At 42.3% G+C, this 72,089-nt stretch overlaps 1 protein-coding gene across 4 annotated transcripts; it reads right to left on the bottom strand.

The window, feature by feature from the left end:
* Nucleotides 1-15,328: 15,328 nt before the first annotated feature.
* mvb12ba (multivesicular body subunit 12Ba) lies at nucleotides 15,329-62,588 on the bottom strand. 4 transcript variants are annotated; one of them, XR_014379013.1, is made up of 11 exons: nucleotides 62,133-62,276; nucleotides 54,365-54,487; nucleotides 40,550-40,657; nucleotides 37,607-37,703; nucleotides 37,022-37,151; nucleotides 36,589-36,732; nucleotides 27,496-27,590; nucleotides 23,655-23,710; nucleotides 22,766-22,825; nucleotides 20,051-20,473; nucleotides 15,329-19,988 (listed from the first exon to the last, which is right to left on the bottom strand). XR_014379013.1 is itself a non-coding variant. In XM_014145659.3 (10 exons), the coding sequence occupies exons 2-10, from the start codon at nucleotides 54,476-54,478 to the stop codon at nucleotides 20,387-20,389; spliced, it is 891 nt and encodes a 296-aa protein (XP_014001134.1). In that variant the 5' UTR covers nucleotides 54,479-54,487; nucleotides 62,365-62,588; the 3' UTR covers nucleotides 15,329-20,386. The 4 variants fall into 4 exon arrangements, 3 of the variants coding, with proteins under 3 accessions (XP_014001134.1, XP_014001125.1, XP_045549805.1); XM_014145659.3 differs by lacking the exon at nucleotides 62,133-62,276 and adding an exon at nucleotides 62,365-62,588 and having other exon boundaries at nucleotides 15,329-20,473; XM_014145650.3 differs by having other exon boundaries at nucleotides 15,329-20,473.
* Nucleotides 62,589-72,089: the final 9,501 nt, after the last annotated feature.

Genomic DNA, 72,089 nt, shown 5'->3' with positions numbered 1-72,089 from the left:
TCCCCCTTTCCAACTGACTAGGTGTCCCCCTTTACAACTGACTAGGTATCCCCCTTTCCAACTGACTAGGTGTCCCCCTTTCCAACTGACTAGGTGTCCCCCTTTCCAACTGACTAGGTGTCCCCCTTTCCAACTGACTAGGTATCCCCCTTTCCAACTGACTAGGTATCCCCCCTTTCCCTTTCCAACTGACTAGGTATCCCCCCTTTCCCTTTCCAACTAACTAGGTATCCCCCTTTCCAACTGACTAGGTATCCCCCTTTCCAACTGACTAGGTATCCCCCTTTCCAACTGACTAGGTATCCCCCCCTTTCCAACTGACTAGGTATCCCCCCCTTTCCAACTGACTAGGTATCCCCCCCTTTCCAACTGACTAGGTATCCCCCCCTTTCCAACTGACTAGGTATCCCCCCCTTTCCAACTGACTAGGTATCCCCCCCTTTCCAACTGACTAGGTATCCCCCCCTTTCCAACTGACTAGGTATCCCCCCCTTTCCAACTGACTAGGTATCCCCCCCTTTCCAACTGACTAGGTATCCCCCCCTTTCCAACTGACTAGGTATCCCCCCCTTTCCAACTGACTAGGTATCCCCCCCTTTCCAACTGACTAGGTATCCCCCCCTTTCCAACTGACTAGGTATCCCCCCTTTCCAACTGACTAGGTATCCCCCCTTTCCAACTGACTAGGTATCCCCCCCTTTCCAACTGACTAGGTATCCCCCCCTTTCCAACTGACTAGGTATCCCCCCCTTTCCAACTGACTAGGTATCCCCCCCTTTCCAACTGACTAGGTATCCCCCCCTTTCCAACTGACTAGGTATCCCCCTTTCCAACTGACTAGGTATCCCCCTTTCCAACTGACTAGGTATCCCCCTTTCCCTTTCCAACTGACTAGGTGTCCCCCCTTTCCAACTGACTAGGTATCCCCCTTTCCCTTTCCAACTGACTAGGTGTCCCCCCTTTCCAACTGACTAGGTGTCCCCCCTTTCCAACTGACTAGGTGTCCCCCCTTTCCAACTGACTAGGTGTCCCCCCTTTCCAACTAACTAGGTGTCCCCCCTTTCCAACTGACTAGGTGTCCCCCCTTTCCAACTGACTAGGTGTCCCCCCTTTCCAACTGACTAGGTGTCCCCCCTTTCCAACTGACTAGGTATCCCCCCCTTTCCAACTGACTAGGTATCCCCCCCTTTCCAACTGACTAGGTATCCCCCCCTTTCCAACTGACTAGGTATCCCCCCCTTTCCAACTGACTAGGTATCCCCCCTTTCCAACTGACTAGGTATCCCCCCTTTCCAACTGACTAGGTATCCCCCCTTTCCAACTGACTAGGTATCCCCCCCTTTCCAACTGACTAGGTATCCCCCCTTTCCAACTGACTAGGTATCCCCCCCTTTCCAACTGACTAGGTATCGCCCCCTTTCCAACTGACTAGGTATCCCCCCCTTTCCAACTGACTAGGTATCCCCCCCTTTCCAACTGACTAGGTACCCCCCTTTTCTCTTTTAATCTATTCCAACATTAGGTCTGTGCTTTATAGTTTGTGCTTGGACACATTTACAATATTTTCAAGTTTGATTGTTTCTCTTTATCACAGGATATCTAGAAACTAAGAAACAACTCACTGTGAATCATAATTCTGCCTTGAAAGGTGCAATCTGCAGTTCAAACAATAACAAAGTTGGCCACCCCACCACTTTGGTACAGCAGAGGAATGGTGTTGACAAATGCAACCACTCTCAAATCAAATTCATAGACAGAGCTATGGATGCAAAGAATAACCATCCATGATATCAACATAGTTTTAAACATGTTTTGAGGCTATACAGTGTTTTTGTACAATTACATTATTGACAAACTTATATTTTTATACTGAACAAACGTGTATATGTTGGGTTCTGATGGGGTACACAGTTGAACTGAGCTCATGAGGCGTTTCTTGATACGTTTCTTCAGGAACCAAGGGTACATTTTATTAATTGAATAGTCCAAAAATATATGTACCAATTGCAGTATATTTTTAAGAAAAGCAATTGCATATTCAATTAAAAATGTAAGTGAACTTGTATGTAATTGGCGTGCAAGCACACACACGAGGATAATGGGATGGACCTCTAAATCAACACCTTGAGCACACAATTTCATTTTATTGGATACCTATTAGTTACTTAAACTGCAGTAATTATCTCTTATGTAAGTCCCTTTATCACATTTATGGCCCTTCTCAATAGGCAATGCAGACAAATAACGTGTTTACGGTTTTGTCCTCTGGGAGTTGTAAACATTGTGCGCAAAACTAGATAGTCAAGTGTAACAGTAGGGTTTCTACCTTCAAGTTTTCTTAATACTAAACGGGAAGTAATAGCTAACGGGGTGGTAAATAATGTGTTTTATGTGGAATTGTGAGACGTCTACAATTAAAGGTTGTTTTAATATACAAATAAAATCAGCCGAAATATGTAATGGGGAATGAAATTATACATGTATTAGATTGTATTGACAATTAATAATTAAAACTTTTGTGCTTGCACTAACTTATCTTTCATGGACTATAGCATAAGCCTGTTTTGAAAGTATGCTATACAATTACATGCATAACATCTGGATTAAATCCAGCTATATGACATTTAACTATAATGAGTGAATTTGTAGGCTTAACACTTCAATCTGAAACCTTGCAGTGTTACATACAGAGCAATACTCAAATGTCTAAACAGTAGAAACAACTTGAATGGCAGGTAAAAATGTTCTGCTATTTGATGAGACATGACTCAAGCATCACAGGCTGAGGAAAAGGAGGAAAAAAAAAAAACCATGTAATTCATTTTGTGTTGCAAGTCGATCCATTTAAAACCTAATGTAAAGGCTTGAACTACCTTAACCAATCCTCAAGAAAAGCAAATGTACTGTATAGTGTGACAGCTTTCACGGTGGATGAAAACAAGCATGTAAAACAGAACTTATTGTTTGTCAAAATGAACATCTAGCTTTAACTTCTCAGGATGTCATACTAGGAGCACTCCCTCTCATTAAAACGTATTAGGTGTTTGCAAACAACTCTTCAGTATTCTGCCACGGAACAATAAATCATTACAAGGGTCCCAATCCCATCACTAAATAATTGGAAATAATTGCCCTCAAAGATGGAAAGCTGTTGATCAGCTATGAACTCTGAAAACATATGTACAAGACTCTCGTCTTTTGTTTAGCCACGGTGAAATAAAAATATTGTAAGCCTGACTGAAATGCAGGTGAGAGACTAGTGTGAGTGCTAGCTGTCCATAGCCCACGCCTTTCTAATGAGCCTTTTGGTTACTGCTGGGGGCTTCCTTGCCTGTTTCACTTTAGAGAGGAATGCTTTCTCTTTGAAATGGCATCCACTTTAATGAGGCTTAGAGGCACGTGATTGGAGGTTAGCCTGAGTCAAGTTCAAGAGCTCCCCTGTACCGGGATATATTGCCTATCAATTACCTCCATACAGACCCTAAATGGCTTTCAATGTCACCTTTCAATGTCACCTTTCAATGTCACTAGGTATTTGGGGGACTCCATTTTAGCAACAAAATCTCAGTAAACCCAGAACTGAAGTCTTGTGTAATTGGGTCAGATGCTTGATTATGTTCTGGGTCCATACATGTTAAGAGATTCTAGAATGAGGAGCTCCACCCTCTCGATTTGCAAGTTACGAGCTAGGAACATGGTTACGGGCAAGTGTAACCATGGTTATGGGCCAAATGTCCCCTCCCCTTCTGAAATTTGAAAGATACTAACACCTGCGAAATCGGGATATGTCCAGATGACCAGTTACAAAAAACAAGTGAAGAAAAACATAGGCACCGGAACACTTGCTGCTCGTTATGTCGGTGTCCAAAGTATAACCTTAACCCCTACCTTAACCATTTTAAAATGTCAACTTCAAGGGACAACTCAAGGATCCCGGATAGCAAGGACCATAGTATAAAGACAGATTTATGGAGGCGTGGTTTAATGTGGTGTCTGCTGTGTTTGCACATGGGAAGCGTTTGTACATTCACTCTGCCAAAACAGTACTCAGTTACAGTCCCTCACCCTTCTAGATAAAGGCCTACAGTCTAATCAGGTCTTGCGTCTGGAAGTCACCTAGACTAGCTCGCAAGCTAGCCAACTTCTTTCGCCAATTAGCTTCAGCTTGCCGGTGTGCGACCATGACAAAGTTGGTTTGACTTTGGATAGCCTATCGAATGCAGCTGTGCTCTGAATGTATGATTGCTTGGGTTCTGCAAGCTGTGGGCATGTGGGCAGGATTGAAATAAACCCAACCCAAGGAAAACTGTTACATACCCTTCATTCCATAACATAGCCTTTTTCCCCCTAATTATCTCACAAATCTCTGCTTTGGACGAGACTGACTTTATGACCAAAATTCTTATTTACACCTTTTTGTACATTTTGACACTATAATAAATGTTTGACTCATATTGATGCCACATATCTGGTTGAATACGGCCTAAGTTTTTTTTTTTTTTTTTTTTCAATTGTTGCTCTTTGAGACAAATGTCATGGTGGTTTTCACAGACGCCTAGTCAATCGTTTTTGGAAGACCCAATTAACTGGGAATGACTAATTTGACAACAGATTCCCTGTAAAACAGGAGCAAAGGAGAGAGAGAGAGAGAGAGATCCTTGTTAAGATCAGACACATATTGCTGCCTCCAGCATGTGTTCTGTTCACATGCAATACTGTGTTTAGGTACGGTGCAGCTATATGATGAGGGAATTTTATTAGGATATGGCCCACATGTGGATCACCATCCATTACACTTTCATCAGTCGTGTCTCATCAAAGCGGTTGTAAAACATTAATCCACTGAGAGAGATGACTCTTGTTCTTTCCAAGCTAGTTTATGGTGTTTGGCTTTACTGTATCAAATGGAGGATAGGACATTGGTGCCCTTTAAAGTAGCATGGAAAATCATCCCGCCACAGTCTTAACATGGTTTTGGTGGTTTCAACAAAAAAAAAGCATTCAGGGTAATTTGATTGAATGTACAACAGATTGCAGTTTTAAAATGTGCTTTTTAAACATGACAAAGGTCAGACTACCTGATTACTGATGTTGGTGCATGGGATATGTGCAAGATCCTTAACCCTCAGTGAAAGGCCAGCTATATGTCATTAAAGGGATAATTTACAACATGTAATATTTTTCTCCTACCTTGTTATTACTAGAGCTAGATGGAGGACTAATCGTTGTACAGTGCATTCGGAAAGTATTCAGACCACTTGACTTTTTCCACATTTTGTTACATTACAGCCTTATTCTAAAATGGATTAAATAAAAAAAAATTGGCCTCTTCAATTTACACACAATACCCCAAAATTACTAAATGAAAACATGTTTTTAGAAAATGTGGCTAATTTATGTAAAAAAACAGATACCTTATTTACATAAGTATTCAGACCCTTTGCTATATAAGTATTCAGACCCTTTGCTATAAGACTATAAATTGAGCACAGGTGTGTCCTGTTTCCAATGATCATCCTTAAGATGTTTCTACAACTTGGAGTTCACATGTGGTAAATTCAATTGATTGGACATGATTTGGAAAGGCAAACGCCTGTCTATATAAGGTCCCACAGATGACAGTGCATGTCAGAGCAAAAACCAAGCCATGTGGTCAAAGGAATTGTCTGTAGAGCTCCGAGATAGGATTGTGTCGAGGCAATGATCTAGGGAAGGGTATCAAAATAAGTCTGCAGCATTCTTTGGAACCGCCCGGGAAGAGCCTTGGTCAGGGAGGTGACCAAGAACCCGATGGTCACTCTGACAGAGCTCCTCTGTGGAGATGGGAGAACCTTCCAGAAGGACAACCATCTCTGCAGCACTCCACCAAATCAGGCCTTTATGGTAGAGTGGCCAGATGGAAGCCACTAAATCAGTAAAAAGGCAAACGACAGCCCACTTAGAGTTTTCCAAAAGGCACCTAAAGGACTCTCTGCACTGATGAAAACAAGACCGAACTCTTCGGCCTGAAAGCCAAGCATCACGTCTGGAGGAAACCTGTCACCATCCCTACGGTGAAGCATGGTGGTGGCAGCATCATGTTGTGGGGATGTTTTTCAGCGGCAGGGACTGGGAGACTAGTCAGGTGATGAAAGATGAACGGAGCAAAGTACAGAGAGCTCCTTGATGAAAACCTGCTCGAGAGCGCTCAGGACCTCACACTGGGGCGAAGGTTCACCTTCCAACAGGACAACGACCCTAAGCACACAGCCAAGACACAGCAGGAGTGGCTTCAGGACAAGTCTCTGAATGTCCTTGAGTGGCCCAGCCAGAGCCCAGACTTGAACCCGATCGAACATCTCTGGAGAGACCTGAAAATAGCTTTGCAGCAAATCTTCCTATCCAACCTGATAGAGCTTGAGAGGTTCTGCAGAGAAGAATGGGATAAACTCCCCAAATACCTGTGTGCCAAGCTTGTAGCATCATACCCAAGAAGTCTCGATGCTGTAATCGCTGCCAAAGGTGCTTCAACAAAGTACTGAGTAAAGGGTCTTAATACTTATGTAAATGTAATACACAGTTGCAGTCGGAATTTTACATACACTTAGGTTGGAGTCATTAAAACTTGTTTTTCAACCACTCCACATATTTCTTGTTAACAAACTATAGTTTTGGCAAGTCGGTTACGACATCTACTTTGTGCATGACACAAGTCATTTTTCCAACAATTGTTTACAGACAGATTATTTCACTTATAATTCACTATCACAATTTCAGTGGGTCAGAAGTTTACATGCATTAAGTTGACTGTGCCTTTAAACAGCTTGGACAATTCCAGAAAATGATGTCATGGCTTCAGAAGATTCTGATAGGCTAATTGACATCATTTGAGTCAATTGGAGGTGTACCTGTGGATGTATTTCAAGGCCTACCTTCGAACTCTGCCTCTTTGCTTGACATCATGGGAAAATCAAAAGAAATCAGCCAAGACCTCAGAAAAAAAATTGGAGACCTCCACAAGTCTGGTTCATCCTTGGGAGCAATTTCCAAACACCTGAAGGTACCACATTCATCTGTACAAACAATAGTACGCAAGTATAAATACCATGGGACCACACAGCCGTCATACCGCTCAGGAAGGAGACACGTTCTGTCTCCTAGAGATTAACGTACTTTGGTGCGAAAAGTGCAAATCAATCCCAGAACAACAGCAAAGGACCTTGTGAAGATGCTGGAGGAAACGGGTACAAAAGTATCTACAGTTGAAGTCGGAAGTTTACATACACCTTAGCCAAATACATTTAAACTCAGTTTTTCACAATTTCTGACATTTAATCCTAGTAAAAATGCCCTGTCTTAGGTCAGTTAGGATCACCACTTTATTTTAAGAATGTGAAATGTCAGAATAATAGTAGAGAATTATTTCTCGGCTTTTATTTCTTTCATCACATTCCCAGTGGGTCAGAAGTTTACATACACTCAATTAGTATTTGGTAGCATTGCCTTTAAATTGCTTAACTTGGGTCAAACATTTTGGGTAGCCTTCCACAAGCTACCACAAAAAGTTGGGTGAATTTTGGCCCATTCCTCCTGACAGAGCTTGCGTAACTGAGTCAGGTTTGTAGGCCTCCTTGCTCGCACAAGCATTTTCAGTTCTGCCCACAAATTTTCTATGGGATTGATGTCAGGGCTTTGTGATGGCCACTCCAATACCTTGACTTTGTTGTCCTTAAGCCATTTTGCCATAACTTTGGAAGTATGCTTGGGGTCATTGTGCATTTGGAAGACCCATTTGCGACCCAGCTTTAACTTCCTGACTGATGTCTTGGGATGTTGCTTCAGTATATACACATAATTTTCCTTCCTCATGATGCCATCTATTTTGTTTAGTGCACCAGGCCCTCCTGCAGCAAAGCATCCCCACAACATGATGCTGCCACCCCCGTCCTTCACGGTTGGGATGGTGTTCTTTGGCTTGCAAGCCTCCCCCTTTTTCCTCCAAACATAACGATGGTCATTATGGCCAAACAGTTCTATTTTTGTTTCATCAGACCAGAGGACATTTCTCCAAAAAGTACGAGATTTGTCCCCATGTGCAGTTGCAAACCGTAGTCTGGCTTTTTTATGGCGGTTTTGGAGCAGTGGCTTCTTCCTTGCTGAGCGGCCTTTCAGGTTATGTCCATATAGGACTCGTTTTATATTGAAGCAACATCTCAAGACATCAAATCAGGTAGTTAAAGCTTGGTCGCAAATGGGTCTTCCAAATGGACAACGGCCTTAAGCATACTTCCAAAGTTGTGGCAAAATGGCTTAAGGACAACAAAGTCAAGGTATTGGAGTGGCCATCACAAAGCCCTGATCTCATTCCTATAGAACATTTGTGGGCAGAACTGAAAAAGTGTGTGCGAGCAAGTGGGCTTTACACCAGCTCTTTTGGGTGAATTTTGACCCATTCCTCCCAACTTATTGTGGGAAGCTTGTGGAAGGCTACCCGACACGTTTGACCAAAGTTAAACAATTTAAAGGCAATGCTACCAAATACTAATTGTGTATGTAAACTTCTGACCCACTAGGAATGTGATGAAAGAAATACAAGCTGAAATAAATAATTCTCTCCTATTATTCTGACATTTCACATTCTTAAAATAAAGTGGTGATCCTAACTGACCTAAGACAGGGAATTTTTACTAGGATTAAATGTCAAGAATTGTGAAAAACTGAGTTTAAACGTATTTGGCTAAGATGTATGTAAACTTCCAACTTCAACTAAGTGTAAAAAAAAAATATTAAAGATATTTACAAACATTTCTACAAACCTGTTTTTTGCTTTGGTCATTATGGGGTTATTGTGTGTAGATTTATGAGAAAAAAAACAAAACAATGTCATCCATTTCAGAATAAGGCTGTAACGTAACAAAACCTAGAAAAAGTAAAGGGGTCTGAATACTTTTTTATTTTTATTTATTTAACCAGGAAGGGCTCATTGAGATTTAAAATCTCTTTTTCAAGAGCGTCCTGGCCAAGATAGGCAGCGCCAAGTCATTACAAAAATTACAGACAAACAACATGAAAAACTACAATTAATCTGGTAAAAACCATATAACAAAATCAAAAACAGCACTGTATCTGTGCCATTATAGTGTTTGTGATCTCAATTTTAATGTAGTACATTTTCTTCACGATTGGCTGATCCCTCCTGATGACCCGGGTTGGACATGACTCCAACATGGTCACCAGGAGCGATCAGCCAATGAAGTTGGAAGTTCCACCCAGTTGACTATATTAAAATGGTGGAAACCCTCAGTGGCGCTGCCATGCTAATACGGCCCTTTTGGCTACTAGAGGCAATCATTTTCTATGTTCAGCTTTTTATTTGATTGATTTTTAATTACATTTTTTTTTTTTTTTTTTACCTAGACACTGCCACTATCATTAGCATTTTCCAACCAAACCCCAAAGTAACTTCAAAAGTATATTGACGGGGAGACAATACTTTGGGAGGAATTGGGCATGAAATTGAAAAATGCTAATATCAGGTATTAACTTGTTTTTTTTTTCAGTTGGAAAATGGCAGTCAAGTTAGCAGATGTCTATAGCACAAGCAGTGGCTACGTCAGCAAACTCTATATTCTGTCCATATGATATTTGGTTGGACTATCCAGATATATAAATTCAGCTTTGGTGGTTTTCTGAAAATGGCAATGTTCTCATGTACCTCTGTGCTTGTCTGAGCCACGCCAATGATCTCATGTACCTCTGTGCTTGTCTGAGCCACGCCAATGATCTCATGTACCTCTGTGCTTGTCTGAGCCACGCCAATGATCTCATGTACCTCTGTGCTTGTCTGAGCCACGCCAATGTTCTCATGTACCTCTGTGCTTGTCTGAGCCACGCCAATGATCTCATGTACCTCTGTACTTGCATTGAATGCTGTCATTTGTCACTATCCTCTGGTAATTATCAAATCATCGTACCTTTCATGCAGAGACAAAGCGAACACCTGAACGTCTGTATGCCTCTAGGCAAGACTTTTCACAACATTATTTAAATTATATATAAACTCAGATGAAACACTGTACTAGACTACGTAAATATAGTATTGTAAAATAAACATGAAGAAAAGTATGATCAAACGCATAACATTTTGGCCTTAAGTTATACATACCAGAAAGTTACCTCGCAGTATAACAGAGAAACTATTGAATATGTCCATATATTATGCAATCTAGCGAGCAATTACATTCATTTTACAACTACGTTTTTTATTTAACTAGGAAAGTCAGTTAAGAATAAATTCTTATTTACAATGACGGCCTACCTCGGCCAAACCCAGACGACGCTGGGCCAATCGTGCGCCGCCCTTGGGACTCCCCAATCATGGCCGTTTGTGATACAGCCTGGAATCGAACCAGGGTTTGTAGTGACGCATCTAGCACTGAGATGTAGTGCCTTAGACTGCTGCGCCACTCGGGAGCCTTGGTAACTGTCCATAACATTAGGCTCTAACTAGAAATTTACCGTAGCTTTTCACTGATGTATGCATGAGCTTAGTTCTTATAGCGAGCCCTTTTGTTGGTTTTGTGATGAGACACCCCTTGGCTCGCTTTAAACGGACTGCTCTTTATGAAAACTAAGGGGATTTGCTGTGTTCTGGAACGAATAGAAAAACGCAAGCTTCAAAAGAGTCCACCAACCATAAAAGATACAAGCTAATGGAACTCTGACGTCTTTGGAGCTCATTGTAAACTTGTGACAGCAATTCACCCACTTTCTTTCCATGACGACGGTATGACAGTGGTAACGAGGAATCACAATTACTTACAGGCCTGATTGTACGATTTGAGAAAGGGTTAGTTAGATAACTTATTGAGTAAATTAGTCAACTCGCTAGCCAACAAGTAAACCTCATTAATGTTTTTGATTAATAACAACGTTTTTCTTTCCATCCCTGCCTATTGTCAAGATGCACTCTTAACCTTGCTACTGTGCTAAGATGTTTGGTGAACATTTTGGCCCAGAATGACTGACATGCATCATCCAGGTGAGTGTGACATGTTGCACGAACCTGGTTGATGTACAGCCAGGTCCATAATTATTGACACTCTTGAATAATGAGCAAAAATAAATAAATACTGCTATATTGTATGCTCCAAAAAAAAAAGTATTAGTTTTTACTAATACAATTGCTCAGAGAAAGAGATTTAGTTAAAAAAGGGTCACAATTATTGGTACCCGTTTAATACGGCCTCCATACAGATCCTCTTTCCAGATCTTTGATATCCTTCGTCTGCACCTATGAACTACCCTCTTCAATTCAAACCACAGGTTTTCAATGGGGTTCAAGTCCAGAGACTGAGATGACCATTGCATTAGTTTTAGAGTAATTACTGATAATAGAACATCCTAACAATCCATCTCTTCTGTCTTACTCATCCTGACCACACAGAGAGACACACAAAGACAGACATAACAATCCATCTCTTCTGTCTTACTCATCCTGACCACACAGAGAGACGCACACAGACAGACACAGACACACAGAAACAGAGACACAGGGACACACTATTTGAGTCACTCACTCGAAGGTGACAGACCCCTCACACCTCGCCATGGAAATGAAATGTCAGCATACAAGCATTTCTCTTTTCTTTGTGGAAAATGTAGTTTCCCAACTAACCGACCCACTACCTCTCTGAGGACTATTGTAGGCCTACTACTGTAATATTTCTATCCTATTATACACAGTGAATTTATTTTTCCACCCGTTTTATTCCCACCTATCCTTGTATGTGTACCTAACACATACAAGGATGGTCCCGTGTGGCTCAGTTGGTAGAGCATGGTGTTTGCAACGCCAGGGTTGTGGGTTCGATTCCCATGGGGGACCAGCACAGGGGGAAAAAAAATTAAATAAATATATGCATTCACTACTGTAAGTCGCTCTGGATAAGAGCGTCTGCTAAATGACTAAAATGTAAATGTAAATTTCAGAGTTAGTTCACACAGATGACAAAATGACATATTGGTTTCCTTACTCTGTGAGCCGTCTATGGACAAGGTATGACAGATATCCATGCATTGGTTTAGTTTTCCTGGCATTGTTTACAAATGCTAACATTTCAGCAGTTGTGGCACAAATCCCAGGCAAGTCATGGTACCTACCGTGCTTTCAGAAAGTATTCAGACCCCTTTACTTTTTTCACATTTTGTTATGTTCCAGCCACAATTCTAAAATTAGTTCCCCCCCCCCCCTCAATCTACACACAATATCCCATGATGACAAAGCAAAAAACAGGTTTATAGAAATGTTTACTAATTAAAAAATAAAACATGTAAATATCAAGTATTGAGACCCTTTACTCAGTACTTTGGGTATGACGCTACAAGCTTGGCACACCTGTATTTGGGGAGTTTCTCCCATTCCTCTCAGCAGAACCTCTCAAGCTCTGTCAGGTTGGATAGGGAGATTTGCTGCACAGCTATTTTCAGGTCTCTCCAGAGATGTTCGATCGGTTTCAAGTCCGGGTTCTGGCTGTGCTACTCAAGGACATTCAGAGATTTGTCCTGAAGCCACTCCTGCCGTCTTGGCTGTGTGCTTAGGTTGTTGTCCTGTTGGAAGGTGAACCTTCACCCCAGTCTGAGGTCCTGAGCACTCTGGAGCAGGTTTTCGTCTGTACTTTGCTCCGTTCATCTTTGCCTCGATCCTGACTAGTCTCCCAGTCCCTGCCGCTGAAAAACATCCCCACAGCATGATGCTGCCACCACCATGCTTCACCGTAGGGATGGTGACAGGTTTCCTCCAGACGTGACGCTTGGCTTTCAGGCCGAAGAGTTCGGTCTTGTTTTCATCAGACTAGAGAATGTTGTTTCTCATGGTCTGAGAGTCTTTTAGGTGCCTTTTGTCAAACTCCAAGCGGGCTGTCATGTGCCTTTTACTGAGGAGTGACTTCCATCTGGCCACTCTACCATAAAGGCCTGATTGGTGGAGTGCTGCAGAGATGGGAGAACCTTCCAGAAGGACAACAATCTCCACAGAGGAACTCTCCAACTCCCCATCAGGTACTTGGTCACCTCCCTGACCGATGCCCTTCTCCCCCGATTGCTCAGTTTGACCGGGCGTCCAGCTCTAAGAGGAGTCTTAGTGTTTCCAAATGTCTTTCATTTAAGAATGGTGCCCTTCTCCAGATGCCTCAACACAATCCTGTCTCGGCGCTCTACAGACAATTTCTTTGACCTCATGGCTTGGTTTTTGCTCTGACATGCAGTCAACTGTGGGACCTTATATAGACAGGTGTGTGCCTTTCCAAACCATGTCCAATCAATTGAATTTACCACAGGTGGACTCCAAGTTGTAGAAACATCAAGGATGATCAATGGAAACAGGATGCACCTGAGCTCATAGCAAAGGGCCTGAATACTTATGTAAATAAGGTATGTTATTTTATATATATATATATGCAAAAATGTCTAAACCTGTTTTCACTTTGTCATTATGGGGTATTGTGTGTAGATTAAATTTGTTTAAAAACAACAACTCAGCAATCAATTTTAGAATAAGGCTGTAATGTAACAAAGTGGAAAAAGTCAAAGGGTCTGAACTTTCCAAAGACTGTATATTTTTCAAACTATCCCTTTAAGTTTGAAGTGAGGCTCATTGATATGACGTTGCCACGCTCAGCAGGATGAACCGCATACATTGCAGATATACAGCACCATGCAAAACATTACAGCGAAAAACATCTGCACGGACGTGCAGCATGATAGCAGTGGGACAAAAACAGTAGAGAAGTTTGGCCTCACACTTCGCGCTCTTAGTTGTGGAAGCTGGCCAGATATTGCCGTTTTTACTTTGTGCAACGCTGACTTTTTCATTAATAACAAGGCTGTTGGCTCCTGTCCCCCTTGAACCGTTAGCTTCTCCATGTTGGTAGCCCTAGTTCCCCTTGGGGAGTTGCAAGTTATTGCTGCTTGTGGATGCTCAGCCCTTTACTGAGCACATCTGGCTCTGATGAAAGGAGAAAGACGGCTGTAAATGTCCAAAAAGCATAGCACCTCCAAGAGTGTGCAGTGTTAGCGCACCTGTCTTAAGACCTTCTCTTTTCAATTGGCCATATCCTGTCCACTCTTTTCTTGCAAATGTACAGACAGCCCTGCTCTAACACACCCCCCCCCCCCCCCAAACTAAGAATGGCATCGCCTCAAATGATCTAAGGTATCATGACTCAATAACCTCTCAGTGGGTTCATCAATTAATCATTGATGTCACTGAAATACACACAGAATAACGGCTTGAAGGTTTAAAACATTCATACAATTACTTATTTTCTATGCTGTTGTTTTCTCCATTACTTATGCAACTAGTCCGACTATGTCAGTCAAAAGTTAGTTATTAAACCTTTTGACGGAGAAGGGATTACACCTTCCATCACAGTGGCTCAGAGGGAAGAACTCCACCTGCTGGCCCTCAACTGTCGTTTCAGACAGAACGCCACTTCATCACGGATCCCTCATTTTCTGGTCCTGAGGGAGCGACGCCCGGCAACAACCTGGTCCCGAGGGAGCGACGCCCGGCAACAACCTGGTCCTGAGGGAGCGACGCCCGGCAACAACCTGGTCCTGAGGGAGCGACGCCCGGCAACAACCTGGTCCTGAGGGAGCGACGCCCGGCAACAACCTGGTCCTGAGGGAGCGACGCCCGGCAACAACCTGGTCCTGAGGGAGCAAAAAACAAGCCAGAAACAACCTTCCCCAAAACCTGACCCCCCCCCCCCCCCCAACCATCAAACAACCACCCTCCTCAGGGGGTAGTTAGCGAGGCAGGTTCCCCATGAGTCTGCGCGATGGCCGCTCCTTTGATCTCACCAGAAAGGAATCCATTTGTTTTCCTGCTCCGGCCACTTAAATGCCATTCCCAAGGCAAGGCAACGGCGGAGCCTGGCCGGTCATCTCTCCTCAACATCTGCCCATCAGAGGGAGGGATCAGCTCACACCTTGCGTCATCACAACCCAATCGTCCTAATCGTCCTCACATGGCCACCAGCTGAAACAGCGGATGAAAGGGGGATATTTTTTTACCTAGACGGGGACCCTTCTGGTTAAGTAGTAGGGAACAAGATTAAAAGTTGAGATGCCATTTGTATTTTGTAGATGGTTTTGATATCCGTCCAAGACCTTTCTCTATAGAAGTGTACGAAAGACCACAACACGTATTACAGAAAAACCATACCTCTCAGGCTGCGTACATAATGTGCTGGGGCGGGTTGAATCTGGTCACAGCACTGGATATAACTAATCTTACTGTTAAATTTAGTCAACATATGTCTTGTTTTAAAATCAGAGACAAATCAGCCACCATTTTAATAAAGTTTTATTCAAAATGTGTTAATACAGACAGACAAACAAGCACACTGATTTGTCCCTATGTCAATATTAAAAGACAATGTTAAATAAATTAATACAAATGATACAATGACTTTTCTTTATAACTAGTTATCATTTTGAAGAGATGCACTAACTTGACATTGACTAAAGTAATCCATGGTACCATTAGCCTTAACCCAGTACGCTGGCATACAAGCAACATGCAAAAGTCTGCCTGACAAACTTGGACCCTAGTCCATTCTCTGCATAAACTCGGATAAGATGAAAGAAGATTCTATTTTGGTGACAAACAAAATGGAGAGGAATCAGAAGTTTAAAAAAAAAAAGCAGCCTTGACAGATATATGGCATTATGACAGGCACTCAGCGTTTCTGATGAAAGGTCTTTAAGATGGTAAATATCGAATTTAAAAAATGGGATTAAAAGTAACCTATATCCATGGAAAGGATAAATTGCTTCCCCGAATGGTTCCGTTACAGGTACAGTTTGGTGACAGTGGGTTGTGCGTGCCAGATTTCTCTGTTGCCGACGCATCTTGAGAGGAAAGTAACTTGTGGGTTTTGAAGTAGCTAGTTAAGAGGTCTCTCTCTCTGTTGTTTTACTAGTCATCATTAAAAACGACTGGGGTGGTACTGAGATGAGAGAACCCGCATGTTTGCACACTGCCGGATAACTAATGATTGAGGGAGCGAACCGACCACCAAAAAAAAAAAAAAAATAACATTTATAGAATGACGGAAGTAATGAAGAGCAGTGGGTTGAAATTAAATCAAAATGTAGGAAGCTTCTGAGAAACGGTAAATAAAAGATTACTCCATTACTTATTAACAAAAAACACGTGCAAACACACCTCAATGACACGCAGGGTAAACACTTTAACATAAGACTGCCATAATAATAATAATAACAACAGGCCCATATTGATCTGAACCATCTGATACCTAACAGATTAGGCTTTGAAACTAGGATACAAGGTTTGTCTTCTAACACCACCTCTTTATCAATTTTCAAACACAACTGGGGTGTGCCTTTTGGTTCATCATGTCATTCTGGTAATGTGACAGACTTAGCTAGTTCGTTATCTAAGCTAGCCACTCGGAGCTAATCAGTAACTCCTTCAGTATGTGTTGACATCATTTCACAGGATTTTGTTTTTGGACGGAAGCTGTAGAGATCCGTAAGAAATGGCACTTCTGTAGCCAAATATCTTATTTATCTGTTTTGTTTAAGCAGTAAATTACCTGGTATGATCGTGCATTGATCAGTTATACATTTTTTTTTTTTTTTTTTTATTGCTTTTTTTTTGTCCAAAATCGACCTTTTTTAAAACATCAGTTATCAACCACAGGATCCTCAGAGCCATAATGAATTCACAAGCATTTACAAATGAAGAGTTCTCAGGAAGACAAACAAAACATCATCGTATGTAACTCCAGTAGTACAGAGCTTCATGTTGTTTGGGTGGTTAGATTGTTAGTTAACACTCTAAAATATACATTTGAGGATTTAACTAATAATATAAACTGTGGAAGCTTCTCGTTGTCAATTTAAGTTTTGTTTACTGGTGGGATGAGAGTCATTCGAAGTAGGATAACCCAAACTCCATCCCAGGAGAGAAGAGTTGCAATTCAAAACAACAATTAAAAATCTACAAATCCCAGCTCAGCTACAGCTTGTTGGACAGTATCTCATAGTTGGAACGATTCCACGTCTGTCTTAAAAGGAGTCCATATTGAAAACAATACAGGACTGAAAACTTGACCTCGCTGAAATCAACAGTATTATTAAAATGTTAAATACACAGACAAATCATATTACTTAACAACAATGTATTTTATCATGACCATCTGAAGATATTTACACACCACAGTTCAGATGTAGAAGTACAGATGTAGGTTTACCATGATGCAGGCAGAACAAAACAAGCCGTAACGTGGGCATGGGAGCATTTACAAGCATCGTTTTTGAATGGACGTTTGGTCTAGTTAAACTAGCTAAGCTACTAGCGTGATCACAATATATAGGCAGTGCAATAACACAATCGATCTCTTTTTTGACATTGATTTGACAAATTTTTTTTTTTTTTGATTTTCTGAAAAATACAACACTGACATGTATTGGTCAATTATTCTGGGGAGAGAAGGATCAGAATACTCCTCAGAGCTTAAATGAGCGATTAGACAAAGAGAAAATAAAGAGCCGATTTAACTCATGTTTTTCCCCAAAGGGCACCAAGAGCTGCTCTAAGGAAACAACTTCTGCCAAGCATAGAAAGCTCAACTAAATTATGTTGAAACTTGATGCTTAAACTACAGCGATTAGAATACATCAGTACCAGGAATGCTAGGGGGGGGGAGAAGAAAAGGTTCTCCAGAGTTGACATTATTTTCTAGGCAGTGTTTAAAAAGCTTATGTTGAAAAGGAGCAACCCTGGATGCCATTTAAGACAAATACTGTTGTATAAAAAAAAAAAAAATCTCAATATTAATACCATTTAATATCAAGCATGTGTGGGTAAAAGAATGACAAGCAACAGCAAACAAACTAAAAGTCATATCAATGAGTGGTTTGATCACAGTTTGTTGTAGCACAGTTGAGGCAATAAGACAAAAAAAATGTAAGAACAGACTACAGTGTTGGGAAAAATACTATCGCAGAAGACGTGCGTTTCCTGATAGTTTGGGAGTGTGTAAGCTGGGTCGTGTTCAACAGAGACAATGTTTTGAAACCGGAAGGTACTAAACTGAACACAGCTTTCAGTTTCCTGTTGCCAAACATTTTTGATATGGTGAACACAAAACCCAAGGTTTAGAGGGAATCGTGTCAGAGTTTGGAGAAAGCTGAGGAGATGGGGGTGTTATTAGTTATAGCACCCCCCCATGCCAATGGACAGGCAAAACATCAGGAACACTTAAATTACAATAAGTCGTTTTTGACAGTTTAGAAGACCACATATCAGATTATGAATGAATCTAAAGACTGTTACTTGAGCCCAAATTATTAAGTGTGTTCTTCTTGATACAAGAACATCACATTTAGTTCAAAACACATATTATACACATAATTAAAACATGATCTATTTTGTTCATTAAGAAAATGAAAGTGGCAAATGAATACTATCACAATGCTGGCCCTTGTGACCTGACTAGAGAAAGAAAAGGCTCTCATTGGTAACTGGCTCCTTAAAAACAAAGCAGTAGGTTTCTGTCAAACTCATTCTGCGAGAAATAGAAAATACAGCTTTTAAAGATAAGAAATACTAAAATCATGACAAGACTGAGTAAGCCACAGTGAAACTGGTAACAGATGCAAACATCTGGCTTTGAAAAAAAATAAAAATAAAATAAAAAAGTGGCGTGTTGTCCAGCTAACGGTAAGACCTTACCGACTCTTACAGTCCATTTACTAGTGGTTCTGATTTTAATCCAAGGAGTGTCTCAGACCAGAAAGAACATTGATGGAGTCGTCGTTGAAACGTGACAGAATAGCCGAGGCAAAGAGTAAGAACAACTGAAATGACTAAATAATAACTCACAAAGAATGACGAGAGACAAGAACATTCTCAAAGCAGTTTGTGAACTGTCCTTATCAATATTGTTGGGGGACATTTATGTTACAGTAACACATGTAAGCTGGCTTCTCCTCTTCCTGGGCTTACATCTAGTGTACAGGGAGGTGGTGAGGTGGGGGGGACTGTAGCTAAGCTGCTCTTTGATGCAGAAATATCCAGACGACCAATGGAACGAAGGCGAGACCAGTGGGTTGCACACTGCTTATATCCAATAGGGTATTATAGATCACTGTTTGTTCCAACAAACCCAACTCTGTGGGTGCTTTAAAGTTCCCGAAAGGAGGGATGATCAAATGTGCATTTCTAGACTAAACTGGTGCCTCTGCCACGATGGTTCATGGGGTGAATGGGCAAGCCTTGCGCTCTCTCTCCTCCCTTAACCACCAAGGGTACAAAAATCACACAACCATCAGGTTCACAGGTCTTTCCATCCTGAATGCACACTGGAGCTCGTCTCTACCACACACCTGTGAAAGTCTTAATGCCGTGGAGCGTTTCCCTCCTCCTTCCAATAAGCAGTACTGAACTTTAAAAACAAACAAGAAACAACTGGGTAACCAAAGGACTTCTGTTTGTTCATTTTGTTTCCTTTTCGAAAGAAAAGGACCATCCATTTGGACAGTGGACCAAGCTGTCCCAATGACTGTATTGTTTTGTTTGGTAGGAGTGGAGTGGAGGGAGGCAAGGAGGGAGACAAGGAGGCAAGGAGGGAGGAAGGGAAGCAAGGAGGGAGGGAGTGAGGAAGGGAAGCAAGGGAGGCAAGGAGGGAGGAAGGGAGGCAAGGAGGGAGGAAGGGAGGAAAGGAGGAAGGAAAGGAAGGCAAGGAGGGAGACAAGGAGGGAGGAAGGGAGGCAAGGAGGGAGGGAGTGAGGAAGGGAGGCAGGGAGGGAGGGAGGAAGGGAGGCAGGCGGGGAGGAAAGCAGGCCGAAGGGAGAGAGGGAGACCTAGTTTCCTCTTTCGCTCTGTCTCCCTGGCTTGGTTTGTGTGGGATGGTTCTCAGTAGTAGTAGTGTGAGTCTCTCCTCCTCTCCTGCTGTAGGACTGGGGGAGGCTCAGACCTCTCTGTAGGGGAGGAGAAGGAGGGAGAGACAAGTCTCTCTGTAGGGGAGGAGGCTCAGACCTCTCTGTAGGGGAGGAGGCTCAGACCTCTCTGTAGGGGAGGAGGCTCAGACCTCTCTGTAGGGGAGGAGGCTCAGGTCTCTGTACTCTCTGTAGGGGAGGAGGGGGAGGCTCAGATCCGTGTGGGACTGGGGGGGGGACTGGGGGGGGACTGGGGGGCTCAGGCCTCAGAGCCCAGGGAGATCCGTGTGGGACTGGGGGGGGAGAGGAGGGGGGGCTCAGGCCTCAGAGCCCAGGGAGATCCGTGTGGGACTGGGAGGAGGGGGGGGCTCAGGCCTCAGAGCCCAGGGAGATCCGTGTGGGACTGGGGGGGGGACGGGGGGGGGGACTGGGGGGCTCAGGCCTCAGAGCCCAGGGAGATCCGTGTGGGACTGGGGGGCAGTCTCGCTGCTGCGCTGTGCTCCGTGCGGAAACTATACTCGTACTGAGAGAAGGTAGATGGAGAGAGATGGAAAGAAAGATATTATCAGGACTACATTACAAATAATAAAGCATATTTAGTGCATTTGTTTAACACACCTTTGAAAACTGTTAGGGCCACCCATTAGTCTCATACAGTTACCAGTCTCTGACTGGATTTTTGGTCAAAGTATTCCCCCTTGTGGCCAAGCCCAGCACAAGCCAAAACATTCTATCCTGCACAAAAATAGAAGGTAGTTCCCCACTGATAGATGCTTGAGGTCTGGAATCAAATCAAACTCATTTAAAACCAAACAAACGCTTATTAAAATGCTGAATTAAGAGAGAACAATAGTGTTTTGGGTTAAGAGGACTGCCAACCGTTTGTTGTAATACCTGAATGACCCCCCCCCCCCCAAAAAAAATATCTATTACAACAAACTGAACTAAACAATTCAACTAAGAGATTACAATCAAAGTTTTCAATGAAATGATTTCAGTTGATTTGCTGTGTGGTAAGAAACCAGGGCACTAGGCGATGATGTCACTACTAGTTGACAGATCTTCTCCATACCACAGGATTACGATTAAACAAGCAGACGTTAACGGGATTCCCACCGCACCAATTCGTGGCTTGAAAAGCAATTGCAGAGGACACACACACACACACACACACACACACACACACTATGGTACAGACCTGCCAGATGAGCAAGATTCAACAAAGTATCTTGTATTGGTCTTAACCCTAAACCTTTATATATTACCTTAATCAAGGATTAGTCTGAACTGAGACTCACCTGGTCCGATCTATTGTCTCACCTGGTCTGATCTATTGTCTCACCCAGTCCGATCTATTGTCTCACCTGGTCCGATCTATTGTCTCACCTGGTCCGATCTATTGTCTCACCTGGTCCGATCTATTGTCTCAATTGAGACTCACCTGGTCTGATGTATTGTCTCACCTGGTCTGATGTATTGTCTCACCTGGTCTGATCTATTGTCTCACCTGGTCTGATCTATTGTCTCAACTGAGACTCACCTGGTCTGATCTATTGTCTCACCTGGTCCGATCTATTGTCTCAACTGAGACTCACCTGGTCTGATCTATTGTCTCACCTGGTCCGATCTATTGTCTCACCTGAGCCTCACCTGGTCCGATGGGTATGTGGTTGAGACAATATTGTTTTTCTGCCATGTTCATTCGTCAACATTCCAGGTTTTAAGACATTTTTTTTTTTTTTGTATGTCTGTTCCCCTTTCCATCTCTCCCTCATCCCTGCAATCCATCACCATCTTCCTCACCCCTTGTCCATCTCTCCCTCATCTCTCCCGTTGCAGCTCCCCACAGGATGAAGACGTCAACTCAAATTGTGGGCTAATCAACACTTAAAAGAGACACCAATTACTTATGTTGGCAAGTTCCTCTAGTCATTGGGGAAATGGGAGCCTAATGGCTGGAACCGACACCATCTGAAGCAATGAGGGGAGAAAAGCATGTAGCACCCGTCCCAACAAATATTATTGGCTGCTGTATATGATTACAGGATTCATTCTCATCACTGGAACATGCCTTTTAATTTACTCAATGTCTTCCCTTAATTACTGGATTTTGAATAGCATCAGCACATTAATATGCAACCCTTCGACGGGCAAACGTCACAGAGTAGAGGGCGAAATAGGTCAAATACAGGCCTCTAGTGGACAGATGGAGAAACACAGAGGCACTTCACACAACATTGCGTCCTGCCATTACAACAGTAAGTGAAAATGCTGCCTTCACAAAGCACTAACCAATAAGCTATGTACCTCATCTCCATAATTATTTAACTCATTTTCTCTGGGTTCCTTCCACTCCACTGATCATGTGGATTAGACACTACGACTTATTTTGTCCCCTCGCACACTAGGTAGGGGTAACGTCTGCTCGTTTATTCTTTTAAGAGAGACATACACACCCGTGGCAATGCTCAGTGCTCTGACCCAAGAGAGGCTTGGGTGTGGTTTAATTCAGAGAGGGCTCATCTCTGCCTGAAAGGCCCCTCTAAACTCCACGTGTAAAGCCCTTTTACATAATCAACACAAGACCAGAACTGTGCTCACCTGGGCCTCTATCAAATGCTGGAACCCGTTTTTGAAGGCAGTCGATGATGTCATATGTCTCGGTGGGTCGGTGTACATGGTGTTACGAGTTTAGCCTGGTCCCCAGGCTCGGTTTGTGGAGTCTTGCCAACTCCTATGGTGTTCGGCATGACGGCACAAACAGATCTGGAACCAGGCTAATACGAGTTAGCCTGGGGTGAGACGGTGAACTCACCTCTTTCTCAATCTCCGTCAGCGACTTGATTGTGATGCCCATCAGATCCACCTGCTGCAGCTGCAATACAGATGGTCAACAGGACATGAAGTTGAATGTATGTAAGGTTAACAATACAGATGGCCGACAGGACATGAAGTTGAATGTATGTAAGGTTAACAATACAGATGGTCGACAGGACATGAAGTTGAATGTATGTAAGGTTAACAATACAGATGGCCGACAGGACATGAAGTTGAATGTATGTAAGGTTAACAATACAGATGGCCGACAGGACATGAAGTTGAATGTATGTAAGGTTAACAATACAGATGGCCGACAGGACATGAAGTTGAATGTATGTAAGGTTAACAATACAGATGGCCGACAGGACATGAAGTTGAATGTATGTAAGGTTAACAATACAGATGGCCGACAGGACATGAAGTTGACAGGCTGGGCGAGCATGTTGAATGCATGTAAGGTTAACAGACTTCTCTCAGTCTGTACCTATTCTTGATCAACCAGTTTCACACACAATCTAATCAAGCTTATATCTACATCAGAGGCAAGAATATTGCCCCGTTGCATTTTGTTTTTTCACAACTATGACGGGCAGGAGTGGAGGGAGGCAGACAGACGGGGATTGTAGCCGCTGGGGCGGCAGCGTAGCCTAGTGGTTAGAGCGTTGAACCGAAAGGTTGCAAGTTCGAATCCCGAGCTGACAAGGTACAAATCTGTCGTTCTGCCCCTGAACAAGGCAGTTAACCCACTGTTCCTAGGCCGTCATTGAAAATAAGAATTTGTTCTTAACTGACTTACCTAGTTAAATAAAGGTAAAATAAAAATAAATTAAAAAAAACAGTCAAGATTACATTTTGTGAGTGAACCAACCGAAAGACAGACTCACATCATCGGAAGCGCAGGCAAACTTTTCAGAGATCATGAAAGGCACTCCATCCATTGCTGAAAGAGACAAAGAAGACTCATTACACCACAAGATACATAATGGCTGGCCTCGAGGTTAGAGCGAGGCGCTGACTACGTGAAAAATCTGTCGCTGTGCCCTTGACCAAGGCACTTAACCTCAATTTCTTCCAGGGGCGCTGTATAATGTTGACCTTGCATGTTACACCCTCAGGGAGTGAAGTATCAGGGGGAATTGGGATATTCAAAAAATACATTTCCATTAAAAACGTGTTACAGGACAAATATAAGCAGCCCCTAAATTATGTAATAATACCTAAAACCCTCTGTCAGAAGGTTCCGTCAAGGCCACTGGGTCTGTTGCCTTATTGCTAATCAACCTCCCTCAAGTCCCAATATATCTCCAAAGAAACCAAATATATACACACTAGATTCAAACTCTATATAAATAGCTCTTTAGCTCCAAGGTCAAATTCCTGGTCTTGAGGCGTGATGGCTTAGCTATAATGTGGAACCATGATGATCGTTCAATAACAAAAAACCTCGGGCCTGCATAGTTTGACCAAAGTTTCAGTTTGACCCCAGTGTATGGCTTTTGGTTCAGCCGAATGAGTACAAAACAGGGTATGTGTTTAAATTGAAGACGTCGGAGTAAAGTGTTAATTACAACCTCCCAAATGTACTATGTAGCCTTTACCACATTTAAAATGACAGGCCTTTCTGACCAACTATGTCAACGATTGCATTTGTCACACTTCCGAAATGTAAATCTTATTTAAAATCCTGTACAGATGACATGGGGTGTAGGCCAGGGGTTAGAGGTGAGGATGGGGTGAAGACAGAGAGAATTATCCAATGAAAGAGCCCAAATGCATTCAACAATCCCTTTTAAACCTGTTGACCCGTGAAAAGCTGGCACAGGTCAATTGTTAATTCGTACCGTGTTACTCCTCCAAATATAATACAAATGTAAATAAACCTCATACAAACAAAAACAGATTTGTCCTTCAACCTCCATGTCTAGTGCCTCGTCTTTCCTAACTAACCTTAAACTCTGTAGGGCACAGAACCCACCCCCTTCAGATCAACCAAGGAGAGGAGACAAGGGAAGGCCGCTTCCTTCAAGCAGAGCATTAGAAGCTCATTAATAACTTACTTAAATAACCCGTGGAAGATCTTTTAAGGGACATTAGGATGATGAATCTTTATAAATTGTCTTTAAATGGCTTGGATTTGGAAGGCATAATTTCATCTGGCTGTAATTAGCTGGGGTATAAAGCATGGCCACACTCCTCCGTGGGATGGATGGACAGTATGTCGCTGTCTCCTCAGGCCATGTGTTGCGACGGGTAGGGTTTCAAAATTCCGCTATCTGTCCCACAATTCCACAGTTTTCCAGAAATTCGGGTTGGAAGATAACTGAAATGATGAGAGAATAAGCAAGGAATACAGAAATTCTCCAACCCAAACCAGGATTTCTGGTAAACCAGAATTTTGGGAAAGTAAGCAGAATTTTGCAACCTGAGACAGGGGGTTATGGGAGATGTAGTGAGGGCCGATGGGGCATACTGAACTGAAGGAGACCTGTAGTGGTACTACATCTACTGAACTGAAGGAGACCTGTAGTGGTACTACATCTACTGAACTGAAGGAGACCTGTAGTGGTACTACATCTACTGACCTGAAGGAGACCTGTAGTGGTACTACATCTACTGACCTGAAGGAGACCTGTAGTGGTACTACATCTACTGAACTGAAGGAGACCTGTAGTGGTACTACATCTACTGACCTGAAGGAGACCTGTAGTGGTACTACATCTACTGACCTGAAGGAGACCTGTAGTGGTACTACATCTACTGAACTGAAGGAGACCTGTAGTGGTACTACATCTACTGAACTGAAGGAGACCTGTAGTGGTACTACATCTACTGAACTGAAGGAGACCTGTAGTGGTACTACATCTACTGAACTGAAGGAGACCTGTAGTGGTACTACATCTACTGAACTGAAGGAGACCTGTAGTGATACTACATCTACTGAACTGAAGGAGACCTGTAGTGGTACTACATCTACTGAACTGAAGGAGACCTGTAGTGGTACTACATCTACTGACCTGAAGGTGACAGGGACCACATCTGGGTTGTGTCATGTAGCTTGTTGACTACTTGTGCTCTTTGACTAATAAAGTGTAAAACCAAGAGGAGGATTTGAGACCCAGAGTTGGGGATGTGTTTGGATAAGAAGCATAGAGCCCATGGTGCTTCAAATGTATACTTTTTACTATGTCATTTGTTTTTATTTCTCCATTCTAATGATCCCAAATATCTGGATGGATTTGACTGAAAACCTCAACTGTCAAAAGGCCATCCTTTTCACTGTATTAATAGTGAACTAAAACTTGGGTGTCGATAGGATGAAATTCAATTTAAAAAAAATAGCAAAAAATAAATGGGAGGAAATGAAAAGTAGAAGAAAAGTCCTTTCCATAATCAGTGAGCCAGACGTCATCTGGAACTATTAAGCCTATTCCACACACAGAGCGACGAGGGGGTGTGGGGGAGGGATCAATCGTCTGAGCGTATTAATAAAATATCCTAAATTACACAAGTCATAAATCCTGGGGAAAATGAAGCGCACCCTCGCCTGTCACTGCTATTTTAGCTTTAGAGACGTCACCAAGAGTGGGGTGAGCGCTCGATAAGGCTGAACGGCAAAGAGATTAATATGTAAATTACATTGAGCATTTTACAAGCCTCGAATACCCTTCCCCTTCCTCCCCTCAAAAGACAACTTCTGTCTGAGGCTTTTCCGCTTCTCATTGTACCCCCACCCACCCACCCCGCCACCACCCACCTCATGTTTAATTCATTCGGGGACTCACCTGTCAGTTTCAGCCTCTAATGCTGCAGGGGGTGTCATTATTGCGACCTCCGTCAAGGAGCTAGCGTAGGTTTTAATTGGAAAGCGCCGCTGAGTTCTCGGAGCTACAATTATTAGGGGCAAATTAAAAATAAAAAAAGGGCAGGTGCAGCTCCTTAAAATGGCTGATATCTGATATTTGTTTCAGCGGATATCAAAAAGGGTACCGTCGCCGGCATCTGACTGACGGTTTTTGTCTCGTCTTAATTGGTTACTAGACTTCTCTCCCGACTGACATCGTGGCCGTTCAAACAACGTGGGAGTAATGAAAGCGATCCGTCGAAGCGAACTGATGTCTACTGCAGTGTTGATGAGTGGGGCGGTCATGTTGGTTTCGCAGCCTTTCCCAACTGTGTAGGGGTCACCCGGAGTTGATAGAACAGAAGGAAAACTTTTGGGTAAAGCACAAAATGTCCTGCTTTACCCAAAGGGTTTCCTACACTCAACTCCAGGAGATATTTCCTGTGTCAGTGTTGTGTCTACTCCAGAATTAGTTTTGTTTATTTTGATGTGCCAATGATAGAGTACAAAGAAACCCCTATTAGATTGTACTGGGAGTAGTAATGCATAGCTCATTAAGTGAAAATTACATGTAAAATAGAGTAAGAGAGAGTATGGAAGAAATTGAGTCGCCCAGTACCAGGGGGGGTCCATCTCTCTGGCTCACCACACGATGTCTCTCTTTGAATTCGTAACATATCTATCTCACTACATCCGAAGCCCTGGACTCCTTGAGGGGTAGCTACCACAAGTGACTTCAGAGTAAACTGAGGGATAACACTAAATTCAAATGAATATTATGCAATGGGTGAAAAAAAAAAAAACACACAAAAAACATTGAATATATGCATATTCCAAAAGATTTTTGCTATTGAGACAGGGAAGAAACGTAGACAGTAGCTCACCTGATATGGCATACAGGTTGGAGTTCTGGTGTTCAAAATCTGGTCTAGTAGTAGTTTGCCTTTTGAAACTGGCAGGGAGTGTCATGGATATATGTCTGTAGGGGACAAACAGAATTTAAAAAAAAAGCCATGTTTAGTTATCAATGTATCATAAAAAAAAATGATATAGAATGTTACATGTACCATGATTTCTTATCTTGTACAAGCTTCCACATCAAGAAACAACGTGTAATTTTAATCTAGCCAGGGGAAAACGGCCCACAAGAAACTTCTCAATCTCTAATAAAGCTTTCATCAATTTAGTTAAGAATTAAAAAAAAAAAAAACAGTCCTAAATTGAAAGTTTATACTATGAAATCTAGAAGAATATTCAAAGTATTTTGATGTCAAAGATTTTACAGATAAAAATCAGTTAGAAGCGATTGATACCAAAACAAGACCTCGAGACTTCCTCGTTGCCCCAAAACAGTCAGCGATATTTACAAACAGACAGTCTGGTTCTCGGGTTTATTCTGCCATGATGGGGGTCGACCTTTTAACATCATCAATTCCATCAGCGTGTGGACATGCTCCTCTCAGACAGGACAGCGGAGGATTATTATTATTTATTTTTAAAAGGTTGACGACAATCGTCAATCTAGGCATTGGCCACGGACAGCTTTAATGAAGATCTCCTTTCCAGCTCATCTCAAAAGGTTGACTGAGGAAGTGGAGGGGAATTATGTCGGTGATAGGATTCCGACGGCGGTGTGATATTTCACAAACTCAGATTGACCTGACAGATATTGTTTGGGTGCTCTTTCTGAGTATGCCTGCCTTTGGCCGCACTAGACCAAACATCCATTAATATCCAGAAATGAATACAGTAAATAAGCTGCTTTTGAGAGAACTACTCTCTCGGCCAGAACGACCAGCGTACTCAGGAGTTGCGTCTAGAGTCAAATCAGAAACAAGAACAGTCGCTTTTAATGAAAAGCTTTTGAATACTGTATAGCAGGGCTCTCCAACCCTGTTCCCAGAGAGCTACCCTCATGTAGGGTTTCGCTCCAACCCCCCAGCTGAAACTAACCTGATTCAGTTTATCAACCAGTTCATTATTAGAATCAGGTGTGCTAGATTAGAGATGGAACGAACACCTACAGGTCTCGGTTTCCCGATAGCGATGGAATTTATAAGCTTACAAGTGTTTTAACGATGCATCTTTCCTACAATGGCTTTCCTAAAACACCACGCAGTGAGAACGTTCGCTAAGTGCGTTGGAGCATAGTGTCGATACTGACAGGATCGAAAGGCAGCACTGTTCTCGGATCAGATTTCGCCATTCAAATCTTACCTTGACATTTATAATTATAATAATTACAGCCAGCCTGCAATTAGCAAAACAGAACTCAATTGAATGAACAAGAAATGTATTTAAATATTTAATTATATTAGGCCTATACTGTAGCCTATTTATCTTGAAAAAAACAGCCTTTTTTCCCCCTCCTTCACTTGTTTGTAACAAAACAGCAAAGACATTGGTAACTTTGTATTTGTAGTCAACTTCACTGTGAAATTATCGGTGGTCACAGAGAGACAGATTGATTCTATGTTTAGTGGAGATCTTCTGTGTATAAAGTGACGCAGTAGGTACAAAAAACGAATCAAACGAAGCACTTAGCTGTTTGAGTGGTCTGAGGAAATTAGTAAAATAAGTGTTTCAGTGCAAATTTGGTAACGATGGTTTTTGGGTAAACAGCTCAGAGATGTAACGATACTCCTGTGAAGGTTCTTACGACGAACTTAGCCTTAAGATGCCTTTTGGAAACCGGGCCCTGGATGGTACGGTAGCTCCCCTGGAACAGGGTTCGAGAACCCTGCTGCAGAGACACTTCACAGGCAAGATGTTACACTAACAAGCATCCATGGTCCTTCTGTGGCTGTCAAACTTTTCTCAAATGAAAAACGGTATTTATTAAACTCAGAAAATCAGCCACATCTCAGAGAAGCTCCAAGGCTTTAGACTGGTGACTCAATTGACATATAGGCAATAAGTTACTCAGTAAACAAAGCACAGAAAAACTGACTGCGGTGGTTAGGGATTGGATTACAGTGTCCATGAGTTTGGAATCCAATTTATCATCGTTGTGGGGAACAAGATGCCACTCCTCTTGTTTCTCTGCCGAGGTTCTGACTGCGGTGTGCTGAAATTCTTTAGTAAATTACAGAAGAGAACATTGTGGGGCGGCAAAGGGACTGAAACAATTATGCATCGTAACAATCCAGTCTTTTGGAGCGAATTTAAGTAATTTTGTCAGGCACACAGAAAAGAAAATATGTTTTAACCTTCGCTACCACTTTGTAAGTATGTTGGAGCCAGTGCTGGGGTCAACTAGTAATTCAACTCCATTTTGCACTAGCTTGGTGGTCATTGAACTAAATTAAAATCTAGGTAGTGTTTACAGTAGTTAATTACTTTTTTTGCAATGCAGTGGTGTAGCTAACTACTGGAACTCCAGCACTTTTTCCCCCACTACAGCCTAATTCTCACTTAAAAACATTGTTTTTGTTTTTAATTACACATTCTGTTAACATCTGACATTTCAGATATACATACAGTGCATTTGGGAAGTTTTCAGACCCCTTGACATTTTCCACATTTTGTCACGTTACAGCCTTATTCTAAAATTAATTAAATAGTTCCCCCCATCAATCTACACACAATAATGATAAAGCAAAAACAGGTTTATAAATGTAATATATATAAAAATCACAATAGCGTAAGTATTCAGACCCTTTACTCAGTACTTGAAGCACCTTTGGCAGCGATTACAGCCTAGAGTCTTCTTGGAAATGATACTACAAAGCTTGGCACATCTGTATTTGGGGAGTTTCTCCCATTCTTCTCTGCAGATCCTCTCAAGCTCTGTCAGGTTGGATGGGAGCGTTGCTGCAGAGATGTTCATTCGGGTTCAAGTTGGGGCTCTGGCTGGGCCACTCAATGACATTCAGAGACTTATCCCAAAAGCCACTCCTGCACTGTCTTGGCTGTGTGCTTAGGGTCGTTGTCCTGTTGGAAGGTGAACTGAGTGTCCTGAGTGCTCTGGAGCAGGTTATCATCATGGAGCTCTCTGTACTTTGCTCTGTTAATCTTTGCCTCGATCCTGACTAGTCTCCCAGTCCCTGAAAAACATCTCCACAGCATGATGCTGCCACCACCATGCTTCACCGTAGGGATGGTGCCAGCTTTCCTTCAGACGTGACGCTTGGCATTCAGGCCAAAGAGTTCAATCTTGGTTTCATCAGACCAGAGAATCTTGTTTCTCATGGTCAGAGTCCTTTAGGTGCCTTTTGGCAAACTCCAAGCAGGCTGACAATTGCCTTTTACTGAGGAGTGGCTTCCGTCTGGCCACTCTACCATAAAGGCCTGATTGGTGGAGTGCTGCAGAGATGGTTGTCCTTCTGGAAGGTTCTCCCATCTCCACAGAGGAACTCTGGAGCTCTGTCAGAGTGACCATCAGGTTCTTGGTCACTACAGACCCGAACCGGGTCTGTAGTGACGTCTCACGCACTGCGATGCAGTGCCTTAGACCATGCACACACACACTGGCAAAGATGTTCAGCAGGCAGGCAGATGCCTTGAAAAACTTGAAAAAAACATTCTCCCCCTCCGAAACATAGCTGTAGCCTACTGATGTTACAAGTGTGAATCAGAAGATGGGGAGAGAGAATTTTAATTAAAGAATGGATGAACTTTTCCAAATGTTAGTTAGGGATACTTTAGTTCACATTGGATTTATTAACTACAAAAAGCTAGACGTGTTTTTAATTCTGGTGACGCTCTGCGCACACACAAGCTTTGTTAGCTAACTCAAGTTCAAAGACATTGAAAGTTCCTCCATAGAAGCCGTACCTCCGTAGGTATAATTCTGTGAGCCTAATTCAGATAATGCATGTCATCACAAGATGCCCAATGCTCCTCCACCCTCTTTCGCCACCTGCAAAGTTTCAGTTGCATCTCGACGCCTGACACTTGTCTTCCCATCAAGCATGTAAACAACTCGCTGAGCTTTAGCCTGCCTGCTCCATAGCAAGCTGCTCTACCCGCACTGCATGATTGGTTAACTTCTTTGGGATAGGGGGCGGTATTGACGTCCGGATGAAAAGTGTGCCCAAAGTAAACTGCCTGCTACTCAGGCCCAGAAGCTAGGATATGCATATAATTGGTAGATTTGGATAGAAAACACAAAAGTTTCTAAAACCGTTAAAATAATGTCTGAGTATAACAGAACTGAAATGGCAGGCAAAACCCAGCGGACAAACCCCCCCCCCCCCCCCCCCCAAAACAAAAACAGCCTACCACTGTTTTCAATGGCAATCACTTTTATTATAAGGTGAAATCCTCCCAGATTGCAGTTCCCAGAGCTTCCACTAGATGTCAACAGTCTTTAGAAAGAGTTTCATGCTGGTTTTTGGAAAAATGAGCCAGAAATTATAGTTTTTCTAGGTGGCTCCCATTTTGGCTGTAGTGTTTCCAAGCGCGTGGAAGAGAGCGCATTCTTTGGTATTTTTCTCTGGTATAGACAACGCTTCTCCGTCTTAAATTTTATCGTTTATTTACGTATTAGGGTACCTAAGGTTTGACTATAAACGTTGTTTGACTTGTTTGTAAAAGTTTATTAGTAACGTTTGGGATTCATTTTGAATGCATTTTGATGGAGGGAAACTGGGTGGATTATTGACTGAAGCACTCCAGCTAAACTGAGTTTTTATGGATATAAAGAAGGACATTATCAAACAAAAGGACCATTTGTGATGCATCTGGGACCTTTTGGAGAGCCAACAGAAGAAGATCAAAGGTAAGGCATTTATTATATCGCTATTTCTGACTTTCGTGGCGCACCTGCCTGGCTGAAATATGTTTTCATGCTTTTGTATGCGGGGCACTGTCGTCAGATAATCGCATGGTGTGCTTTCGCCGTAAAGCCTTTTTGAAATCTGACACAGTGGCTGGATTAACAAGAAGTTAAGCTTTATTTTGATGTATTACACTTCTGATTTTATGAAAGTTAAATATTTATAATTCTGTCGTTTGAATTTCGCACTCTGCAATTTCACCGGATATTAATGTAGAGCTAAATGTATTTTATTTTTTTAGATTTCAAAGCTTTTAAAGGGAACAAAGGACTTCGAACTGGTTCAGAACTAAATGATTGGTTCCAACCCCTGGAGAGAAGAGGGCTGAAAGAAAAGGGGGACAGACTCTGGGAGAGGAAGCAGCTTCCTGTCTCTTTAAAAATTGCTGGAAAGCATTGCACAAAAACGCATTTAATTTGTCTTTCACAGGTAAAGTATACTTAAGCAATAAGGCCCGAGGAGGTGTGGTATATGACCAATACATCATAGCTAAGGGCTGTTCTTATGCAACATGGAGTACCTGGATACAGCCCTTAGCCGTGGTATATTGGTTATATACAACAAACCCGAGGTGCCTTATTGCTATTAAACTGGTTACCAACATATAATTATAACAGTAAACAAGTAGTTTTGCAACATACCCATGATATATTGTCTCACGTCTTTCAAGCAATAAGCATTCAGGGCTCTAACTACCTAGTTTATAAATGCTACCAACTTTGTCGCTTAGGATAACGATCCTAACGATCCTGAATCCAGCCCCCACAAATACACAACACTGTTGTTGGCAGCAGTAGGAGGCTACGCTGCCTGTGCCGCTCACTCCAGTGCTTAATGCATACAGAGCATCCATCCAGTCCAGTGGAATTACACGCTAGCCTGGCTGGGGTAGCGCTGCTAGTCCAGTGGAGCATTGTCCGAGAGCAACAGTGTGAGAGGAATCCCAATGGTCTCTATGTGTTCCTGTGGTTAACTTCTTATGGCTTGAGGGAGCTATTTTCACATCCGGATGAAAAGTGCGCCCAAAGTATACTGCCTGCTATTCAGACCCAGAAGCTAGGATATGTTTATAATTGGTAGATTTGGATAGAAAACACTAAGGTTTCTAAAACTGTTTGAATGATGTCTGAGTATAACAGAACTTATTTGGCAGGCGAAACCCCGAGGACAAACCATCCAGGATTTTTATTTATTTAAGGTCACTCTTTTCAATGGGTTTTCATTGAGAATCCATAATTCTAAGGGAGTTGCCTGCAGTTCCTATCGCTTCCACTGGATGTCAACAGTCTTTAGAAATTGGTTGATGTTTTTCCTTTGAGTAATGAAGAAGTAACCCTGTTCAGAATGAGGCTCGATGGAAGTGTACTCTTTGATAGAGGCGCGTGACCTGAAAAGCACTCTCCACTTTGTTTTCCTCCGGTATCGAACGCAGTTTATCCCGTCTTAAATGTTATCGATTATTTACGTAAAAAAAAATACCTAAAGTTGTATTAGGAAAGTTGTTTGAAATTGAAATGTTTGGACAAAGATTACAGGTAACTTGAGATATTTTGTAGTCATGTTGCGCGAGTTGGAACTGGTGTTTTTCTGGATCAAACGCGCCAAATAAATGGACATTTTGGATGTATAACGACGGAATTAATCGAACAAAAATAACCATTTGTGATGTTTATGGGACATATTGGAGTGCCAACAGAAGAAGCTCGTCAAAGGCAAGAATTATATCGTTATTTCTGAGTTTTGTGTCGCGCCTAGCGGGATGAAATATGATTGTCTGTGTTGTTTGATGGGGTGCTGTCCTCACATAATAGCATTGTTTGCTTTCGCTGTAAAGCCTTTTTGATAGTAAACTTTATTGGTATGATAATACACAAAACAACAGTGCAAAGCCATTGTTGAAAATAATTATACTAAACTATTTTAACTTGATTAACTTAGAGAAAGGCATAAAAAAAAAAGAAGTTAAGATTTCAAGTGTACATTGTTTTTCATTAAATGTGGAGCTTTGTTACAATAACAGGTTCCATCTAAACCATTAGGGCCTGGTTCAGACATTTCAGCACTACTAACAATGCTGGCCCTTTCTCTCTTTGAGGGTTTGATGTCGACACTAAACCACCCTCAGAGAGATCAACTCCAGTGGTTAACCATTGTTAGAGAGAACCACCAGGACGAGTCCTGATGGCAGTCCGGAGAAAACCACCAGGACGAGTCCTGATGGCAGTCCGGAGAAAACCACCAAGACGAGTCCTGATGGCAGTCCGGAGAAAACCACCAAGACGAGTCCTGATGGCAGTCCGGAGAAAACCACCAAGACGAGTCCTGATGGCAGTCCGGAGAAAACCACCAAGACGAGTCCTGATGGCAGTCCGGAGAAAACCACCAAGACGAGTCCTGATGGCAGTCCGGAGAAAACCACCAAGACGAGTCCTGATGGCAGTCCGGAGAAAACCACCAAGACGAGTCCTGATGGCAGTCCGGAGAAAACCACCAAGACGAGTCCTGATGGCAGTCCGGAGAAGATAAGTGTACACCTCAGATGTGAGGAAAGCTCACTATTCTCTCTGCAGGCTAGTGTTCCTCTCCTTCTCTTGCAGAAGCATATAGATACAGTTTCCCTTTGTTTTACTCTTTAGCCACAGGCTACAGTCAGTTCATCTTCGCATTCTCTTTAGTAAACGCCTATTCTTTAACCTGTTAGGGCTAGGGGGCAGTATTGACACGGCTGGATAAAAAAACATACCCGATTTAATCTGGTTACCACTCCTACCCAGTAACTAGAATATGCATATACTTATTACATATGGATAGAAAACACCCTAAATTTTCTAAAACTGTTTGAATGGTGTCTGTGAGTATAACAGAACTCATTTGGCAGGCAAAACCCTGAGACATTTTCTGACAGGAAGTGGATACCTGATGTGTTGTATTACCTTTAAACCTATCCCATTGAAAAACACAGGGGCTGAGGAATATTTTGGCACTTCCTATTGCTTCCACTAGATGTCACCAGCCTTTACAAAGTGTTTTGAGTCTTCTGGAGGGAGATCTGACCGAACAAGAGCCATGGAACGATGATGGCCCATTAGACACCTGGCGCGCGAGTTCATGTTGGGTACCCTCGTTCCAATACGTTATAAAAGAGTATGCATTCGTCCACCTTGAATATTATTCATGTTCTGGTTAAAAAAGGCCCTAATGATTTATGCTATACAACGTTTGACATGTTTGAACGAACGTAAATATATTTTTTCCCCTCGTTCATGACGAGAAGTCCGGCTGGCTTAGATCATGTGCTAACAAGACGGAGATTTTTGGACATAAATGATGAGCTTTTTTGAACAAAACTACATTCGTTATGGACCTGTGATACCTGGAAGTGACATCTGATGAAGAGAATCAAAGGTAATGGATTATTTACATAGTATTTTCGATTTTAGATCTCCCCAACATGACGTCTAGTCTGTATCGCAACGCGTATTTTTCTGGGCGCAGTGCTCAGATTATTGCAAAGTGTGAATTCCCAGTAAGGTTATTTTTAAATCTGGCAAGTTGATTGCGTTCAAGAGATGTAAATCTATAATTCTTTAAATGACAATATAATATTTTACCAATGTTTTCTAATTTTAATTATTTAATTTGTGACGCTGACTTGACTGCCGGTTATTGGAGGGAAACGATTTCCTCAACATCAATGCCATAGTAAAACGCTGTTTTTGGATATAAATATGAACTTGATAGAACTAAAAATGCATGCATTGTCTAACATAATGTCCTAGGAGTGTCATCTGATGGAGATTGTAAAAGGTTAGTGCATCATTTTAGCTGGTTTTATGGTTTTGGTGACCCTGTCTTTGACTTGACAAAACATTACACACAACTCTTGTAAATGTACTGTCCTAACATACTCTAAATTTATGCTTTCGCCGTAAAACCTTTTTGAAATCGTAAAACGTGGTTAGATTAAGGAGATGTTTATCTTACAAAGGGTGTAAAATAGTTGTATGTTTGAAAAATTTGAATTTTGACATTTATTTGGATTCAAATTTGCCGCTCTTGAAATGCACCTGCTGTTGATGGAGTGCACCACGGGTGGCACGCTAGCGTCCCACCTAGCCCATAGAGGTTAACTGACTTGCCTAGTTAAATAAAAAGGTCAAATAAATAAAATGAGAGAATATAGAAAATGTAGCATACTTGGGCAGGGGGGCTGCTGGGGTTGGTGTGGTGTTGGCCGTCGAGTTGACGTTCTGGATGTTATTGGTGGTTGGAGTTGGCGAAGATTCCTGGGCACGCGGGACCTTACCCATGCGATACCAGATCCCCATGTTGTTGAGCTCTCTGGAACACAACCACAGCCTCTTTTAGCATCGTCATCCATTTCCCTGCATACAGTCACACCACGTAGGCTGACTAGAAGTACAACATTCTGACGACTCAAAATGGTGCCCGTTCACCTCAATTCATAACCTGTTGAAGGAACTCAAATTGTGTGAAACCCCAATTTCCCCTCCCATTTTACAAGTAAAAAACTAAACCCATTTCCTGGTGGCTGGCTTATTCATTCAGAAAAACACTAGCTCTATGATGTCTAAAGGCAGGGCATGTTAATAACATCACAGCTGCTAACCCTATGAAGGTGTACTGCGGTGGGGCCTGCTTGGACCTGCCCAGGATTCTGATGTCACAGATGGCTGCCTCTGTGGAGTCCCGCGGGATGAACTTGATACAGAGCCTCCTCTTCCGGAAGGCCTGTTCCTCTGTGTGTGGCCAGCAGACAGAGAGACAGACAAAAAAAGAGACAGACAGCCAGACAAAGAGGAAGCAGGAGGGTGACAGACAAAGAGAAGAGAAAATACAGAGAAAAGGGGAAAAGAGAACGCAGAGAGAGAAAAGAGGAGAGAGAAAAGAGGAGAGAAGAGAGAGAGTCAGTGCACTGTCTCTGATCATGTTACAGTCTATAAATAATAAAAACTAACCATGTAACCAGTATCCTACCTCCCAGAGTCCACAAAGTCTGACTCATAAAAACATCTGATTTGCTTTTCACATTTGTAGGCAAATTTGAAAAAAAAGAAAATAAATCACATGCTGTCATGTAGCACTGACTACCTCGATGGTTAGTCAGAGAGGCTTATAATAGATCCAGGGGGGGGGGGGGGGGGGGGTAAAGAAGGAGAGCTTTAGGATATGAGAGGAGAAGATCAGTGCTTACGTGTGTCCACCGTCTCCTGGATGGGAATAAAACCTACAGGCAGAGTGTCCTTGATGTCGATAAGCTTCATGTCCACCAGCACATTACCTAAATGACTCTGCAGAGACAGACAGCGACAGACAGAGAGACAGAGAGACAGAGAGACAGAGAGAGAAACCACATCCACGTTAGCTAATGATCAGTCAACAGTTCATTCCAAAGCCTTGACAGTGGCAGCAGAATGTTTGTGTATGTGCGAGAAGTGTTAGCAGTGGAGGGAAACAAAATGTGGATTCTTCCCCGACTGAGAAGACGTCTCCCTACCTCCATAGAGGGTTATAAATCACTAACGCCTGTGGGTCCGTTGCACACTTTGCGGACTAATTTCACAGTATCTGTTTTTGTCACAGACAATTACGCTGCGGGCCGTATTGATTGGCAGACAAAATAGCTTCTGTTGATGGCACGGTCACATCTGATCACACCTCAAACTGGCAGGAAACTAAACGGAAGTTAGTCTGGGTCTGATGGACAGACGTTGGGGTGGGGGGGGGGGGGGGGGGGAGTAATTGTTTGCTACGCGGCTATTTATTTCGGACTTCAATTGTGTTTCTGTCAAGGATGAATATAATCAGTACATTGGTTTCTACCTTGGCCAGGATGTGTATCAACTGGCCCCATCAAGTTATCAGATCAAGTTGTATGTTACAGACCTATTCTTTTCACAGCAACTCTACAGACCAAGTTCGTACAGGAATTGTTCAAACTAGACTTACTTAAAAACAGACCTCACAAAGCAGCCATCATCTCAAAACTATCATACTGTAAGTATAACAAAAGAACATCAGTATTCGTAGGGAATTCCTGATTTGATAACAGCGCTATAGACCCTGTTGTTTAAACAATCCTGAGCAAGGGCAAAGAGTCAATGGAGCCCTGGAATCATTTCAGAATAACATCCCCGCGGCGAAGGAGAAAATCTTTTGTAACTCGGTGATGTTTGTTTGGGAAAGCCTTTGTGAGAACGCCTGTACTCTATGCTTAAGGACCTCTGTCCAATGTTCTCCATGGAGATGTGCTAAATAAACTCATGGTCAAACTCATTTCTCATTTCCCTACAAACAGGCTCTACGCCTAAATAAGGTCATCGGTATCACAGTTCTCTACCAACAGGCTCTACGCCTAAATAAGGTCATCAGTATCACAGTTCTCTACCAACAGGCTCTACGCCTAAATAAGGTCATCAGTATCATAGTTCCCTACCAACAGGCTCTACGCCTAAATAAGGTCATCAGTATCATAGTTCCCTACAAACAGGCTCTACGTCTAAATAAGGTCATCAGTATCACAGTTCCCTACAAACAGGCTCTACGCCTAAATAAGGTCATCGGTATCACAGTTCTCTACCAACAGGCTCTACGCCTAAATAAGGTCATCAGTATCACAGTTCTCTACCAACAGGCTCTACGTCTAAATAAGGTCATCAGTATCACAGTTCTCTACCAACAGGCTCTACGTCTAAATAAGGTCATCAGTATCACAGTTCTCTACCAACAGGCTCTACGCCTAAATAAGGTCATCGGTATCACAGTTCCAGGATCCACCAGGGTAGATTTTACCTTTATTACTCCATCTGAAGTGAATTTAGTTAGCCCATTACCCTAACCCAATGTATTACTCTATTCATCGACAGTGGATAAATTGGCTATACCATTTAAGAAGACAAACACTGTATTCACGACTAGTTTAGTCAGATATTTTTTATTGGGTTATTACCTAATTAATATTTGGCAAGTTTCCAACCATAGTGGTCCTGTATGGATCAGTTGGTAGAGCATGACGCTTGCAATGCCAGGGTTGTGGGTTCGATACCCGGGGCTACCCGTATGGAAAATATACGCACACATGGTTAAGTGGCTTTGGATAAAGGCTGCTTGGCATATGTTAAAGCACCTGGTGAAGCGCTATATAAATCAAATTCTTAATTTTTGGGGCTAATTAGTCTAAGCAAAGAAACTGGTGACTCTTGCAGAATGTGTTTGTCAAGTAACATAAATTATGGCACAAAAAAAGCTGCCAGAAAACAAGGTGCTTCAGATTAGATATTTTGGTCTCTTTCCCATCACAGAGAGTGAGTCATGCATGGAGTTTCTGATTAGAGAGGCTTATTGTATTGTTGTGTTGAGAAACAGGTTCCTCCTCCCTACAGTAATTATTTGAACATCAGGGCTCTCCAGAGGGTGGCGTGGTTTGCCCGACGCATCACCGGGGGCATACTACCTGCCCTCCAGGACACCTACAGCACCTGATGTCACAGGAAGGCCAAAAAGATCATCAAGGACATCAACCACCCGAGCCACTTCCTGTTCACCCCGCTATCATCCAGAAGGCGAGGTCAGTACAGGTGCATCAAAGCTGGGACCGAGAGACTGAATAACAGCTTCTATCTCAAGGCCATCAGACTGTTAAACAGACATCCCTATTCAGCTAGCAGCCGGTTACTCAACCCTGCACCTTAGAGGCTGCTGCCCTATAGACAGACACAGAATCACTGGTCACTTTAATAAATGTAAAACTAGTAACATTAATCATGTTTACATACTGCTTTACTCATCTCATCTCATATATACAGTATACTGTATATACTGTATTCTATTTTACTGTATTTTAGTCAATGCCACTCCGACATCGCTCGTCCTGACATTTTATATATTTCTTAATTCCATTATTTTACTTTTAGATTTGTGTGTATTGTTGTGAATTGTTAGATTCTACTGCACTGTTGGAACTAGGAACACAAGCATTTCACTACACCCGCAATAACATCTGCTAAATATGTGTATGTGACCAATACAATGTGATTTGATTTAGTAGACAAATCATTCAGGAACACAGATTTTCATCACAGTGGGCATTAGAGTGGCAGTGTGGTATCATTAATGTACATCGACTTTCATCACTTACGTTTTCTTTAGAGAAGACCCTGGTGAAACAGAGGTAGCGTGTCACCTTGGATTTGAACAGACCGTCTTTCCACAAGTCAGCGTCAAGGCCATCTGTTGTTTGGGACACCTGTTGGTTGAGAGGGATAGACATTTAGAGGGGCGTCGCTAGTCAGTGTGAACCTATCAACATTGAGGGAGATAGTGATGAATCTGTTGATGCTGGCAAATAAAAAGGATTTTACTGGCTGATTGACACAAGGTCAGGTCAAGCTTGGAGACAGGCAATTACAGTTTTCTACTAAAAGTTCTAGACTGAAACACAACACTTGAAAAGACGTGAACACAATACTAAACAGTGACATTAAACTCGTGCAAAAAAAAAAAGATGGATTAAGCAAACAGGAATTGAGGGATCCACCGCTCATTAACTCCGAGGACATTTGAACCTGTGGGATATTGGGGTGTTACACCACTAGTCATGTGAGTAGTCCTCTCCATTTAATGCCTGTATCCGGCCAATCCAGCAGTGCCTGTTCACTTGATAGAGAGAAGGAAAAAAACTGCAGGATAAGCGACCCTCATGCAAAGCAACACATTCTTGGGTTTCTCCGTGGCAACAGGAATTCTGTGGTCCACCAAGGCTGGTTTGGAAGACACTTCCATCCCACTGAGGTATAATTGAGTTAAGAGGGAAGTGTCTATGTGACAGGTTAAAGGAAATACTCATAGCCTGTTATACATTAAAAAGTATTAGTAAATTCATAGTATGTGAGGATCTTAAAACATCTAAGGTTAAAAAGATCATGCATTCAGTACTAGTTAATAGAGATTGATAAAATTCATATAATTGTGTTAAAAAGTTAATCTGTGATCTACTAAATGCTCTTAATCTATGAGCCTGAGATCGATTGCTCTGGTCTCCACCCAAGTTCCCGGGGAAATCGTGGTCTTTTCCTCATTGCACTAAAGTTCTAATTGAGGAAACAATACCGTATCACTCTCGTGATTATTTCTCCCCCTTTTCAGGGGCGTAACATCTATACTTGGCTATCAGTGAGAATGTAGATTCCCTGTCTGACCAGAAGTCAGCAAAGCCTCTACAATGATATTTTCTCTACCACAGAGAGATAAAAAAAAACGTTGGTTGGGGAGTTGGGGGGGGGGGGGGGGTTGTGCTTAGCTTTGAATGTTCCTTATGTGGGAACTCCTCTTCCTAAAATGAGTTCGATGGAGAGAGACAGTTATGGATGAAATCCTACCAACCCCAACTGGCAAAGACCATAAATGTGCCTGGGGTTTGAAGGTAGGGTGTGGATAGAGAAAGTGCCTGGGGTTTGAAGGTAGGGTGTGGATAGAGAAAGTGCCTGGGGTTTGAAGGTAGGGTGTGGATAGAGAAAGTGCCTGGGGTTTAGGAAACGTAGGAGACATTTTCTCAGCCTCTTTTCCAGGGTCAGTGCACACCACATCCTGTTGAAGGCCCATGGGAGAGATCCAGTGTAAGATTAAGGATGAGGGGTACTCGTGACAAAGAGAAGTGGGGGTCACACCACCCTGACACGGACTGGGCACTAGTCTGGAGGGACACCACCCTGACACGGACTGGGCACTAGTCTGGAGGGACACCACCCTGACACGGGCTGGGCACTAGTCTGGAGGGACACCACCCTGACACGGGCTGGACACTAGTCTGGAGGGACACCACCCTGACACGGGCTGGGCACTAGTCTGGAGGGACACCACCCTGACACGGGCTGGGCACACCACCCTGACACGGACTGGGCACTAGTCTGGAGGGACACCACCCTGACACGGGCTGGGCACACCACCCTGACACGGACTGGGCACACCACCCTGACACGGACTGGGCACTAGTCTGGAGGGACACCACCCTGACACGGGCTGGGCACACCACCCTGACACGGACTGGGCACTAGTCTGGAGGGACACCACCCTGACACGGGCTGGGCACACCACCCTGACACGGACTGGGCACACCACCCTGACACGGACTGGGCACTAGTCTGGAGAGACGCCACCCTGTGTGTCTGTGTATATTTGGGGGGGGGGGGGGTTGATATGCTAAGCCGGCCCTCTGTTGTGCTGGAAATGTAACCTCTGTTCAGGGGTCATGGAAGGGTCATTGAGCAGTTTGGAATGAGCACGCCTGAAGGAACATGCTGAACAAGTATGGTGTGTGTGCCCTTGAACAAATAGCCTGTGCTGCTAAAAAGTAAGTTTGATGGGGGCAAACGCGCCAATACAGAAATAACAAATTCCTGTAGTCCTGATAATATAATTAGATAGAATTGTGGGTATTCAGAGGTAAAATCCAACCCTGAACAACTTCACTAGTGTGGTGTTTTGCAGAGCTGTAGCCGCAGACACTATGAGTGAAGTAGAGACTATGCCAATCCCATTGTACACAGGTGACGTTCACAACTATGACTGGAATGCAATAGACTAGCTGTATGCAAATTCATCCAGCTGCTTTCAAAGAAGCTCGGTGGAAGGAAGTTGAAAAGTCAATAAAAAGACAACATGACTGGACTATCTAGGTGAAGAGTCCACACTAAAAGCGCTAGCCAAATGCCAGCTTCCGAGACTAGGAGCTTTGTTAGATCTCTGCCCAGGTATGGAGAGCCGGAAGGCCAAACAAAACAACAATCACAATATTCAAAGAATGGATCAGAACTGACAACTGAGGAATATTTCAGGATAAGGCATTTCATTCAAAGTGTGGTCTTCTCCATGTTTCTCAGTCCCTCTCAATATCTAGGCTACTGTACATCCTGTCACATGACAGGAATTTCTAGGCCTACTGTTTACCATTAGGCACTAAACCAGCATATTTAGCTTAAGTATTTGTACTTTGTCTGACTATTTTCGAAAAATGTGGCCAAATCAAAAATGTATTTTAAGTATGCATATTTTAAAGTATCTTCGAATATGCTGAACAAAAAAAACACAACATGCAACAATTTCAAAGATTATACTGTGTTATGAGGAAATCAGTCAATTGAAATGAATTAATTAGGCCCTAATCTATGGATTTCACATGACTGGAAATACAGCTATGCATCTGTTGGTCACAAACTGAAGGTCTCACAACGGCCTCAGGATCACGTCATGGTATTTCTGTGCATTCAAATTGCCATCGATAAAATGCAATTGTGTTCGTTGTCCGTAGTTTATGCCTGCCAATACCATAACCCCACCTCCACCATGGGGCACTCTGTTCACAACGTTGACATCAGCAAACTGCTCACCCACACGACGGCATACACACGTAGTCTGTGGTTGTCCAGCCGGATGGACATACTGCCAAAGTTTCTAAAACAACGTTGGTGGTTAAATGAACATTAAATTATCTGGCAACAACTCTGGTGGACATCATCAGCCAGCATGCCAATTGCACCCTCCCTCAAAACTTGAGACATCTGTAGCAGTGTGACAAAACTGCACATTTTAGAGTGGCCTTTTATTTTCCCCCAGCACAAGGCGCACCTGTGTAATGATCATGCTGCTTAATCAGCTTCTTGATATGCCACACCTGTCAGGTGGATGGATTATTTTGGCAAAGGAGAAATGCTCATTAACAGGGATGTAAACAAATTTGTATTTCATTTATTATTATTTTTTAAATCGAATTTACATAAGTATTCACACCCCTGAGTCAATACTTTGTAGAAGCAACTTTGGCAGCGATTACAGCTGTGAGTCTTTCTGGGTAAGTTTAAGAGCTTTCCACACCTGGATTCAGCAACATTTGCAATTATTTTCAAAATTCTTCAAGTTCTGTCAAATTGATTGTTGATCATAGCTAGACAACCATTGATTTGCCACATTTTTGCAGTATTACTTTAATGCCTTGTTGCAAATAAGATGCACCATAGGGTGGCGCACAATTGGTCCAGCGTCATCCGGGTTAGGGGAGGGTTTGGCCGGTGGGGTTTTACTTGCTTGGCTCATCGCGCTCTAGCGACTCCTTGTGGCAGGCCGGGCGTCTGCAGGCTCAGTTGAGCAGTGTTTCCTCCGACACATTGGTGTAGTTGGCTTCCGGTTAAGCAGGCGGGTGATAAGAAGAGCGGTTTGGCGGGTCATGTTTCGGACGACGCATGACTCGACCTCCGCTTCCCGAGCCCATTGGGGAGTTACAGCGATGAGAAAAAAATGGAAATTGGGGAGAAAAGGGGGTAAAAATAAAAAAAACAATTATACACAGCTTGACTGAGGAACATTACAGATAATTGACTTTAATAATAACTGATAATTGACAGCCTGAATTTAAAATGGATTAAATTGAGATGTCACTGGCCCTACACACAATACCCCATAATTTTTACAAATAAAAAATGTAAAATCTGAAATGTCTTGAGTCATTAAGTATTCAACCCCTTTATTATGGCACGCCTAGGAGTAAAACGGGTCAGTCACATAATAAGATGTAAGGACTCACTCTGTGTGCAATAATAGATTTCTGCATGATTTTTTAATGACTACCTCATCTCTTTACCCCACACATGCAATTATCTGTAAGGTTCCTCAGTCGAGCAGTGAATTTCAAACAAAAAGACCAGGGAGGTTTTCCAATGCCTCGCAAAGAAGGGCACCTATTTGTAGATAAAAATGTATAGACACTGTACATTTACATCATTTAGCAGACGCTCTTATCCAGAGCGACTTACAAATTGGTGCATTCACCTTATGATATCCAGTGGAACAACCACTTTACAATAGTACATCTATATCTTTTTGTGGGGGGGGGGGGGGGGGTGGTAGGGTTAGAAGGATTACTTAATCCTATCCCTACATCTCAAATACCCCCTTGGACCAAACAGACCTGGGTACAAATAGCCCACATCTCAAATACCCCTAGGACCAAACAGACTTGAGTAAACAAAAATGCATGGAAGATGTAAATATTTGTATTTGAAAATACACCCGTCTGTGTATGAGTATTTTTTTAAATACATGCCAATACTTTCCAAGTATATTTCCAAATACATTCCAATATTTTAACAATAATATCCAAATACTTACTTTTAAAGACAATTTCGAAGTAATGGAAATAGAATGAAGTATTTAAGTCCGTCAGGGACCAGACGAGTTCTCTCTGCTTACGTCCTCTCAGGGACTATGATAATCGATTATGATCAAATCAGCTTCCTGTGAACACATGTTGTCGAGAAGAAACTTATGCCACATTCCCCTGGACTAAAAAGACATGATAACTACCTCTGCTGAAATGAGTAGTGAAGTCTTGCTCTTCCCAGTATTCCCATAGCTGCAAACATCAGAACAAAGTGTGGGAGAACTTCATCACTTTCTAGTATAAAACTACTTGGTGCCGTTACTCGCAGTTACATTTTACCTTGTCAATTGTGCAACCCCCCCCCCCCCCCCCCCCCCCCATGTGCTACAGCACATAAGGAATACGTGTTTCAATCCCAATGCGTCATTATCACTTATACCAGCCCTTATGGAAATCCCAAGCAGCAGAGGACCAGGCTGAGAAGAACTGTTAATAGGGAAGGATTCACTGTGGCAGCTGGTAACGATGGCCAACAGCCAATCACAAGCTGTTAGAATCTTGGGGGATATTGGATCCCTGCGCCACTCCCAGACTTTCGTGACATCAGGTCGTGGCTTTGCGCCATCTGCCCGCACACAGAAATGCGTCTCTTCTCCATGGCAATGAGTCAGCTGGTGCCTTTCCTTTTGAGACGGTGAGAATGAGAGCGTGACCATCAACGACAAGCCTGAGTCAACGACTACACTCATGGAACGAGGCTGGGGAGCACTCAAGGAACGAGGCTGGGGAGCACTCAAGGAACGAGGCTGGGGAGCACTCAAGGAGTATAAGAAATGTTTGACGATGTGACTTTCATATGTATTCAGAACAGAAACTAACTTGTCAATAGTTACAGAAGTGCAGAACGCCGAATTTAATTTTCCATATTGGTATTTTATTTGGATCCCCATTACCGGTTGCAAAAGTAGCAGCTACTCTTCCTGGGGTCCACACAAAACATGACATAATACAGATAATTAATAGACAAGAACAGAACTACATACAACATTTTTTTTTAAAGGCACACGTAGCCTACATATCAATGTATACACACAAACTATCTAGGTCAAATAGGGGAGAGGCGTTGTGCCGTGAGGTGTTGCTTTATCTGTTTTTTTTTAAAACATGTTTGCTGTTCATCTGAGCAATATGAGATGGAAGGAAGTTCCATGCAATAAGGGCTCTATATAATACTGTACATTTTCTTGAATTTGTTCTGGATTTGGGGACTGTGAAAAGACCCCTGGTTGCATGTCTGGTGGGATAAGTGTGTGTGTCAGAGCTGTGTGTAAGTTGACTATGCAAACAATTAGGGATTTTCAACACAATGTTTCTTATAAAATGAAGTGATGCAGTCAGTCTCTCCTCAACTCTTAGCCAAGAGAGACTGGCATACATAGTATTTATATCAGCCCTCTGATTACAATGAAGAGCAAAACGTGCCACTCTGTTGTGGGCCAGCTGCAGCTTAACCTCTCTTGAGCAGGTGGGACGCTAGCCACGGTTCACACTATTCAACAGCCAGTGAAAAATCAGAGCGCCAAATTCAAAACCACAAAATGTCATAATTCAAAGTTCTCAAAGAAAGGACTATTTTACACCATTTAAAAAAGGTACACGTCTCCTTAATGTAACCACATTGTCCGATTTCAAAAAGGCTTTATGGCGAAAACAAAGTTAGATTATGTTAGGACAGTTCCAATACAAGAAAAAGCACACAGCCATTTTCCTAGCATGGACAGGCGTCACAAAAAAGAGAAAACCAGCTAAAATGATGCACTAACCTTTGACGATCTTCATCAGATGACACTCCTAGGACATCATGTTACACAATACATGCATTTTTTGTTCGATCAAGTTCATATTTATATCCATAAACCCCATTTTACATTGGCGCGTGATGTTCAGAAAATATTTTTCCTCCAATACTGCCGGTGAATCAGCACAACAATTTACAAAAATACTCACCATAAACGTTGATAAAATATTAAACTGTTATTCAAAGAATTATAGATGAACATCTCCTTTATGCAAACGCTGTGACAGATTTCAAAAAAGCTTCACGAGGAAAGCACACTTTGCAATAATCTGAGTACTGCGCTCATAAAAATACACTAGGCAATACAGATACCCGCCATTTTGGAGTCATCTAAAATCATAAATAGCATTAGAAATATTCACTTACCTTTGATGATCTTCATCAGAAGGCACTTCCAGGAATCCCAGGTCCACAATAAATGTTGCTTTGTTCGATAAAGTCCATAATTTATGTCCAAATAGCTCCTTGTTGTTAGCGCGTTCAGTAAGCTACTCCAAGTGTAGGAAGCACGCAGAAAATGTCACGACGAAAAGTAAAAAAAAGTTATATTTACGTTCGTTCAAACATGTCAAACATTGTATAGCATCAATCTTTAGGGCCTTTATCACTTAGAACTTCAATAATATTCCATCGGGACGATTGCAATGTCTTGAAAAACGTTTTGGAACACAGCTAACTCTCACGTGAATGTGCGCCAATGAACGCCAGTACCTTCCTGAGTCAACAACTTCCAACTTCCTCTGTTCGCTCTCTGTTCATCATAGACGCCTCAAACAACTTTCTAAAGACTGTTGACATCTAGTGGAAGCCTTAGGAAGTGCAAAATTAACCCTAAGTCACTGTGTGTTCGATAGGCAATGACTTGAAAGGACTACAAGCACCAGAATTCTCACTTCCTGGTTAGATTTTTCTCCGGTTTTTGCCTGCCATATGAGTTCTGTTATACTCACAGACATCATTCAAACAGTTTTAGAAACTTCAGAGTGTTTTCTATCCAAATCTACACCAATATGCATATTATAGTTCCTGGGCCCGAGTAGTAGGCCGTTTAATTTGGGTACGTTTTTCACCCGGCCGTGAAAATACTGCCCCCTACCCTAGAGAGGTTAACCTGTTAGGGCTAGGGGGCAGTATTGACACGGCTGGATAAAAAAACATACCCGATTTAATCTGGTTACCACTCCTACCCAGTAACTAGAATATGCATATACTTATTACATATGGATAGAAAACACCCTAAATTTTCTAAAACTGTTTGAATGGTGTCTGTGAGTATAACAGAACTAATTTGGCAGGCAAAACCCTGAGACATTTTCTGACAGGAAGTGGATACCTGATGTGTTGTATTACCTTTAAACCTATCCCATTGAAAAACACAGGGGCTGAGGAATATTTTGGCACTTCCTATTGCTTCCACTAGATGTCACCAGCCTTTACAAAGTGTTTTGAGTCTTCTGGAGGGAGATCTGACCGAACAAGAGCCATGGAACGATGATGGCCCATTAGACACCTGGCGCGCGAGTTCATGTTGGGTACCCTCGTTCCAATACGTTATAAAAGAGTATGCATTCGTCCACCTTGAATATTATTCATGTTCTGGTTAAAAAAGGCCCTAATGATTTATGCTATACAACGTTTGACATGTTTGAACGAACGTAAATATATTTTTTCCCCTCGTTCATGACGAGAAGTCCGGCTGGCTTAGATCATGTGCTAACAAGACGGAGATTTTTGGACATAAATGATGAGCTTTTTTGAACAAAACTACATTCGTTATGGACCTGTGATACCTGGAAGTGACATCTGATGAAGAGAATCAAAGGTAATGGATTATTTACATAGTATTTTCGATTTTAGATCTCCCCAACATGACGTCTAGTCTGTATCGCAACGCGTATTTTTCTGGGCGCAGTGCTCAGATTATTGCAAAGTGTGATTTCCCAGTAAGGTTATTTTTAAATCTGGCAAGTTGATTGCATTCAAGAGATGTAAATCTATAATTCTTTAAATGACAATATAATATTTTACCAATGTTTTCTAATTTTAATTATTTAATTTGTGACGCTGACTTGACTGCCGGTTATTGGAGGGAAACGATTTCCTCAACATCAATGCCATAGTAAAACGCTGTTTTTGGATATAAATATGAACTTGATAGAACTAAAAATGCATGCATTGTCTAACATAATGTCCTAGGAGTGTCATCTGATGGAGATTGTAAAAGGTTAGTGCATCATTTTAGCTGGTTTTATGGTTTTGGTGACCCTGTCTTTGAATTGACAAAACATTACACACAACTCTTGTAAATGTACTGTCCTAACATACTCTAAATTTATGCTTTCGCCGTAAAACCTTTTTGAAATCGTAAAACGTGGTTAGATTAAGGAGATGTTCATCTTTCAAAGGGTGTAAAATAGTTGTATGTTTGAAAAATTTGAATTTTGACATTTATTTGGATTCAAATTTGCCGCTCTTGAAATGCACCTGCTGTTGATGGAGTGCACCACGGGTGGCACGCTAGCGTCCCACCTAGCCCATAGAGGTTAACTAATGTCGGTCTTTCCTTGCAGCACTAGACCACATGACTGGACAATAATCAAGATAAGACAACACTAGAGCCTGCAGGACTTGCTTTTCGGAACGTGGTGTCAAAAGTTGAGCATCTCTTTAGTACCGACAGACTCCCCATCTTTACAACCATTGAATCTATATTTGACCATGACAGTTTACTATCTAAGGTAATGCCAAGTAATTTAGTCTCCTCAACTTGTTCAAAAGCCACACCATTCATTACCAGATTCAGCTGAGGTCTCGCACTTAAGGAATGATTTGTACCAAATACAATGCTATTAGTTTTAGAAATGTTTAGGACCAGTTTATTATGGCCACCCATTCCAAAACAGACTGCAACTCTTTGTTAAGGGTTTCAGTGACTTCATTAGCTGTGGTTGCTGATGCGTATATGGTTGCATCATCAGAATACATGGACACACAGAATAGAGGGCCTAGAGAGCTGCCCTGCGGTACACCACACTTTACATGTTTGACATTAGAGAAGCGTCCATTACAAAAAAAAACAGTTCTATTGGATAGATAGCTCTGAATCCACGATATGGGAGAGGTTGAAAAGTCATACGTTTTTTTCCCAACAGGTTATGGTCAATAATATCAAAGGCTGCACTGAAAACTAACAGTCAATTTTCTTATAAATTTCTCCATACCCAGGGAGAAGGAGATATCGTTGTTGTTGGTGAAGGAAGGCACGCGATGGAGATCCCCTCCAGCCTACGCTAGTCCGGTGTTTGGTTTGAGCTTGAACTCCTGCCTTTCCAAGTGCCAGTGGCACAGGGCTAGACCTTCTGCAGCCCATCCAACCTGCACTGTGAGCCTGTGTCCATGTAAACTTGCACCTGCAAAGTTCAACTTGGGCACACTATGAGTTAGGCCTAGGTCCTCTGGGTGCCAGCAGAAAGGATGAGGCACAGCCGAGAGGTTACTGCCGTGTGGAGGCCTAGAGGACTTCAACAGGCTAACAAGATGGTCACCTTCTGAATCATAAACATAAGGCTACAACACTCAAGGAGACTCAAACTGCAGGATGTTGTTTCACATTCAAAAGTACAACTAGGCCTAGGGATGTGCATCTTTCCCTTTCCAGATGATTCAATACGTATCTAGATACAATACAGGAACCATACATTTTAGTTTGAAACGAGTCGGTGCAATTCGACACACTAACATTTGTTGCTGATGGAGCTCATGAGCTGGATCATCTGAGCTGACTTCTCTGTGTGTGTGTGTGTGTGTGTGTGTGTGTGTGTGTGTGTGTCTGTGGGCACCTGAGCTGAGCCATAATGGAGACTAGACATCCACCACTATCAGATTAGAGCCATAATGGAGACTAGACATCTACCACCCCACTACCACTATCAGATTAGAGCCATAATGGAGACATCTACCACCCCACTACCACTATCAGATTAGAGCTATAATGGAGACTAGACATCTACCACCCCACTACCACTATCAGATTAGAGCCCTAATGGAGACTAGACATCTACCACCCCACTACCACTATCAGATTAAAGGGGGGCAAATGTAGCATATTTGTTTCTGAAATCACCATCACTCACTAATTAACTTGTAATTTTTTCAGATTAAGTGTTTAGGATAGTAATGTAGCAATATTTATTGTTTACAAATTAGCTATGACAAAGCCACAACTTTGGAATTCACCCCCGTCTGTCGTCATCAGGCAATTGTATGCAACGTTCAGCAGGTATAGCCAGATGAGAGCTGTCTCCGGTACCTTACTTTGAACAAATTCAACAGCGCATAGATAACAACCTAGCAAATCACAAAAAAGGTTGTCACTCAACTAATAAAGCCCAATACCACACAAGCCATTAGAAGATGTGCAGGATCAGGAACAGACTGCTACCTCGTGTTGGTCAGCGTGCAAAGCTGGGCCCAGTGCGCAGTTTGACAAGGCTACTGATATTACCTCAGTCTGGTCAGCACGAAGCTGGGCCCAGTGCAGCAGTTTGACAAGGCTACTGATATTACCTCAGTCTGGTCAGCACGAAGCTGGGCCCAGTGCGCAGTTTGACAAGGCTACTGATATTGCCTGTGGTCGTTCAGCATGTAAAACTATTTGTAGACTAATGACTTAAGACAGGTACATGCAGTTTGACACCGAAGGAGAGAGGACGCATCAGTTGTCACAAAATATTACGTATTTTCACAAGCCAGAAAGAATATAATTGCTAAAAAATAAAAAAGATAAATCAAACTTTGCCACAGACGCCAAATACAACAAGTGTAGACCTTAACGTGAAATGCTTACTTACTACAAGTCCTTAACCAACAGTGCAGTTCAAGAAGAGTTAAGAAAATATTTACCAAATAAACTAAAAGTAAAATTTTTTCATTAAAATAAAATGACAATACAAAATAAGTTACAAACAACTCAAAAAAACAATCCAAATTTACGTGCTATTTTGTTTTGGAGCACGTAAAATGTCAGCCATCAAATCCGGTGCCATTAAGTTTGAATCTAATTTCTGACCAATGCATTCTACATTTGCATTGGTTTGGGATCCGATGCACTTGCATCTTAAACATTGGGGGGAATCTGTGAATTGTTACATCCCTACCTACAGTTGAAGTCAGAAGTTTACATACACCTTAGCCAAATACATTTAAACTACATTTTTCACAATTCCTGACATTTAATCCCAGTAAAAATTCCCTGTCTTAGGTCAATTAGGAACACCACTTTATTTTAAGAATGTGAAATGTCAGAATAATAGTAGAGAGAATGATTTATTTCAGCTTTTATTTCTTTCATCACATTCCCAGTGGGTCAGAAGTTTACATATACTAATTGAGTGTTTGGTAGCATTGCCTTAAAATTGCTTAACTTGGGTCAAACATTTCGGGAAGCCTTCCACAAGCTTCCTATAATAAGGTCGGTGAATTTTGGCTCATTCCTCCTGACAGAGCTGGTGTAACAGAGTCAGGTTTGTAGAGCTCCTTGCTCACACACGCTTTTTCAGTTCTGCCCACAGGTCAGGGCTTTGTGATGGCCACTCCAATACCTTGACTTTGTTGTCCTTAAGCCATTTTGCCACAACTTTGGAAGTATGCTTGGGGTCATTGTCCATTTGGAAGACCCATTTGCGACCAAGCTTTAACTTCCTGACTGATGTCTTGAGATGTTGCTTCAATATATCCACATAATTTCCCTTCCTTATGATGCCATCAATTTTGTGAAGTGCAACAGTCCCTCCTGCAGCAAAGCACCCCCATAACATGATGCTGCCACCCCCGTCCTTCACGGTTGGGATGGTGTTTTTCGGCTTGCAAGCCTCCCCCTTTTTCCTCCAAACATAACGATGGTCATTATGGCCAAACAGTTCTATTTTTGTTTCATCAAACCAGAGGACATTTCTCCAAAAAGTACGATCTTTGTCCCCATGTGCAGTTGCAAACCGTAGTCTTGACTTTTTTATGGCGGTTTTGGTGCAGTGGCTTCTTCCTTGCTGAGCGGCCTTTCAGGTTATGTCGATATAGAACTCATTTTACTGTGGATATAGATACTTTTGTACCTGTTTCCACCAGCATCTTCACAAGGTCCTTTGCTGTTGTTCTGGGATTGATTTGCACTTTTCGCACTAAAGTATGTTCATCTCTAGGAGACAGAACGTGTCTCCTTCCTGAGCGGTATGACGGCTGCGTGGTCCCATGGTATTTATACTTGCGTACTATTGTTTGTACAGATGAACGTGGTACCTTCAGGTGTTTGGAAATTGCTCCCAAGGATGAACCAGACTTGTGGAGGTCTACAATTTTTTTTCTGAGGTCTTGTCTGATTTCTTTTGATTTTCCCATGATGTCAAGCAGAGGCAGAGTTTGAAGGTAGGCCTTGAAATACATCCACAGGTACACCTCCAATTGACTCAAATGATGTCAATTGGCCTATCAGAAGCTTCTAAAGCCATGACATCATTTTCTGGAATTTTCTAAGCTGTTTAAAGGCACAGTCAACTTAGTGTATGTAAACTTCTGACCCACTGGAATTGTGATACAGTGAATTATAAGTGAAATAATCTGTCTGTAAACAATTGTTGGAAAAATGACTTGTGTCATGCACAAAGTACATGTCCTACCCAACTTGCCAAAACTATAGTTTGTTAACGAGAAATTTGTGGAGTGGTTGAAAAACGAGTTTTAATGTCTCCAACCTAAGTGTATGTAAACTTCTGACTTCAACTGTATAAGCCTACATCAGTGTAAGATTCAACGCAATAAATGTGTGATTAACATCACATGCCAACATCAAGAATAGCTTGTGCGGCTAATCCTTCATCAAACAGGCTGATTTGATATTTTTTTTAATTAACACATCTTTCCTCAGTCCTGCACCTCCTTGATGTACTCACCACATCATAGCCAGTAGGCGCTCTGTTTCGCGAGGCCACCACCCCCACGCCAGTGATGGGGTCCATGGGCAACTCCGGCAGTGCGTCTGAAAGTTCCCGAACCTCAGGCATCATGGGAGAGTTCTGGGGAAGGAAGAAACACAGCTAGGGTTCAGTGCCTCTAGAACTGTCTGATTGGGTTGAAAAAGTTAAGCGAAAACAGGTCTAATGTAAAAGTTGCCCCTAAGCACAGATCTATGGTTACAGACCCAGTGCTAATGACTGATAGCAAGACACACTGTCTGTGGTTAAAGATTATAGCAGGGGATCTCCAACCTTTTCTAGCATGAGGGCTACTTTAAAAATTATGAAACATGTCACGAGCTACTCATAAAATGTTTTCCTAGCTTTTAAAATAGCCAGTATTTGTATTTTCCAGAATTACCTTCTGTTTCTACTCTCAATTTTACAATTATTCATAGAGAACTAAAATGCGACGTCCATGTCAATGATTAAATCACATCCAAAGACAATTTTTTAATAAAATTATAAAAAATACATTTCTTCTTAAGAAGGTTTTGTGAATCTGGGCCCAGGAAGCTGAAACATGGCCCGAGTCAGTGTGAAAGAAAGCTACCTGCCATTACCATTATGAAGATCAACCCCAGAATAAATTACCAAGAGGAAAGTTAATAAAACTAAACCAAAATAGCCTACTTTTGGAGTGTTGAGCCAGCAGGTTCATAGAATGATGATCCCATCTTACATTAAAACCTCTTATAGAGACCCCTTAACACGCGAATCCCATTAGCGGGATGGATTTGACAACAGCCAGTGAAATAGCAGAGCGCCAAATTCAAAACAACAAAAATCTCATAATTCAAATTTCTCACACATACAAGTATTATACACCATTTTAAAGATAAGAGTCTCCTTTATCCAACCACCGTGTCCGATTTCAAAAAGGCTTTACGGCGAAAGCATAGCATTAGATTATGTTAGGACAGCACCTAGACAAGAAAAAACAGCCATTTTCCAAGCAGGCAGAGGCGTCACAAAAACCAGAAATACAGCTAAAATGAACCACTAACCTTTGATTATCTTCATCAGATGGCACTCATAGGACTTCATGTTACACAATACATGCATGTTTTGTTCGATAAAGTTCATATTTATATCCAAAAATCTCAGTTTACACTGGCGCGTAATGTTCAGTAATGTTTTGCCTCCAAAACCACCGGTGATTTTGCAGAGAGCCACATCAATTTACAGAAATACTTGCCTCAGATTTTCCACTTCCTGGTTGGATTTTTCTCAGGTTTTTGCCTGCCATATGAGTTCTGTTATACTCACAGACGTCATTCAAACAGTTTTAGAAACTTCAATGTTTTCTATCCAAATCTACTAATATACTAATCTACTAATATCTACTTATATCACTTGGTAAGCACATTTTTACTCCTCAACTTATTTAGGCTTGCCATAACAAAGGGATTGAATACTTATTGACTCAAGACAAAGGCTTTTAATTTCAAATTAATTTGTACGAATTTTGAAAACCTCTACTTTGACGTTATGGGGGTATTGTGTGTAGGCCAGCCAGTGACAAATCTAAATGTAATCAATTTTAAATTCAGCCTGTAAAACAACAAAATGTAGAAACAGTCAATGGGTGTGCTTGGCATACTTTCTGAAGTCACTTCGAAAGCATTCTGAAACGATAAAAACTACAAAAAAATATTTGGATCACACTATTCTCTCTGCTTCTCCTCAATTCAGCAGACTGCAAAAGACAGGTATCACACCGAGAGAAATTTGATCAAAAAAATCATATAAATCTTTGGCCTCAACAGTCCGCACTGACAAATAGATCACTGAGGCCCTTACACAAACTGCGCCCTTCCTCTGTGCAGACCACAGAATCCCACAAACTCATTCCTAATCTGACCTCATACAACAAAACAAAGCTTCACGACAGCACCTCAGAAACAACGAATAGAACAATAAATCCCCTGTTCCAGACAGGTACCTAATCCACTAGAGCCAAACAGCACCTGAACATGTTTGAACATCTCACCAGTTGCAGACACAACAGTGCAACAAATATGAGTAGGAGGGGATAGGATACTAGTTTTGACCTTGTCAGCAGAGAAGAGCTCAGTTTCACAGAGAAGATGTGACGTGATTATGACTATTTACCACTGCCTAATAGACAAGACCAGCAGGATTTCACTGATGTCTACCTGAAAGCAAACGTGATCAAAATGCTAGTTAACAAACAAGACAAAAATGTTAGGCTACACGGATTGTTGGAGAAACAACATTGGTCATGACATGTATTAAGGAAAAGCTGATTCCAATGGAATTGGACAGAAATGATTCAGAGGTAAAAAGCCTAACCTGGCCTCCTTAATAACAAACAGAATCAGATTGCTTTGTAAAGAATTAGAGATTGCAAAGAACACTGCCTCGGAACAGCGCAGCAAAAAAAGGGTTCCACTGATTCCCAGATAGGACATGGAATGGAGAACCTGACCTGGCAGTCTGGGTGTGACGGTTTAAACGTTAAAACGTTTCATCTCTCCCCACATTTAAAACAGTGCCGTTATCACACAACTACCACTAACAGACAGGGCTCTAAAGTACGATAAAATATGTTCCTGGGCGACCAGGAGTTTTATTTTTGGGAGTACTGACGCCCGTAGGCACTCCATTTCGTTGCGTCGGATGTCCTGCATTTCAATAGCGACGTCCACAATTGAGCGGAAACGCCACGGCGGTTGGAGGCTGCGTTGCGAGACGGACGCTGCATACTTACATTTTGTTCCGTTCATCTTCAGTCCAGCCAGAGCGCTTTGAAGAACAGGTACATACCACAGAAGAAAACAAAATGTGGTTTTCGGTGATGGCTTTACAGGATAGCTAGCAACTTGTAAACAGTTACCCATTCCTATACGAGTACTAGTGTATTTTAATAGTAATGTTAAAAATAATACACATTGGCCGTTCAGCCAATTATACTGGCCATTGCCTCCCGTTTAAGTTTATTTTACATTCATAAACCATGTCATGGGCCTTTCTAAAAAATCTAATTGTATTTGTCACATGAGCCGAATCCAACAGGTTACAGTGAAATGCGTACTTACAAGCCCTTAACCAACAATGCAGTTAAGAAAAGCTACTCGCCCCATCGACTTTGTTAACCATTTATTTAAACTTTGTTCAGTCACGTTACCTCATTGGCTAGCTAGCTAACAACCTAGCTACTTTAGCAGTGTATCCAAACATCTGGGGGCACAGAGAGAAGGGAAAGGGGATTGCTTCTTCAGGAGATCAATGATCATAGCGATGAATGAATGATCTCTTGCATGTCATCACTCAAACAAGCTTTTTAAAAAAAGGGACAGTGTTCAATTTTCAATGATCTGCATCACAATAGGAAAAATAGTGTTTTTATACAATGTAGAAACCTAATATGACATTTCAATGACAGACATTCGTATCAACATTTTAGCTTTTATAGTAAACTAATATACTTTTTGTGAGTTTAATCTTGGTGGGCAAGCTTTTATAGTAAACTAATATTTTTTTTAAGTGTTACATATTAGTTTTTGGGGCACAACACGTGCTGTAAAAAGTAGCCTAGATCGAATTCATATATGCTGTATCTCAATCAATTAAAAAATATATTTTCTGTTTCTCCTAAATTTCATGTGGTTTTCATAACTAAGTTAGGAGCATCATTGCTCCCAATATTTATTTTTCATTTAAAGCCCTGCGAACAGATCCCGATCATCATCATCATCATCGTAAAGGGAAAAAATATCAACAAACAGGTCTACCTAACGCAACAACACTGTAACGTTAGTAAGAGGGGATATGCATCTTTCTAGTTATCTGTGTGCATTGTGGTTAACTGTTAACTGGGGGGGGGGGGGTACACTGATTACAGAAATCATTGCAGTTGATATGCAGCCATTGTGAGTTGAGGTCATTTGCTAAATGAAAGGACTGCATGTGCCATTTGAGCTGCGACTCGCACTACTGAAACAAGTGTGTCTTCCTCATCAATATCACTGTGCACCGTTTACTCTCTTTTCAACAGGTTGTTATTAGCCTTCATAAATGAGAGTTGAGAAACAGTATTAGAAAGCAAAAATTCATCCCCTTTTAAAATCAGCAGATAAACCACATTTGGTGGTTTCTTTTGCCCTGTGTTTGGTTTGTGAGTTTAGTCTTGATGGGCAGTCTTTTGTTAAACATGAAACAAAGTAGGCTCCTTGACCAATGAAAACGGTATTTGCCTTCAAAACATTTTTGCTGCATATTTCAGTCTGGAACCTGTCTAGGTTTGGAGGGGGGGGGGGGGTTGTCACCTACTCTGAAAACGCCACACTAGAGCAGTTTGCCACAAAAAAAAGCCTAAAATACTCAAACTGCAGCTCTTAGTTGAAACACATATTTCCCTACTTTTATCAAGCAGTACATTCTTAATTGGAGTTAAAGCTGTGGTGACTTGGTAGAAATGTAGCTCGTCTACAGTTTTGTTTCTGTAGACCTAATGGGAGCTTGGGTTTGTAGAGGGAGTGGTCAGATCCAAACTGACACGTAACGGAGGGAAAAGAGAATGTAGGGAGAAGAACTGTGATCACTTGGCTAGGTTTATTTTATGTCAGTTGTCAAAGCAGTTTCCAGATGCACAAGCCTACTGTATGACTATGGTAGTACTTCACACCCCCCCCCCCAGCTGTCATTCCAGGCAATAGGATTTCACATACTTTATTTATGTTGGATTTTCCCCTTTGTCCTCTCTTTTTAAGTGGGCTGAATATTGAGACTTGGGGGACATCAAAACATAGCAGCATATTAATGAGAGCTGAACTCTTTGGAGTTTGCACGGAGCAGGCAACACTCTGGAGGCTACCTTGGCAACCGGGCCCTCCCGCCTGGCATCTCCTTGGCTACCCGGCTCCCTTGCCAAAACAACTGACATAAAAGGGCTGTGTCAACTCGGTGAGGTAAACAGAAGCAGTTTGAGGCAAAGGGAATGACTGATGTGAAATGTATACCACAGGTTTAGGAGGGGACAGAACCCCCCCCCCCAAGTCACTGGAGTTGAAGCAGCTGATGATGACAGGCTGGAGTCAGAGCAACCTGACAGTGACACAGATATATTAGACTACTGTACAACCAGTTAACTCACTCATTCACAGAACCAGGAGAAGCCGGACATCATAGTCGTACACACAAGCATGTGCCTAAACAGTGAGAACAAATGCATAGTGCCTGGTATAGCATGTAGGAATCCAGCATTTGTCAACAGCAGAGGTTAGGTGGGTCGCTGGGCTAGCCAAGAAGCACAAATGCACAACTCACCCATACATGCACAAGCAGGGTGGTCCGGCTAGGGTCGCCACACATTACACTGTTGTTCACTATGTACATACCACTCACATGCGTGGCTGCTAATGGGGCGAAGCAGGTCCACACCGAGCAGAGTCCTATCTGAATTCCTCTTGTGAAAAAAGACATTGCTAAGGAGACAGAGATGAACACGACTGCCAAGATCGCAGAGACCATCCAGGCGCTGTATCTCTGCTTACAGTAACATGAGCTGAACAGCAAGTGAACACACTTGACTCACACAGACACACTGACAGAGAGCCTGGAATGTGTCATTAACAGGCCTTGATTAGTTTGAGGGCAAGGACAGTTAAAACAGAGTAGGTAGCAAGTTAGTCAGCTTGCATTAGGCTAGCTTTGGTCCTCACATGAAGAAAACAAAACAGTCTACATACCCTAATACAGTAGGACTTTCCCCAACAATTGGCTTCCTTGCCCCCTTTTCTGAAGAGAAACTCAAACAAACATCAATTTAAGTGTTAAGTCAACTGCTTGGGCAAATGTAGTAAAAGGAAACTACCCAAATGTTATGCTCCCACAGCAGGTATGTGAAATCATGGGTCACTTCCTCAAGAACCAGTTCCTCATTTAGATCAAAGTGGGTATGTGAAATCATGGGTCACTTCCTAAATACACAGGTTCTCATTTAGCTCAAAGCAGGTATGTGAAATCATGGGTCACTTCCTCAAGAACCAGGTCCTCCTTTAGCTTCCCTCCTCTCTCATCTTACTGAAATTAACATAAAGAAAACTACCGCACGCAAGATGGAAGGGGAGGCATACCAAAATGTCTCAGCATTCCAAACGAAAAGGCCTAGGCTACCAACACATCTTAATTGAAGGTAGTGGCTACTTTGTTTAAAATCTGTATATTGAGGTCTTTCAATTTGTAACTCATTTATTTACCCATTTGTAATCCCGGACAATGACAGACCAGACGCACAACTTCCTCTCTCTTCATGTAAGAACCATGTCTGAGGCTAAATCCAATGAATTGCTGAACAAGTGTCAGCTAAAATTAACAAGTTCCATCATCAGATTTTAATTACTTTTCTGCACAGAGATGGTTCTCAAGCATTTAGCCTTGCCTACCTCATGTAGGACAAGTTAACACCTACACCCCAGTAAAGATGATCAAATGATGATCAAACCTTTCAAGCCAAACAAATCCAGCAACAACATCCCAGAACAAATTAATATAGTAAGAAAGTTACAGTAGCTTACTACTACCCACAGTATGTAACTAGGCCTTCTGTACGCCTTGGCATTGGCAGAGCACCAAGCACTGACTACAGAAACCAGGCCAAAAACGAATTTACCAACTATCCCTGCATTTTGCGAATTTAATGACTCCAATTTGGCTATTACATTTTAATGCTTACAAAACGGTTTACAAAATGTGACAATCACATTCAATAGGCCTAGATAGGAAGAAGTATGCATTTCTGTTTTAAAGTTAGGTGGCTGGTACAAAGAGTTTGAGACTAAACTGCAATTATACTTAGCTGTAGACTCACGTTAGAGTAAATGCCTGAGTCTCTTGGCTGTTTAATACTTTATCTGAAGCCTCTAAACAATATTCTGAGTGACCGAATACCATGCAAAGGAATACCATTATAGCTAATATATATATACACTTTCTTGCCAACAAATAGGCACAAGATTGCAGAATACCTTGCCTGGTGTTCATGAGAGTAAATATCTCCATTGGGTGTAACCAGCACAATTTCCTTGGATAAAAAAAACTAATGTTGTATGACTGAATGGACTGTGTAGGAAACTAGCTAAATAAGTGGCCTGCTGTGTTGACTGGGACCTAGCCTACCTACAAACCTAGCTAGCTAGCTTCCTCCAACTAAATAGTTAAGTTCATTAGCTAGGTAACGTTAGTAAATATGCGGCTGTGGGAAAGACATACGCTACTAACTAGCAGCTAAGTTACTCTTTGGTTTAGCGTTGGTAAGATAATGGTAGCTAGCTGATTATGTGAGTCCTTGACATTGCCACATAGCTAACGTTAGCAAAACATCGGCAGGCAGCTAACGAACACAGCCAGTGCTCTGGCATGCTAGCTACTTAGCTAACGTTGCAATCATATTTCTAACGTAACTAGGTAACTAAAGTCGATTAAATAACAAAACGGCTTGCCATAGTATGGTAACAGTAGAACTGGCAATTAAGTTAGTAAACAAAGCTAGCAAGCTAACGAACGTTAGCATCTTTCGCTCCAAAAAGAAAGACAACGAATTCTTGGTAGTTAGCATGCACCATCAATAGCTAGTTACGTTAGCAGGTTAATTATGCAAAGGAAATGAGCAACAACAATACAATCCATATCTATTATTCCAAATGTGTCATCATCTCGTTAAATCTCGTATAGACTTAACTGTTACTCGCGGCACAGTGTCCCTCCTTTTCAGACAAAAACAGCTTTTCATGACCACAGAAGCAGCAGGGGCTAGTAGTAGTACTACAAGCCGCGGACTCGTTTGAGGCCACCGCGGAGAGAGAATCGACAGAGGCGAGATGCAACCTTCGCACAGAGAGGAAAGCAGATTCTAGCTAGTTTGGTAGCTAAGCTAACGAGCTAGTTTGCATGCTAACTAATCGATTTCTTACCTAGTGAGGCCAACAATTATGATTTTTTTTTAAAAACAATCTTGGTTTAGACTTCTTATCTTCTTTTCCTCTTCTCCCCTTTTTCGGAGTTACAGCCGCAAGAAATGCATCCTTTCTGGGATGTTAGCTAATCCCCAACGAGTTGATTTACTGAGCATTTAGGTGACTGAGATTATAGCTAGCGGATTCTAATAGCTGCCATTTGTGGACATTGCAGTGAGAGAATGAGGGAGTGTACCAAGGCAGAAGTGATATGGTAATGCCCCCCTCCCTGCTCATGTTTGTTTTGTTTTGTGACTGACATATCAACAGTGCATGTAGTTAAGAACTATACATGAGCCCGCTATGAATTCTTTGCTTCTGATGAAAAATGTACCGTCATATTGTTTTCCTTTTAATTTCCAAATCAAATCAAAGCAAATGTATTTACAAAGCCCTTCTTACATCAGCTGATGTCACAAAGTGCTGTACAGAAACCCAGCCTAAAAACCCAGAACTGCAAACAATGCAGGTGTAGAAGCACGGTGGCTAGGAAAAACTCCCTAGAAAGGCCAAAATCTAGGAAGAAACATAGAGAGGAACCAGGCCATGAGGGGTGGCCAGTCCTCTTCTGGCTGTGCCAGGTGGAGATTATAACAGAACATGGCCAAGATGTTAAAATGTTCATAGATGACCAGCACGGTCAAATAATAATAATCACAGTGGTTGTCGAGGGTGCAACAGGTCAGGACCTCAGGAGTAAATGTCAGTTGGCTTTTCATAGCCGATCATTCAGAGTATCTCTACCACTCCTGCTGTCTCTAGAGAGTTGAAAACAGCAGGTCTGGGACAGGTAGCACGTCCGGTGAACAGGTCAGGGTTCCATAGCCGCAGGCAGAACAGTTGAAACTGGAGCAGCAGCACGGCCAAGTGGACTGGGGACAGCAAGGAGTCATCAGGCCAGGTAGTCCTGAGGCATGGTCCTAGGGCTCAGGTCCTCCGAGAGAGAGAAAGAGAGAGAGAATTAGAGAGAGCATACTTAAATTCACACAGGACAACGGATAAGACAGGAGAAATACTCCATAGTGCCAAAGCACAGCCCCCACACCACTAGAGGGATATCTTCAAACACCAACTTACCATCCTGAGAAAAGGCAGAGTATAGCCCACAAAGCTCTCCGCCACTGCACAACCTAAGGGGGGGCGCCAACCCGGACAGGAAGATCACGTCAGTGACTCAACCCACTCAAGTGACGCAGCCCTCCTAGGGACGGCATGGAAGAGCACCAGTAAGCCAGTGACTCAGCCCCTGTAATAGGGTTAGAGGCAGAGAATCCCAGTAGAGAGAGGGGAACCAGCCAGGCAGAGACAGCAAGGGACGGTTCGTTGCTCCAGTGCCTTTCCATTCACCTTCACACTCCTGGGCCAGACTACACTCAATCATAGGACCTACTGAAGAGATGAGTCCTTATCATTTCCTTCCCCATGATTCGTTTATGTGCATATTCAGCTACAATCTGAGTTAGACCTAGCCTTTGATCATGACTCAGTTCCATTACACATAAGAGTCGTTGGACAAAGGCATTTTCTGTATGGGGGAGTTACTGTGTTTTGTAAAAGGTCACCAAACAACCTATGGAAACATCCCTTTCACATGATGTGATTGAGATGCTTAATATCAAATATCTTTACAGTCACATCACAACCGTACAATATCCAAACATGAATGAACAGCTTCAATGGGAGCAGAAGTCTTTTATTTTTATTTAACCAGGCAAGTCAGTTCAGAACAAATTCTTATTTACAATGACGGCCTACACCTGCCAAACCGGACGACGCTGGGCCAATTGTGCGCCGCCCTATGGGACTCCAAATCACAGCCGGTTATGATACAGCCTGGATTTGAACCAAGGTGTCTGTAGTGACACCTCTAGCACTGAGATGCAGTGCCTTAGACCACTGTGCCACTCGAGAGCCCTAACGTCTGCTGGAGTTGTGATTCTGGATGGCTAGATAGCTACCAACAATGATAAGAAATTGCCATGTGGGGAATCGTAAGTGACTAGTTTCAGCTAGTTTAATCTTGTTCTTGATACCATGTCTTGTTATGAGGTGTTTTGGCTGATTTCATGTCAATGCTAACATGCAAAAATTCGCTAGCTAGCTAACCAACAACTGTAACAATGTATTTGAGAGACAAGTTTACATGTTGTCAACATTCAATGCCATCCATCTGTTTTTCCCCATAGTTGCACGTGTCGGTTGTTGCTAAACAACCAACCTGTCTATAAAAGGCAGTGTGGCGTGTCATACTGTCTTTTCTTCACTCATGTTTATGGTGTTTTACATTACAAGATTACTATAAAAAAACATGTTTCTTTTGTTTTGCGTTCTACCCTTCGGCGTAAGGTGCTTTCATCATCACATGCTAACCAGCCCTTAATCATAGCAACATTTCACTTGCCTCCCTACTCCTCACAGGAAAGTCTTGAGTTGCATACACCTTGCCCGGGTAGGGCGTTGAGTGCCTTTTCTTGCTGCAACAAGAACTGTTTGTCAAACAGAAAAGCTTTCATGGGGATAACACCAAAAGGGTGCGCTGTCTCGAAGCAGAGACTGGCACATTGGATTACCAACGCAGTGTCAAAATCATATGCTGCAGCAGGTAGACCAACTCCACATGGCATGGTAGCACACTCCACCAGGGGTATGGCCACTTCATGGGCCTCGTTCAGAGGGGCCTCCCCTGGGACTCTATCTGTGCTGCTGCAAGTTGGGCAACACCCATGACTTTCATGAGGTACTACAGACTCAATGTTATGTTCACACCATTAGTGGGATCAGTGGTTCTGGCACACTCTCTCAACTCAGATAAGTGAGCGTACCGTGAATCTTGTACTTACTTATCAACCATCAGTGAGATGGATGTTCTATACAATGGCTTTCCACTCTTGGTGCCGTTGCACCTCGTGTTGTAAGTTCTAGCTTTCAGCTTGCCGTGTGTATACGGTTGTATACCACAGTTGAAATGTTGTGTTAATTTTGTGTTACTCTTGGGTAATTATATTCTGTTGCATCCTGTGGTGGGTACAAGGACGTCCCAGGGACTCATCTGGACTGGATTTAAATGGTGAGTTATCACACTCTGTTGTCCGAACAACCTCTTTCATAGGTTGTTTGGTTACAAGAATGAAAGAGAACGTTGGGTTACGTATGTAACCTTAGTTCTCTGAGAAGAGTAACAAGTCGCCAAGCTTTCATGTTGTTCTTCCACCTCCGTGGGGATCGAGTGAAGTAATAGACAGTATGCCACGCCACACAGCCTTTTATAGTGACAGGTCACATGGGTACAGTAAGGTTGTGGCGTGACTGTGAACATCTTTGATATTAAGCATCTCAATCACATCTTGTCAGTGGGAAGGAGTTCCCATAGGTTGTTTGGCGACCCATTACTCAGAGAACCAAGGTTACATCCATAACCCAACGTTTTGTTAAGAGCCGCGACACTCGATCTGAACATTAACATGCATCACCTGTGGTACGGTTTTGGAAGCATACCTTTTCTTTCATATCAGCGAGAAAGGCCAAAAAGATAGTCAAGGACATCAACCACCCGAGCCACTGCCTGTTCACCCCGCTATCATCCAGAAGGCGAGGTCAGTACAGGTGCATCAAAGCTGGGACCGAGAAACTGGAAAACAGCTTTTATCTCAAGGCCATCAGACTGTTAAACAGCCAACTAGCCGGCTAACACCCGGTTACTCAACCCTGCACCTTAGAGGCTGCTGCCCTATAGACATAGACACAGAATCACTGGCCACTTTAATTATGGAACACTAGTCACTTTAATATTGTTTATTTACTGCTTTACTCATCTCATATGTATATACTGTATTCTATTCTACTGTATTTTAGTCAGTGCCACTCCGACATTGCTCGTCCTAATATTTATATATTTCTTAATTACATTATTTTACTGTAGATGTTGCACTGTTGGAGCTAGGAACACAAGCATTTCGCTACACCCGCAATAACATCTGCTAAATATGTGTATGTGACCAATAACATTTGATTTGGTTCATAGGGTTAGGGTTCCCACACGGCCATATTGGCATGTTACGACGCTTGTTTTTACGGAAGACAGAAGGGACTACCTGTGCTAATTAGCAATCTGTGTCTCCGAACACCTGTCTGTAAACGGAAGATTCACATCACAAATGTTTTGTCACTGAAAAATACTGTTGCCTGCAACTACTACTACTTAACAAAGTATTAATGCAACATGTAAAGTGTTGGTCCCTTGTTTTATGAGCTGTAATGAAATATCCCAGAAAATGTTCCATATTCACAAAAAGCTTATTTCTCTAAAATGTTGTGCACAAATTTGTTTACATCCCTATTAGTGAGCATTTCTCCTTTGCTAAGATAATCCATCCACCTGACAGGTGTGGCATATCAAGAAGCTCATTAAATAGCATGATCAATACACAGGTGCACCTTGTGCTGGGGACAATAAAAGGCCACTTTAAAATGTGCAGTTTTGTCTCACGACACAATTCCGCAGATGTCTCAAGTTTTGAGGGAGCGTGCAATTGGCATGCTTACTGCAGGAATGTCTACCAGAGCTTTTGCCAGAGAATTTAATGTTTATTTCTCTACCATAAGTTGACTCCATTGTCATTTTAGAGAATTTGACAGTACATCCAACAGGCCTCCCAAACGCAGACCACCTGTAACCACGCCAGCCCAGGACCTCCACATCCGGCTTCTTCACCTGCGGGATCATCTAAGGAGGGGTGCTAAAGGGTATTTCTGTCTTTAATAAAGCCCTTTTGTGGAGAAAAACTAATTCTGATTGGCTGGGCCTGGCTCCCTAGTGGTTGGGCCTGGATGCTAAGTGGGTGGGCCTATGCCCTCCCAGGCCCACCCATGGCTGCACTCCTACCCAGTCATGTGAAATCCATAGATTAAGGCCTAGTTAATTTATGTCAGTTGACTGTAACTCAGTAAAATCTTTGAAATTGTTGCATTTATATTACTGTTCAGCAGATTTTGATGTGATATGAAAGTAAAGAGATTTGTGTTTCTAGAACCATACCGCAATTGAGAATCGATTCATGTTTAGATAGAGTTTTATATATATATAACGTGTATATATTGAGCTAAGGTAGAACAAACTAAAATGGTTGGCTGCTTGACTGGTTGGTTGAATGAAAAACACAAACCGACAACTCCAATGCAATGCATTAGACCTAAACACACACAGGTATGATGATGATGGAGCTATTCTATAATTTGTAGTTTAGTCTACCAATAGAGTAATTATTACAAGACTATACCCAGCAAGCACATATGTTCTGAGAAACATATGTTTCTTAGAGCTTGGCGAGAGTGTGGCTGTCCTATGGTTATTTTACATACAACCTTCCTGTAACGTTTCGTCATTTGTTCTATTTAAAGTAATGTACTTATTGTTCAGAGAACGTTAAGAACCAACGTTCTTCTGTGGGAATTTCAGTACTTCAACATAACGTTTCTACATTCTATTAATGTTATTTTAAAACATGAACTTTCCGTTGTCAGCATCAACAAAACACTCTGTATCCTCTATCTTGTTAAGTGTGTTGGCCTCGCCCACTTATTGGCCACACCCGATCTTAATGTGTGCTTTGAAATGGGGTCTGTTTGAATAGGCTGAAATTAACAGCTTTGTTGTTTGTTAAAAAAAACAACATGGCAGGCTAACTCCATCCTGGTGGCGAAGTGGACTAATTCCTTAGATAGAGAGCAGAAGAGCAGAAGTTTGAAGTCTCACTGACACAATAAAACATGTATGTGTTTGTCTAAGCCAGGGGTCTCCAACCTTTTCTAGTGTGAGTTAACTTTCAAATAGGCACATTCTTCTCCTCTCCCTGCAACTCTTCCCCAGGTCCTTAGTGTACAAGAGAAAGTAGTACACTATGTTCTGTCAATATAATTTATATTTTCCCCCTCAAAAAAAATCTCTGTAATTTTTTTCTTCTGGTTTTAGATTTGTTTTTCGCTCTCAAAATGACACTTGTTCCAAGTCCACGTAAATGCTTAAATCAGACCGGAATACCTTTTTTATAGGTCTTGTAGAAAACTAACACATTTTGATTTGAGTGTAATTCCCCTTTAATTGCACATATGGCCCTTTAATTGCACATCTAGCAGAGAGAGTAATGTGCTGTCTAATGTGGCAGTCAGCTAGGAACAAATTAGGAACAAATTCTTATTTACAATGACGGCCTACAAATGGCAAAGTTTGCAAATAATAGATACTGTAACGATATGAGAGTCGGGAAGCAAGTTCAGGGAGTGAGTGTTTTAATAAAATAAACGGAACATAATACAAAACAAAAACACTAACAGCACACAGACACACTTATCAAGAGAACATCATTGGTCCCTCCTGGGTCCCTACACCCTACATCCCTACTGCCTCTGATCTGGCGGACACACTAAACACATGTTTTGTTTGTAAATTATGTAGTGGTTAGTGGTTAGAGCATTGGACTAGTAACCAAAAGGTTGCAAGATCGAATCCCTGACCTGACAAGGTAAAAATCTGTCGTTCTGCTCCTGAACAAGGCAGTTAACCCACTGTTCCTAGGTCGTCATTGAAAATAAGAATTTGTTCTTAACTGACTTGCCTAGTTATATAAATAAAAAATATTTAAAACCAATTACTTGTTCTATCTTTACTTTTACTCAAGTATGACAATTGGGTACTTTTTCCATCTAGCAGTGTTTTTTAAGCTAGCAGTGTAATAGAAAGTCTTATTGAAACATGTTCTCAGAACGTTATTTTAATTACCTTCAAATAACCTATAATTTCATTTCTCAGAACGTTACTAAAGACCTCCAAGGAAAACTTTCAGGGAACCATAGAAAATCATTCTCAGAACCTTCCTGCAACCTAGAAATGTACAATCCCAGAGATTAAATAGAAAGTTTTAACCGTCAGAAAACGTACGGCTTCGTTCCCAATACCAATGGGAAACCAAAAACGTACGTTCCCACAACTTCCAAGGAATCAAATGTGCTAGCTGGGTACTGTTATAATTACAGCACTATTAACAGTATGCATCCTACTCTGAGACAATGGTTGAATAGATAGGCTATAGTATAGAATGCATAAATGTCCCAATCCATCTACACTGCATGCCCTTCAGAAATGTAAAACCCTTTATAATGATTGATAGAAACATGATCAATAAAACGAATGGAGGGAGATGGATAGTGTCAGGAGAACAATGCACCTGTAAGCGGAGTAAGACTGACACGCACAAATCACAACGGATGATCCCCCCCCCCCCATTCAGAAATATAGGCCAAACAATAAACATCATGACACCCGTCACACACCCCTGAATGCGGGTACCCATATTAGCTTGTCACTTAGACCTAATCCCTCAACAGGACACATTTACTGAGCCCAGGCTTAAATCAATTTCTCTCTCCATCCTCCATGTCTTTCCATTTCCCTGCCTCATGCTTTCATCTGTCTATACTATGGTGTTGACTCCACCCCCTCTCTACCTATACTATGGTGTTGACTCCACCCCCTCTCTACCTATACTATGGGGTTGACTCCACCCCCTCTCTCCCTATACTATGACATTGACTCCACCCCTCTCTACCTATACTATGACATTGACTCCACCCCCTCTCTCCTTCTACTATGACGTTGACTCCACCCCTCTCTCCTTCTACTATGACATTGACTCCACCCCTCTCTACCTATACTATGACATTGACTCCACCCCCTCTCTACCTATACTCTGACGTTGACTCCACCCCTCTCTACCTATACTATGGGGTTGACTCCACCCCCTCTCTACCTATACTATGACGTTGACTCCACCCCTCTCTCCCTATACTATGACGTTGACTCCACCCCCTCTCTCCTTCTACTATGACATTGACTCCACCCCTCTCTCCCTATACTATGACGTTGACTCCACCCCCTCTCTACCTATACTATGACATTGACTCCACCCCTCTCTACCTATACTATGACATTGACTCCACCCCTCTCTCCCTATACTATGACATTGACTCCACCCCCTCTCTCCCTATACTATGACATTGACTCCACCCCCTCTCTCCTTCTACTATGACATTGACTCCACCCCTCTCTCCCTATACTATGACGTTGACTCCACCCCCTCTCTACCTATACTATGACATTGACTCCACCCCTCTCTACCTATACTATGACATTGACTCCACCCCTCTCTCCCTATACTATGACATTGACTCCACCCCCTCTCTCCCTATACTATGACGTTGACTCCACCCCCTCTCTACCTATACTATGACATTGACTCCACCCCTCTCTACCTATACTATGACATTGACTCCACCCCTCTCTACCTATACTATGGTGTTGACTCCACCCCCTCTCTACCTATACTATGACATTGACTCCACCCCTCTCTCCTTCTACTATGACATTGACTCCACCCCTCTCTACCTATACTCTGACGTTGACTCCACCCCTCTCTCCCTATACTATGACGTTGACTCCACCCCCTCTCTACCTATACTATGACATTGACTCCACCCCTCTCTACCTATACTATGACGTTGACTCCACCCCCTCTCTACCTATACTATGACGTTGACTCCATCCCCTCTCTACCTATACTATGACATTGACTCCACCCCTCTCTCCCTATACTATGACATTGACTCCACCCCTCTCTACCTATACTATGACGTTGACTCCACCCCTCTCTACCTATACTCTGACGTTGACTCCACCCCCTCTCTACCTATACTCTGATGTTGACTCCACCCCTCTCTCCCTATTCTATGACGTTGACTCCACCCCCTCTCTACCTATACTATGACATTGACTCCACCCCTCTCTACCTATACTCTGACGTTGACTCCACCCCTCTCTACCTATACTCTGACGTTGACTCCACCCCTCTCTACCTATACTCTGACGTTGACTCCACCCCTCTTTCCCTATTCTATGACGTTGACTCCACCCCTCTCTCCCTATACTATGACATTGACTCCACCCCTCTCTACCTATACTATGACGTTGACTCCACCCCTCTCTACCTATACTCTGACGTTGACTCCACCCCTCTCTACCTATACTCTGACGTTGACTCCACCCCTCTCTACCTATACTCTGACGTTGACTCCACCCCTCTCTCCTTCTACTATGACGTTGACTCCACCCCCTCTCTACCTATATTATGACGTTGACTCCACCCCTCTCTACCTATACTATGACATTGACTCCACCCCTCGCTACCTATATTATGACGTTGACTCCACCCCTCTCTACCTGTACTATGACATTGACTCCACCCCCTCTCTACCTATACTATGACATTGACTCCACCCCCTCTCTACCTATACTATGACATTGACTCCACCCCCTCTCTACCTATACTATGACATTGACTCCACCCCCTCTCTACCTATACTCTGACGTTGACTCCACCCCATCTCTACCTATACTATGACGTTGACTCCACCCCCTCTCAACCTATACTATGACATTGACTCCACCCCTCTCTACCTATACTATGACGTTGACTCCACCCCCTATCTACCTATACTATGACGTTGACTCCACCCCTCTCTACCTATACTATGACATTGACTCCACCCCTCTCTACCTATATTATGACATTGACTCCACCCCTCTCTACCTATACTATGACGTTGACTCCACCCCTCTCTACCAATATTATGAC

The sequence above is a fragment of the Salmo salar genome, chromosome 01 (genome assembly GCF_965601325.2).
Source record: "Salmo salar chromosome 01, fSalSal1, whole genome shotgun sequence".
In the NCBI taxonomy this organism is placed as follows: domain Eukaryota; kingdom Metazoa; phylum Chordata; class Actinopteri; order Salmoniformes; family Salmonidae; genus Salmo; species Salmo salar.
The sequence above is the reverse complement of the archived record's forward strand: the minus strand, read 5'-3'. Positions and strand labels throughout refer to the sequence as shown.

Excerpts from the sequence above, each read along its gene's own strand:
- mvb12ba (XM_014145650.3), bottom strand. The coding sequence starts at position 62,183 with ATGAAAAGCTGTTTTTGTCTGAAAAGGAGGGACACTGTGCCGCGAGTA. Across the intron at positions 54,488-62,132 it reads ACACTGTGCCGCGAGTAACA|AACTCTCCCATGATGCCTGA; the intron begins GTTAAGTCTATA and ends TTCCTTCCCCAG. Across the intron at positions 37,704-40,549 it reads GGGTCTTCTCTAAAGAAAAC|AGTCATTTAGGTAATGTGCT; the intron begins GTAAGTGATGAA and ends CTGTCTCTGCAG.